Raw genomic sequence first — 72,089 nt, 5'->3', positions numbered from 1 at the left:
GCTACAGCAAAAGCATGGTAGCAGTCTGGAACTGTTGGGGTTCACATCGCGAGGATTGTCAGAAACTGAACATCACTGCGCTCAAATAGAACAAGAGGCCCTTGCAATCGCTTGGGTATGTGAACGCTTCAATAATTATTTAATTGGGTCACAGTTCAAGCTTGAAACTGACTATACGTTATTAGTATCACTAATGGTCGCAACAATCATAGGATATTCACCACCTGGAATTCAACGCTTTAGAATGCGTTGGATGAGATTCAACTTTTATATAATTCATGTTGCTGGCAAAGATATATTAAATGCTGATGCTCTATCCAGAGCACCTTTAACTTATCACTCTGAGAGTGTCAGAGAACTTAAGGCAGAAACTAACGCCAATGTTCATTTCGGAGTTATTAACTTGCCTGCATCAATTACTCGATTTGAACAAATAAGTCTAAATATCGAAATGATTCGATTTGCAAACAACTTGTACAATTCTGTGAAAAGAAGTGGCCAGAGAAATGTGCTATTGACGAAAAACTTCAATTATGCTGGGATTATAGAGGTAAATTTACAATTTAGAATGGTCTCTTAATGAAAGGTACATGACAGGTTGTAAAAGAATCACTTCAAAAAGAGGTCATAGAGACAATTCACGATGGTCTCCAAGGCATAGTTAAATGCCGAGAATGCGCCAAAATGACAGTTTGGTGAAAAGGACTAAGTACTCAGCTAGAACACCTGGTGAAATATTGCCAAAATTGCATCGCAAACTCAAGAGATCAAGCTGAACCAATGATACCAAATGAATTTCCAAGTCGACCATGGCAAGGAGTCTCATCACACTTGTTTTAACTGAGCGGTAAAACGTATCAATTGGTGCTTGATTATTTTTCATGATACATCTAAAAGCTAAATTGCAAGGCACTTTTTCAAAAACAGTTGTCAGTCATCTCAAATCAATCTTTTGCATGACACTGTATACCAGAAGTATTAGTTTCAGATAATGCTCCGCAGTACATATATGCAGGATTCAAAGAATTTGAGAAAAATATGGATAAAGGCATATTCCAAGTAGTCCAAAATATCCACAGAACAATGGCCTCGCCAAAGAGCTGTTCAAGCAATTAAAAGAATACTTAAAAAGCAAACTATCCTTACATAGATCTTTTGACATATCGCGCAACACCATTACGGAATGGATACAGACCTGTCGAATTATTGATGGTAAGAAAATTGCAAAATACTTTGCCAGTGTCGCCAGAAAACGAACAGCTGAAATGGCCAAATTTAATAAAACTGAAGAACTCTGAAAACTATCAAACACAAACTCAAAAGATAAATTATGATCGTCAACATTGTGAACGAAATATGAAAAATATTTAGGCAGGGAATCAAGTATGGAAAATATCACTTTTCTTCAGACATTGTTAAATCTGAGGCAATCACGCATTGTTCATACATGGTGGTAACTAACGAGGGAGAGATACAACCTAATAATATAAATTTAATTCTCATGCGTACCACATTATTGGAGCCTCTCAAAGCGATTTTTTCAGACCCTGATATTTTGTCTGACTGAGATGAAAGCAAAGCAGTGCCGAACAGTCAAAAAACGGATATTTTACATGCTCGGGAAGATTGTCAAAAAAACCCGAGAGACCGATCTTTTGAAAAAGAAGCTTAGGTAGCTTGTCATTTCATTTTAATATTAACATACTCAGGAGAGGAGATGTAGTGTGAGCCTTAATCTAATTAATTTTGAAATATCACTTGACAGTGAAAGTAATCAGACATTCCACACTGGATTAGAACTGATATACACCAACCGCTGGTTTATGTTATATGTTCACTAAGGTTTAAGCTCCATGGAAAAAAAATGCTTTCTGGGCAGTCTGTTCTCCACTTCCTAACTGTACTGATGTCTTGTGTATAATCTATAGTATATAACACCTTCAATGAACAATAACATTACAGGACTACCCACCTCAGGGTCATTATGCACTTACAGGAGGGGTAATGATGCCTGCTCTTGACCTACCATTACATTCTCACCAGGTCACATAACATTGTAAGGATATGGGTGTCGCGACATATAGGGTAGGCAGACTAACATAATATGTGGGATTTGCGCAAAGACTTGAAAATCCCAGTCAAGGGTTTACATTATTCATTGTTAAACTATTAATGTAACCCCTTAGCTGAGTTTTCCTTTTCTCAGTGGAAACTCAAACCTAGATTATTGTTCTTCCCCAATGTGTTCCTTTATACTTAAAATAACTTTTTATCTTTGAAATATAGTTTAGCACATTCAGCACATACTCATCATTGACTATTATGTCATCACATTTATCTGTACATCATTTGTCTTATAAAATTTTAGGAAAATCAGAATAATCATCTCAGTAGAATCCACCTATATTTACAGCTCATACACCCTCACCCGCAAAGAGCTATTACTTAACAGTTGTAATTGTTACATATCGTAAGCAATGAGAAGAGGTCTAACGAAATGTGCTAATGTCGTTATGGTGTTTTAAGATAAATATGTTGATGAGATCTGTGGCATAACCTGTCTGTCCGAAGTATACAATTTAGGTGAGAACAAATAGCAATATTCAATGTTTGATTGTATTGAGGTATTGTCACATTGAGTAGATGGGTGTTACATGAAATTAACAATACATAATGAATATTTGTTACAAAGAAACAACCTCCATCGATCTAAGCAGAAGACAACAATGGTTGCGTCCATTGAGAATTTAGTTCCATACACATGTACACCATGACTGAAACAAACTGACTGTGACAACCAAAGATACGAAAAAATAGATTAATATAAAAGCAAAATTTTTTTTCAGACGCAATTAGGTGACAAAATATTGTCACACCCTTAGAACCACTGTGCATTACAGGACATGGCAAAGAGTGCACTCATGCCCTCTGTGATGCTTAACAATCCCCATTTTAAAGTATGCTAGTCGATGATGATGTCTTCTAACACATCTGAAGTAGAAACAAAACATCCCAAAAGTGGCCTACTAAACCCTCTCACTTTGGATGAACTAGATTAAACAGGAGCCTGTCTTCCAATTAAAACAATTGAAGCCATGGAACTAAAAAGCATGTTACTTGTCACCATTGTTTCAAATGCTGACATCTTCTCAGCTACATCATTTAGTATTCTGAACGATCCATCACTGAATCCAGATGCCAAACAACGCATGCTGGAAGTGGTGGCCAAGATGTCTAGACATCCACTTTCTATTGCACGGCATTATCAATTGAATTTCTTCATATCTTCCATGACATTCCTCCGGATTATTCAAAGGCCTGGCTTATCCATAGTAAAGACTTTTTGAGGGCTGCTACATTTGAATCATCGACCTCCTTTGGGGCACTCATCCATACAGTGTTGTTGGAATATTAACGTCTGTTTTTATCAACCACTTCTGGGCCATCACGTTTTATCCAGAAAGATGGAAATGCAAATCGCCCTCAAGGGCAGTTTACCATGTTTTTCAAACATATCCAATCCAACAGACAACTCAAACTGGACTTCTTCATACGTCAGGTTTATGATGCTTGGGAAGATACTGAATACTCGAAAATAGGAGGTTATCCAACCCTCCCTCCTTTCTTCCTGAAGGATATTGAGTACATCCCTTAGGACCGGAACTTTTTTCCTGCAATATGTCCCTCTCAAAAACATCCCCATATGTGCTTATATGGCCTTTTTTGGAGGTCTGGTGAAGCGTAACAGATGATTGTTGCATCCTTTCTATAATAACTGAGCGTTACCGACTCGTGAAAGGGTCATAAACAACCAATCTCTTACTTTCTATTTTTGAATTATTCTGTTTGCAATAAAAGGTGGAAAGTTTAATACCCGTAATTATACCAGAAAGATAGCTTTGTTATTATACCTCAGTAAAAACTACAATTACTTATATAGTTAACAAAACTCAGAGCTAATTATTATGTTATGTGGTTGAGGTGTTCACTGAAAGTTACAATATCTAGTTTGTCATAAATGAAATTGATGCTGAATAATGACGATTAATGTCAACCATATTTAAATTACTACAAATCTTGAAAGAATGGATATATTCTCACTAAAACATTTTTCAGCATATGTAGTTTGTATCAAAGAAAAATGATGCCTTTGTGACCTCCCAATATATGTTAGATCAGGTATTACCCTTAGTTACTTATTCTAAATCGATGATCATACCAGCCATCCAAAAGAAAAAAAATGCTTGGCCTTCTTTCTTTGTATTTCATTCAGTTCTCAGATGTTTTAGGTGCTCACTATTTTTGCCACAGGAGTCTTTTGGCATTTTGATATCAGTCTAGTCACATTTTGTGCTGTTATTGATATTTTCTCCACAATTTTTGTTCATGTTTCATTTACGTTTGTATCTCTTTGATGAATCTGATGGTTTTTAATGCATTACCAGTCATGCAGTGACTCTATTAACGTTTTTGCGAAATATTTCTGCTAATAAATACAGCTAAAGGCCATTTACCAACCTGGAATCCACCATTTTGAGTATTTTTCATATTTCATTGAAAATAATGAAGAAAACGAAATTACACATTTTTCGTTTCCTGGTCAAGTGAAAATCTTTAGAGGTATTTAAGCCATACCTGGCACACCTTTTTAACTGCATTAAACTGAACTGAAGCATGTTTATTTGGTTTTTAAGAAGTGCATTTAGATAGTGTGCCTGATTGTTACAATTGCTTGAATCATATTCTAGCACTCAATTTAATAACACCTTATAACTATGAATAAATCACATTTTAAGCAATGCTGACTTTTCATTAAAAGACAGGCCTATTATTACTCTGAACCTTAAGTACAGCCTTTGAGGATTCGGGAGGGGAGCAATCTGACAGTGACTTGCATGGCATCAGGAAACCCCCAGCCCGTTGTACAATGGAAGGACAGGAATCCCCCTAGCAATACTCTTCATATTCCTAGCATACTAAGAAACAGCACAGGATCCTATACTTGTGTGGCCAGCAGCACCAGCACAAATTATAATAGTGTTCTACTACAGAGAGAAGAATCAGTCATTGTAATCGTGGAACGTAAGTATATGTATGCCAATTCCGCCCCGCCCCCCCATTTTTTATATAGCCGTTTGTTCTGGCAATTTTTATTTCGATTAGACTATGAATCAATATGCAAAAGACTGAAAACAGATGCTTATTGCAACCACCAAGAACAACCCACTGGATAAACAAATTGTTTATTTTGTGCCTCTTCATTCACCTTCATCTCTTCACATTTTCTATCTTTGATTTCTTCTCAAACAAAACTTGACAGCTTTTCACCAAATTGTACAAAGATCATTTTTGCATTAATACATTAATACTTGTCTGTTTCGTATTTCCATGCAAATAAGTGAAATTCCATAGATGATAATACATAATTCCAAAGCCTTTGAACTTTACACATATGTTACTAATGTCATCAGAAATGGTTGCTATTACTTTAAAATAATTACTTCTCATCAAAACACTGAGCAACATATTAGGAAATTTAGCAACTTTACTTTATCATTTCTAAAACGATTTATGCCGATTGGCCATCAGATAACGCAGCTGTAAACTCGTAAATAGCCTATTCTTACAAATCCTACAGTGGATCTGCAACACATTTAATAGACATAATTTAAATATCTAAATTCATACATATCATACAAATCTGCCAATGAAATTGAGAAAACTTGAAGAACATATCTTCCCTAAAGCCATTTTGATGTAATTTAATTACATTTGAAGGCGTTGTACCAAATCTGGCAAGTGGGTTGTCAAAACAGGTAGATGCAGAGAACTGCTGTTCAGATATCTACCATCAATTCAGAAACATTGTCAACAAAATCTGTTTGGCTTTTTCTGTCTTTATTTATGGATTGTAATTAATAATGTGTGGGTTGATACATTAAATATTTGCAACTTTTTTCTTATTTAAAAAATTACCAAAATATATTACATTCCATTGAGTCACAAAGTGAGTTGGAAGATGAATTTCAAGTTCTTTCAGGAACTAAAGTGCAGTTCATGCAGTAATTTTATTCCATCGTTCATGCTGGTCACCAATACATATGCGTGTGTTGCCATAATTTGCCTGGAGAGCTTTTTTATTCTTTTTCCTTTCAGAATCCGTAAGTTTTCGCTTTCTACCAACTTTCTATCTAGTTGCTTCCGCCGTTATATTTGTAAACACGTGTTTGCGCATGGCTAAAATTCTTAATCTTCGGAGAGGTCAGCTAACGGTTACATGAATATAGGCATGGCAAACAGCAAGTTTCTGTCTGCCAGACAATAATGAAAAATCGCGGTTTTTGTCAACAAAATTTCCGATACTAGCCTGATTTTGGCTTCAGTAAGAGCACGAATCATAATTATTAGTCTAAATAAGTAATTATGAACTGAAAAAAAAATATATAATTTCCTTCGTTTTTACTAAGGCTGTATGTCTTTAATAGACATAATTTTAATATCATGGGCTTCTAACTTCATACAAATCATACCAGTCTGCCATTGAAATTAAGAAAACTTGAACATACCTTTCCTAACGCCACTTTGATGTTAATTTAATTATATTTGAAAGCATTGTACCAAGTTTGGCAAGTGGCATGTCAAATAGGTAGATGCAGAGGACTGCTATTTAGATATCTACCATCAATTCAGAAACATTACAAGTTGTCAACAAAATCTGTTTGACTTTTTTACCTTTATTCCTTGCAATATAATTAAAAATGTATGTATTGATACATTAAATATTTACAACATTTGTCTTATTTAATTATTACCAAAACACAGTAGTTTCAAATGAGTGACAGATTGAGTTGGAAGATGAATTTCAAGTTCTTTCAGAAATTAAAGTGCAGTTTATGCAGTAATATCAGTAGGGTTTTACGTCAAGAATCATTATTTAACATCAAATTAAATAATCGTATAATTATGTCTGACTACCTGTTCAGTGTCACTCAGTGCAATAAATTCCTTCAATATAGGTAAAGTTAAACACATGTAACTTTTGTCAATGAAAGTCCAGTTGATGTATATTGTGAATAAAAAAGTAATATTACCATGGGGTTTTTGCTAAAAGACTTTCAATGATGCATTGTGACTCAATGGTCTTAAAATAAGTAATATATAAGAGTGAGAAGCAACAAGTTTTGTAAAGTTCAACAAATAATGTATTTCCTTATAATATTAGTGAAAATGTTAAAAGAAAGAAGTTATGGCATTACGAATTAAATCACACAGAAATCATAGAATTACAGACAATAGTCCTAATGAATTAAGGTTGAATAAAATTATGTGAAAATCCAAATTAAATCCAAGTTGAAAGTGGTGATATACCAGTGGTGACCCATGTCGTGTCACGTTTTCAGTAGCATATGTTGAAGAAAAAGACCAAAAAGAACCTAATCAAAAACAGCATAAATTAAATATACATATATCAAGTTCATCCTGTTGTATTTTTCTGTATATCTTGAGATGTTCCCACCTTGATACCAAGCATGTTAAAATAAAATAGATAAAGAAAACACTTATTTGGTACAAAAATGAAAAGATTAACCTAGTATTGTTATCATTTATTCATCTTTTTCCTCGTCATGAGGACTTTTTTAAAGAAGTAATATATCCATGAACACTGCAAATATACCATATGCATCCATATTATGTCAGATAACACATGAGACATTGTTCACTTATGAGATTATAGAGAAACAAATCATTTGTTATTGTACTCAAAGGTTTCAATATGTTATTAGATTGAAAACTGTATCAAACAAAATTGCAAATTAGAATGAGAGGAAGAGAGAGAGTGAAATATCAACCAATTGGTTGAAGGCACTTTCCATTCATACATGACATGGTGTAAGGTGCAAAGCACGTGTAGCAAGGTTGTAATATATCCAAGTTAGCTAAATGACAGTATCTTGCAAAAAAGTCATTATTTGAAAATATATTCACAATGATAACACAATGATTATGTTATTGAAACCTAAACAAATCGTTGATGATTGATGCCTGACTAGGGTACTGAATAAAATAAATGTATCAATGCCGTTTCTGAACTCGCGCGGAAGAGAAAATACTGAGGCAACTTACGTTATTCTGTCAAGCGATGCCTCGTCGCCTAGAAAATTATTTCCTACTTTGCATGTGCACAAATAAGAACAAAGAACACAGCAAGTGATTTCCTTATCTTTGTTGTAAACAGCAAGACGTACATCCGCTGTTGGAATTACCCTATGGGTCGGAATATGACCTTGTTGCCCTTGAGTTTGTAAACCAGTCTGCTGACCGTAAACAGGGGGAAGTAATCGCCATTAAAGACTCGATGCCGAATTAAGTCTTTTTCGCGGAAAACCATATTTCATATTGCATGCTTTTAATTGATTTCTTTTTAAACAAGCAAAATTCACAAAGCTCAATTCTTTATAGAATGTATGCATACTGAGTTCATGCAATAATAGTAGTAAAGTTCTACGTCAAGAACCATTATTTAATATCAAATTAATTAATCATATAATTATGTCCGACTACCTGTTTAGTGTCACTCAGTGCAATAAATTCCTTCAATATAGGTAAAGTTAAACACATGTAACTTTTGTCAATGAAAGTCCAGTTGATGTACATTGTGAATAAAAAAGTAATATTGCCATGGGGTTTTTGCTAGAAGACTTTTTATGATGCATTGTGACTCTATGGTCTTAAAATAAGTAATATATAAGAGTGAAAAGCAACAAGTTTTGTAAAGTTCAACACATAATTTATTTCCTAATAATATTAGTGAAAATGTTAAAAGAACGAAGTTATGGCATTACGAATTAAATCACACAGAAATCATAGAATTACGGACAATAGTCCTAATGAATTAAGGTTGAATAAAATTATGTGAAAATCCTAATTAAATCCAAGTTGAAAGTGGTGACATACCATTGGTTACGTTTTCAGTAGCATATGTTGAAATAAAAAAAACCAAACAGAACCCCATCAAAAACAGTATAAATTAAATATACACACAAGTTCATCCTGTTGTATTTTTCTGTCCATCTTGAGATGTTCCCACCTTGATACCAAGCATGTTAAAATAAACTAGATAAACAAAACATTTATTTGGTACAAAAAATGAAAAGATTAACCTAGTATTGTTATCATTTATTCATCTTTTTCCTCGTCATGAGGACTTTATAAAAGAAACAATATATCCACGAACAAAGCAAATATAGCATATGCAGCCATGTTATGTCAGATAGCACATGAGACATTGTTCATGTATGAGATTATAGAGAAACAAATCATTCGTTATTGTACTCAAAGGTTTAAATATGTTATTAGACTTAAAACTGTATCAAACAAAATTTCAAATTAGAATGAGAGAGAGAGAGAGAGATATCAAATAATTGGTTGAAGGCACTTTCCATTCATACATGACATGGTGTAAGGTGCAAAGTACATGTAACAAGGTTGTAATATATCCAAGTTAGCTAAATCACAGTATCTTGCAAAGTAAAAGTCATTATTTGAAAATATATTCACTGTCAATGCAACTGAAACTCTAAGGTGATATTTGACATAAAACTGATACAATCTTTACTTTTTTGCGAGATAATGCGTTATTTGAAAGTTACGATAACACAATAATTATATTATTGAAAACTATACAAATCGTTGATGATTGATGCCTGACTAGGGTACTGAATAAATAAATGTATCAATGCCGTTTCTGAATTCGCGCGGAAGAGAAAATACTGAGGCAACTACGTCATTCTGTCAAGCGATGCCCTCGTTGACTAGAAACATCTTTCCTACTTTGCATGTGCACAAATAAGAACAAAGAACACAGCAAGTAATTACCTTATCTTTATTGTAAACAGCAAGACATACATCCACTGTCGAAATTACCCTATGAGTCGGAATATGACCACGTTGCCCTTGAGTTCGTATACCAGTCTGCTGACCTTAAACAGGGGGAAGTAATCGCTTTTAAAGACTCGATGCCGAATTAAGTCTCTTTTGCGTAAAACCATATTTCATAGTGCATGCTTTTAATTGATTTCTTTTCAAACAAACCAAATTCACAAAGCTCAATTCTTTATATAATGTAGGCAGAATGAGATTCATCTCTCTCTCAAAGAAAAATAAAAATTGTAAATGGTTTTAAATTTGTATTTGGTAAATAAATAACTGACAATATTTTTCCTCCTATCAGCAGATTGTTATTTGAACAAATATGTCACAATTCTTGCAAAAACCTAATGCCAGAAGTTAATATTGCAATATTTACTGAGACTATATTTGATGGTGCATACAATGTCGGTAAATAGCATTTACAAGTACTTGATATCAAATATCTTGCTATATTAAGTTAGCCTGTAAATAACTTTGCAATCAGCAATTACTATGTATTATACAGGATTTTACAAACGGAATTATTATCCAGTCTTCCATTCTCTTGATAAAATTACTGCATAGCTCATTTAGTGCACAATCAGTTAAAATATTTCCTTTCTGCAAAAAACTCATTTGTTTCTCTAACATGTATAATATTTGTAAAACAATTGAAAATGATATAAAGGACATTTGTAGAAAAGGCAACATTTCATATTTACCTTGGTCAGTTTATTTTGAAATATATTAATAATGTTTATGTTAAGTTAAGCATACAAATTTTGCAAAATATATTTTATTTATGCGTCAGCTAAGTACATTTAATTCGAATTCCTGGCATTTTGGAATACTGAAAATGTATATTATTTAACACAAGTTTTGACGTAGAAGGGAATAGCATTGCTGGTTCAGATTTGAAAATCATCCAAATTATAAGTAAGTGACTTGGTATCTCCATCATAATTAATAGATACCACATCGTGTGCTTGGATTAGAAATTTTAAAATTCACTGTGTGTTACATTTTATTTCCTGAAATACATGTGTAACAAATGCATATGTAATACCTAATGAAATTAAGTGTTTAATGATATTTATATGCATCAACGCAAGCTTTATCCGTGTTCGATTAATTTCAGATATTGCTTGTACCATCAAAGATTAACATTATGAATCATATACAAATAAATAAATAAATAAATAAATACATAAATAAATAAATAAATAAATAAATAAATAAATAAATAGCAAACTTTTTTGTATTGTAATGTCGGAAAGGAAATTATTTATAAACACCTGGTTAGACCAATGTTCAAAGATAAATAGAAAGATGTGTAGCACTTACTCTCATTGGCTTGTTGTAACAAGTAGGTTGTGTAATACTTATATTACGCTGGCTAATTGTGACACTTCAGCTGTGAAATACGTATATCACATTGGCTATTTGCGACAGGCAAGCTGTGAAATAATTAAATAATATTGGCTAGTTGCGACACAAGCTGCAAAATACGTTTATCACATTAGCTAGTTGCGACACGTAAGCTGTGAAATACTTATATGATATTGGCTAGTTGAGATACTTAAGCTGTGGAATACGTATGTCACAGTTGTGTCAAGAATGTTGTGTACAGGTATATCAAATTGGCTAGCTGTGACACTTAAGCTGTGAAATAATTATTTCACATTGGCTAGTTGCAACATGTAAACTCTGAAATACACATATCAGAGTGGCTAGTTGCGACATGTAAGTTGCGAAATACTTACATCACACTGACTAGTTGTAACACATAAAATATGTACAACTTATATCACATCAAAGAAGAAAGGACAACAAAATTTCAATAAACATATGAAGAATTTTATAAGCAATGCAGAGAAATGATGCTGTATCAAAATAATGATATTACTGACAATTTGTAAAGGTAAGTGAATGTTACATGGAAATATTAAAACTGTTAACTTTTGAGCTTTGCTATCTTGTGTAGGGGTAGTGTGGCTATTTAAATTATTGACAAGATGTGGTGATATTTATTGTTTTCTTAGGCAGACAGCAACAAAACGAAATTGATAAAGAAAACTCGAGATTCAGAGTTTGAGATAGATCACTTTTTCTTGAACATTTTTAAATAGAAAATAATGTTCTTCCGACTGCCTAAAAGTCCCATTAAGTTGCTAAGTAATGTTATAAAGTGTTCCATTATCTGTTTATACATTTACATGACATTACATTTCAGTTACACCAGAGAAGCCCGTAAATTTCCATGTTACCAACGTACAAGAAAAACAACTGTCACTGAAATGGCTATCTGGATATCGTTGGGGATTTGGGCAAATGTTTGTTGTTGAGGCCAGTATTGATAACATAACATGGATTAATGTGTCTCAGGTCGACTCTGGAAACAGAGATGGATGGTTTTCTACAACTGTTGGAAACCTTACGCCAGGTTCTGAATAGTATTTGAGATTGTATGCATACAATATACATGGAAGAGGAGACTTTGCTGATGTACAACTTGAAGTCAGAATGCTAAAGGGTTAAAGCGTTTTCTATATTTTCATTATGAAAGCATAGTATTCTATCTATCCTCCACTAAACCCATCAAGAATCAAGCCATGAATTACATTAATCGCTATGTTTACATAATGAAGCCCACCAGGAACGAAGCCTTGCATTACATTAATTACCATATTTATATAATGAAACCAAACAGACATGAAACCATGCATTACATTAATTGCCATATTTACATAGCGTAGCCCACCAGCAAAGAAGCCGTGCATAATATTATTTACCATATTTACATAATGTATCCCACCGGGAATGAAGCCATGCATTACGTTAATCGCTATGTTTACATAATGAATACCAACATACATGAATATATTGTTACACGCATAGGGGTATTTACTTGACTGAGCAGTTGTCAAACCCTGGCGCGATTCTCGCTAGAAGTGATAAGTTTGCCCCCGACTTTCCGAAGACTTCCATACAACTTCAGTTGTAAATTAGAAAGTCCGAGGTGTAAATTATATGCTTAAATTTTCCTCTAATTAATGTAAGACCTCTGATAAAAGAACCTGCCGAATATTTATCAACCGCACATCTGCATAGTTTATCTTCATCATGTTTCCGTACCGCCAACCGTTCACGCCTTAGAAAATATACGAATATCCCCTAACACTGTGAACTATTTTAGCTCCGCCACAGTATGCCAGTCAACGTATGCTTTCGAGGCACATTTCGCCAGTATAACTGCATCACATATGCCCCCATGGCGACATAAACGGTATCTGCCAAGTCCCTTCTTATTTATTCCCTTGTGTAATTTACCGGTTTCCTACCGTAAATACTGCCACTGCAGTCCACCACCAAAATACACCACTAGATTTTAATATTTATCTTACGACAGGGACATTCATTTGGCCTGAATTCACTACTAGTGAACCATGTCATCATGAAAACTCACTAACACTTCACTCCGTGACGTTTGCTCCTAATAATTGGCTAATTACTAAAGGCTAGGAATAGTTCCATTGCGCCGAATTCCAATAATCACACAATTGATCACACAAATCTAAGAATTACTTAAAACGGGGAACTATCATCAAATGCGCATACTGCATAATTATGTCAATATAAATAACATTAATCACTTTGGTTACATAATGTAGCCCACCAGGAATGAAGCCATGCATTACGTTAATCGATATGTTCACATGATGAAGCCCACCAGCAATAAAGCACTACGTTAATCGCTGTGTTTAAATAATATAGCCCTCCAGGAGAGAAACCATGCATTACGTTAATCGATATATTTACATAATGTAGCCCACCAATAATGAAGTCATGAATTACATTAATCGCTCTGTTTGCATAATGTAGCCCACCAGGAATGAGACCGTGGATTACATAAATCGCTATTATTACATGACAAACCCGACCAGGCATTAACCAAACATTGTATTAATCACTGTGTGTACATAATTGAGTAAACCAGGCATAATACCATGAATTACATTGAATAATATTATTACATGCCTGAACCCTCAAGACATGACATAATGAGTTACATTAATCACTATGCTAACATGATGCAGCCTACCAAACATGAAAACATGCATTACATTGCTATATTGTATTGTATAATTTTCTCTTACTTGTGTCAGTCAACATTATTTACTAGGTTCAACAGGCTAAAGAAATTCAGGGTTCGAATGAAAAGAAAATAATGCTCATTCTAATAATATACATATCTATTTCTTAAGTACCACAACTTAATGGTTAATTAGTATATTTGTGCATAAAATAATCAAATATATATACGATAATATTAAAATAAAGACACTAATGTTTAGAAACATGTACAAGTCAGGTAACAGAACATACTGCCTGATAGTTCTCTCTGCCTATATGTATACCTCCGATTGTTCATTTGTGTGCATGTTTATCTGGGAGTCCTTCATGGGTTCGATATCTGCTTAGGTCAGTCAAGGTCGACTGCCCCATGGTGTCTTTGGAAACAAAACACACTTAGCTCCCCCTTTTTCTTCATGACATAATTGATATTGAGAAAATGTACTATTACAAATTCAAAATAATTTTCTGCTTATATGTGTTCATTATATTATATATGTACACACACACACACACACACACACACACACACACACATATATATATATATATATATATATATATAATTTATGTCTGAGCCTTCATACCTGAATCATTGGAATTAAATTATATGCGCTTAGTAAATATTAAAGTTGATATATATTTAATAGAATCTGCATATGCATCTTCGATGGAAGTCTGTTCAGCAGTTGGGATATGTGTTGGTGGAGCCATTGGAGTAGGTGTTGGTGGAGCTGTTATCGGATTTATTGGAGCCATCATTGCCTTCACAATCAGAAGACGATTACATGGTATGTATAGGGTGTACTAAAGACAATGGTCGAAATTATCACCCAAACACATAACACAAAGTCAAAGCCAGTACATATACTGTGTATTGGGGTAAATAATATCGGTCTTGCTGCTTGGGGTAATCATCTCTGGATTTGTTGCTCTCTCTCTCTCTCTCTCTCTCTCTCTCTCTCTCTCTCTCTCTCTCTCTCTCTGTGTGTGTGCAAATACCGTACATGGCCCTTTCATTCGTTAATGGGCCGACTGGCATTTTAAAAACAAAATCTTTATGATTGAGCGCTGATAATTATACTCGGCAAACGTTTACCAAAATCTAGTTGTGCTATATTTTTGAAATTATTAAGTTGAACACCTAAAATTTATTCCAATGAACAAACGCAATGATGATTTTCATGCTACATATATGTATTCAGGGCAAAGAGGTCAACACATTTATAGTCAAAGTACATTGCCTTTATGTCAGCACACGCATTAAATGTGTACCGCGCGTGAAAAAAGAGCCCCATGGCAATATTAAAATGATATTCATGTTGGGTAGGTGCATAATGTGATAGGGAAAATTGTTTAACTCCAATGGCTTGAATTGCATCAAAGCTGTTATTTTTTTAATTATAGTTTGAAATTAAATAATTATGCGCTGCCTGATATATGGATATACTGTATATGAATCATATATTTTGCACATTTTCAACAAGTATCATTTTCATTTTGTATGCCTTTATTTCTGTATTACCTTAACTATTAACATTGTATTTGCTTATCTACCCAATCTAATCCTATCTGGAAAAGATTTGATAAGAAAACAATTAGTAGTAACGAAGTAGACAAAGATGGCCAGTCAGTCATTTTAAACACTTCCAGGTCCCTGGATCAGTGCGATATTTCCGAGTTTAATCACTCTCTCATTTAAAATAAAAATACCCACAGGTCCATATAAAATGACAATTGACATCTTAACCAAGGCATCAATCCTAATATCAAGCTACAATGTGTATTCATTTAAGAGTTTGCATGGGATAAATGTATGGTCAAAATTTATGTATTCATTTAATAGTTTGCATGGGGAAAATATGGTCAAAATGTGTGCATTCGTTTAAGAGTTTCCGTGGGGAAAAAATATGGTCAAAGTTGCTTGTGTAACTAAAAAGACATCCAAGGAATAAAAGTACTGACTTATCAAATTTTCAAGCATCAATCAAAAAGATGTCCTACAAAGATAGTCCTCGCAAATTTTCAAATTACATACTATGAAACAAAAGTGTAATAAGTTAGTGATATTGCTTATAAATTGCTTGTTATGGTAAATTCTTAATGAGAATCATCATTCTTATCGCAACCCTACCCATATATGTCTAAGGGGAGGACAATTTGCTTATGAAACACTGAACAACACACGTGTTTTAGTGGCATCTATCGAAAGAAAATTGCGAATAGAGCCGATGTTCCAGATATGCAGCCTGGTTTATGCTCATTACATGTTATTTTAATGAAATTGTAATGTTGAGAGCGACACCAAGCTTTTGAGTTGTATGAATTTGAATAGTTATTGTCGATACTAATATTATGAGGTAAAGGATATGAATGAGAAAGAGTTGGCATGGTGGTCACTAGTGAGAATGTCCTCAGTGTTATGAAGATTCACCTGCAACTTGATAGATGTCATCCATGTCTTCAGATCGGAAAGTCGCCTCTTTACACCTTGGATGGTAGCATCAACTTCAGATGGGCGGCCAGATTTGATTGTTTTAGTTTCGTCAGCGTACATTTGCTGAGACACAGATTTTCGATCTATGGAGATGATGATATGCAGAGTGTAAATTGCTAAAAAGACTTTTTGAATTAAAATGAGATAAAAACTGGGACAGAACAAGGCTTTTAAAGATTCTCGACCTGACTGAGAGGATAGAAACAGGCGATAGTTCTTCATATCATTAGGGTCAAGTATTGGCTTCATCAAATAGGTTCTACAATGGCAGCTGTGAAAGATAATGGGACTTCCCCTGATTTGAGAAAAGTATTGATACAATCGGTTACCTAAGGCAATATTGACTGTAGGCATATCAGCGGCAGTGATGTTTAAAATCGGGTTGAGTTCACGTGACGTTAGGGCACTCGTCATCACTATTGTATGTACCAAATCCATAGAGAGGTCAATGTGATGTTTAAGGTTACTGCTTATAATCTGTATCAACTTGTTGTGACTATGAGTCTATTGAATTTGTGTTGCCAGGCATAAATCCAATGGATTGAACCTTGTCATGGAAATATTCGCGAACATATCTAGAAGGCTGACCAGAGAGAAGGTCGATGGAATTGGTGTAATTTATTCCTTGACATTAGCTTGTTCGTAATATCAAAGAACTCTTGGGAGCTAGACATTACAATGATCTTAGTACTGTAGTAGGCTGACATATTTGTCCTTACAAGTTTCGTACCTCTTCTGATGCATAGTAAGGTTAGTAGAAAACCAGATCCTCTCAGTCGTACATAGTCCATTTTTAACAGTTGTAAACTAGTCCCTAGTACTACTATACCACTGGGAAATCTTTTGTATCCACATCCTGCATTTGGTTACTGGGAAATGTTTATCAACTAACAAACGCAAACACGGCTTAAAAGCGGTAACGAAGTCGTTACATTGGTTTGATTGGCATGCAATATAACGCTATAGTCAATGGGCATGGTCACAACCAAGCATGAAATGAGGTGCTAGCATGTGACTACCAGCAACACAACAGAAGTAGAGACGCGCAGAGTCTAACATACTGTCAATGATCATGGCCAGACGGGGAACTAACACGTCAACTGGGATGATAAGGTGACAAAAGCACGGTACAAAAGAAAATGCGCTTTTCATGCTCTTGACATGTTAGAATTACAGAGTAAGCACCGTTGCCACTCTCTGCATATGCAGAAAATGTGGAGGGAACATTGGGCCTCAGCAACGCATGACACGCTAGAAGGCAGTTTAGGACGGTCCTTAAAAAATTGCATAGCAAAGTTCACCCCAGTCCTAGATGGAGCAATGCGACAATCTCCTCTAATAGAGTATCACTGGAGCCACATGATATTCCCAAGTCAACCCCACTGATAGTCATAAGCTTACATTGAGAGAAAGGCAAAGTTAACATAGTATACATAGCAGCGCTAATCAGTGTCTTCGGCAAGAGACGAACCTGTCAACAACGACTATCAAAAATTTTCCATCTACAATTTGGTTGAATACTATTGAATACCACAATCCATGCTACATGCTTAACCTACTTAGCATTGGTAGAACGAGTGCCTTGTAAGGGGGCGGCTGATTACTGCAAGCGAATACATTGATATGCTGGAGCAAGGCGGCATGTAACTAGCCATAAAGATGTGTCATCCTTGCCGACGACATGACCCCAATAACCTACACCGGCACCCATATGCCAATTACCATCATCGGTTCCCAAACAGGAACCATACAAACATGCATCAAGACAGCTACCTAGGCGTGCTCCAATCCCTATCAAACCCGTGGATCCCAGCATGGTTAGAGAAGAGATCACAAAAAGGGGAATACAGTTTAACCTTGGCATAATACCAATGATAGAGAAAGTAATGAATGAGGTATTTAATTCTGTTAACGCCCACATATCAGTCAACTGAGCAAAAGTGGCTCTGTTAGCCGACGACCTCAAGGGACTAGTCGATGCTGCTATAGGTAAGATTGAGGAGTGATTCGAAATGATTATGAACAAAATCTTAGGGTGGGGATAAAGTGAAGTGTAAGTCGACTGTCCATTTCAAAGCTTAGGGCATTTCTCCAAATGGATCCTAAAATGGGCTGTTATTAACAAAGAAAACCGGTACACCCAAAACTTTGAATGGGCCATACCATCCGCCGATATCCCTACAACAAAAACGCCCACGACGTCCACAATTAGGTTCCAGTGCACTCTACACTTTGAAACAATCTATATTTTCCATTGAAGCATTTCTGAAAAGGCAATGGATACGACTCATCCTGCTGCTAATTACGAAACGTAGCACAATGTCTGGCTTAGAACTCTTTTTTTCTGGAGATACAAAAACCCAGTAAGCATACAAATGGAAACATGCGTGTTACCAACGCCTCCATGTATTACGCATGAAAAACTGCCAAGTTATGCTAACAAAGATGCAGAGGCCTCTCCTACTAGGGCCTGGAAAGAATAAAATATACTTTAAGCACCTCGTTCATCAGATGTCCTTAACATACGCTCTTTATGCTGACCTTGAGGATCTCAACGTCACCATGAAAAGGGAAGTGTTAGACTCTACTTATTGTTACACATATAAAATTATCAGTTAACAAGTTGACACCAATGCAGATTTTGCTCAGGCCCGTACAGAAATATCTCATGAATTCCGCACGGAATACTTATGGAATCCATATGGAAGAGATATGGACTGAACAACTTATGGAATCAGACAATTTATTCCATATCAATTCCATAAGTACTTCACAGCAAGTGAAAATTCCATATGGAATAAAGTTGCAACTTTAATCCATAAGCACTTTTTTCCATATGGAAAGCAGGCTCATATATTATATCATCATGGAAAATACTCTCTGAAGAATTAATAACCTAAACTATCTGATTCAAATATAAATATTGGTGGGAGTTAGAGTACATGTATATGTCAGTGTAGCTGATGTGGAAGGATGAATATATACTCATATAAATTTGAAGAAACACATGTATGTCAGTTTTCTTTAATTTATTTCCAACGATGTTTATAAACAAAGACATGACCAAAAATGTAGAGAAAATGTAAACATGATCAGAAAATTAATATCTGGTAGTACAAGCATAGATGAATCATTGGTGCAAGGTGGATTTTGGGCTTGTTCTGATGTTTATTCTGAAAGTAATTTGGTTGGCTTCCTATTAAAATATGGTCTACAACAATCATACCCTAGTGAAAATGTGACTTAAATTTCAGCAAAATCAATGAACATTTCTTGATATTCACTCAAATGTCCTTTTTCACGAAAATTATTGTATTTTAGGAGATTTTACCAAAATTTCTCTGCCAACATTTCTGAAAATATCAGTAGGAATCTGTGATTGAAATTTCAATGAGAGTTTGTCAGAAATTCTAAAAATATAGTGATATTTTGTAATTGTAATATCACTGACATTTTAGCAAAAAATATCAATAAGATAGAATAGAATTTATTTTTTGTTTCTTGTACAATTTGAATGATTTTCAGGAGCATGTATATTCCCTGTTTCTGAAAGCTGTAATTGTACTGTTTATTTTGGGAACAATAACTTCTTTCCACATCTCTCTGTATTCTATTTCTTTATCAAATTTTGTTATTGTTGTTGTTGTATTTTTTAAACTTAAAGTGGATTTAACTGCCCTCAATCAAGTTTTCTTGTTTTCTGTTTTAGATAAGAATTTCGCTTTTCTCCTGACCTGAATCTGCTTTTCCTCGATACGGATCCTTTTTTAATCTCGTCTCCGAAACGTTATTAAATAATATTTTATCCGGTCCCATTTTGCAACTGGCTTGCTAATAAGTATTTGTTCCGTTTATTATTTAAAGGATGATCGTTGTAAAGAGCTTTCTGATTGGTCAAAAGTTTGTACTTGCCGAATGAATCGTTGCTTAACGAAAACAGATGGGAATGCTGAACATGGCTATTCGAGCGGGATACGAGTTTGAATAACCATTTGAAGGACTCACGGTACTAATTCAATAATAAACATATGAAAACACTATCATATTCAAAATTCAATACCTTAAAATGTATGGGTGCTGATTATGAGACCTATAATTCTCCATGTACATCTAACATTGGTGCAAGCTCATGTTTGGAGAACACCATATGAGCCGCGGCATTTTGTTTGTCTACATGTGCATGAAACACATGTTATTGATTCTGCACCAAATGAATCATGTGCTACTTTCATTATTGAGTACTCCTGAGTCAAGCCTGCAAAAATACTAAAATTGCATCAGTAAAATGTGTCTACATTTTTTTTAAAATTACATATAGGAAAAGCAGTCCAAAGATATTTTTACTAAAATTTTAATTTTCATTATTAACCAATTATGGACTACCAAACCCGTAAATACTCTTATTTATTCACCCATTTCTAAACTGGTTCCCAGTTCCTCCATATAGTTAGTACCGTGTGTCCTGAAAAATGTGCGGCAATGAGAACAGCTTGAATGCAAAGTCGATGGGAACGTAATTAGTCAGTCTGTATGAAAACTGAACACCAGGACCAGTATTTTGCTTTTTGTGCCATAAACAGCTCTACAGTAGCGGCTAACGTGCTAAATAGGACAATGAATTAAACCAGGATGATTTCGAAGTTATATAACTAAAAACGGGTTAACTTCCATGATGAATTTAAGGAGGACAACCTACAGATGCCTGGTGGGAATTGTTGCGAAATACCCATGTCTATTAAAGATCGTCATATCTTTGCGGAATTTTCTTGGCCCACACGTAGAATCATTTAATATCGTGAGGCATTATTGTGTATATTATCAAAATGTTCTAGGTGTGTTGGAATTAAGTGTAAAATAAGAGTACTTATATCATGATAAACATTTGCCACGGCTGCTTATGGAACAAGGAATAATTCAAGAAACCACAAGAGCATCATAGTTTGTACATTAATCAAAAATCATGTTGCAGTACAAGTGACATGGCAGGCTTCTAGCATTGCTTCTTTTCATGTCTGAAATGGATGCTTTTCTTTAATTTTACAGTATTTTTACAGTTCAATTTTTCAATGCAGATGAATATTCTATATATGTTTATGCACTCACAGATGCCCGTGCATATATTCCAGGCTTGATACTTTGAATTGGAAAATTACTTAATTATTTAGTGGCAAGCCAGATTATTCACATCATGTTGTATATACTGTAAATATTGTACATAACAGATAGAAGGCCTCAGGGTAGATTAGTTTTGTAAGTGGTAGTAGTAGTAGTACTACTACTACTATTAGTATTAGTATTAGTACTATTATTTACTTCCATATCTCTTTCCTTAGATGTCATATAATTACAACACCTGTAAAAAAAAAAGTCATACAAACTTAATATCACCTTGGTTAATAAAGTCCTGTTTAATTCACATTCATTATTAATCTGAAACCTTCTGAAATGCATAAAAAAAACTTCTGAAACTTCAGTTAAATACTATATAATGATCACAATTTTAATATAGTCTCATAAAAGTTTTAGTCAAGTGTTTGTGAAATCTCACCAGACTTTTCAGTGAAATGAAAAAGACTTAAGTGATGCCATCATGTATTATGCTTGTATGCGAGAAAGAAAATCAGGACAAGAAAAACCTAAATCTTATTTGATAATGTCTGTCAAAATAAAATGTATGATCCATTTTAGGAATGATGGTGAATATTTATCATTGATTCCCAATAATGTCTAAGAATCATTAGGCAGTTTAATAGAAATCTGAAGCAGATTTTTGTATGGTTTAGACAGAAAGCGCTTAAAAAACCTGTCTGAAATCCGCCTTATTTATGCCTGGACAATTTCGTACTGGATGAATTATTACTAAATTCCATATGAACTATTTACAAATTCCATATGGACCATTTACAAATTCCATATGGTATATTTGCCAATTCCATATGGACTATTCACAAATTCCATATGAAGTATTGCCAAATTCCATATGAAATTTTAATTTTATTCCATATGGACAACCTATAGATCTGATAGACTAATTAGCATATTCCATGAGATTTTCCATACGGAGTACGTACGGAATCCATAACATTTCCATATGGAATCACTGAAATCCATAAGAGTGCTTTTATAGAATAAAAATGTCCATATGGATATTTCTGTAAAATTATGTATGGATTCCATATCCAATCCATGTGGAAAATTTCGTACGGATGTACATGCAGCCAAAAGAAATGGTGTTAAAATTAACATATCTGTTACATTTAAATGAAAATACGCTGTAGATATGTTATGACCCTGTGATGATAAACTAAGTAAGACAAAAGATGCAAAACCAACATGTTTAGTAAAACTTAACAAAATATTTAACTATCAAAGTTGTCTCAGAATTGTATAAATTATTTTATTTATGAAATACATGTACTCGGGTTTCGTTTTTTGTGTACAACGATACCTGAGGGTAATTTATGTATATTGTGTTGTATTTCCAAATAGTGAGTTTGGTTCATCCTATGCTGCACTTGCGAAATGCTTTCGATGGGAAGAACCGAATGCCTTTTGTGCACAGACTATTTATGTGTATAAATACATCACCGTAGGTAAACTCTTTACATTACGGATAGTCTTGTCAGTCAGCGGTCTACTTTAAGGACTTCCGCCTTTTCAGCTGTAGAGGTATGTACGTTTATTAACTTATTATATATAAGATATAACTATTGTACTACCACTTTTATTTTTGTATGTTTGCTATGTAGCTTTGGTTTACGTAGTATAAGGCATATATTTATATTCTTGTCTGCGACTTAGCAAGGGATTTATATTAGTAATATAAAGCTACATTTTTAAGAAATGTTTAGTACAGAAGGATTCTTATTGAGCAGGGTTAGGTTTATTTCTGAACTTGTTGTTCTGTAATTAGTGTGCCGGTAATGTAATCTGTATAACCTACCGTGCATAACGTCATTACGTTTTACCTTATATGTCCGTGTCATGTATAGTACACGGTATTGGATATATTTTCAGCTGTGTAGGGTGTCTGGAGTGTTTGGAGTGTGTAGAGCTGTGCAGGGCTGTCCAGTGTGTCTGGAGTGTCCAGAATTTCTGGAGTGTCCAGATTATATGGAGTCTGGAGTCTCATGAGTGGCTAGAGTGGCCAGAGTGACCCGAACGTTCAAAGTTATCGTAGTGATCGGGGTCGACTTGGTGCAAGTTGTAAAGCAAACCACAGGAATTAACCGTAGCAGCTGTGAAGCTCAACTGTAGCAGCCCTGGAGCTGAAATAAAGTGTGCTGATGACGGAGTGTATCTCCTTGCATGTAATCTGTTAACCGTGGGCTAATTTTGAAATTGTAAAACCCATTGTATCTTTCGGGACTGTAAAGATTATTTGTATATCTGTCCCTTTTTTGTTGCATAATTTCACTGAGTCAATTTATTTTACTACATGAGTAAAATTCTACATTGTTTACTAGCTGAGTACACTGTCACGGAATGGTGTAAAGGTTGTTAATTAAATACATGTACTCGGGTTTCGTTTCTTTTCTCTGTACAACGATACCCGAGGGTGATTATAATATGGTCTATGTATTTCGAAATCGTGAGTACGATTCGTCCTGTGCCACACGTGCAAGGTGGCTTTGATAAAGAATAACGAAAATTCTAAAGGTATAAATACGTTACTACATGTAAAGGACCTTTACAATACCAATGGTTTTGTCAGCAAGCGGCCTGCTAAAAGGATTCGCACAACTCCAGCTGTAGGGCTGAGTTTTTGATGGTAGGAATATCCGGGGAGCAGCAGAGGGGGCGAATCGGACATTTTGTCCAATCGTTATTTTGCTTAATTATTACTTTCTGCACTCAACGATCTAGTGTCGTCAGCGCCTGGTAAAAAAAAAACGACGACGTCGTTGGGGGATCGTCGCGTCGTCATTTGGTTTAATTAACACCTTCTGCGCGTTGATCCCCAGCGTCGTCAGCGTCCGGTAAGCACGTTTGACGACCACGTCGATGTCATTGCCCCCTCTGCTGCTAAGTGGTTATTTACAATGAAAATTATTTACAACTAACCGAATATTTGGTCAAGTCCGATACGATATCGTGTCCGAGGATCATGTAAATTTATCGTTACGAATCCATGTGGGGTCGACTGAGCATGACTAAAAAAGTTTCGAAAAACATTAAAGTCCATGTCACCGCCGCACCATGTCTGCCAAATATTTCGTAGCGTGTGTGTATCAACACCGTTGAACACAGCAAGAATATTACAGTTGTCTCTGATTACTTTTGGAATCTGAGTATACCGTTGAGTGACATATATCACGTCAGTGTTTTTATGCCTGCCTCTGGAAAATATCCTAGCTGGGTTTTTTTGATTGTCTAACATAACATCATCGTACACGACTAGATTGTTAACGTCGCCATCAATATCATCAATACCCGGTGCATCATTGATATCTGTAATAAACTCGATGACATTTTTTTTAGCGATCGCTGATGCATTCTCGTTGAAATCTTTCAACACCTCGTAGCATCGTTGATCATCTACGCTAGGAGCAACCAAATACAACTTATCCCACTTCATCCATCTCATTATTAAATTGAGTAACAATTGCGTCTTGCCGGATCCAGATGGTCCGATGATAATCATCCGGATCGAGTTTGGTAACGCTGCAACATGCTTAACTGGTTCTCTTGTTTTAGTCGCCGAAAAATCAATTATATTCATATTTCTATACATAAATTATGGATCTATATTGTGTGAAGTGTAGAGTACGTACTGGCACAAATGATATGACAACCGCTACAACAAGAAATAACAGATCGGCGCTTACTGGTAAGTGTGCACAATGCGGTACAAAGAAATTTAGATTTATTTCTATTAGACCCGGAGATGTTTTAAAAAAAAGCGAGGAGGTGACATCGCCGCCAAATTGGCAAAACTCCCCGGAACACCGTGGGCAAAGTATCCAGGAGAAAAGCACCTCCCAGGATATAGCTACTGTGGCCCCGGAACACGATTAGATATTAGACTCGATGATCAAAATCAGCCCAAACCCGGTGAGTATCCAATAAATGCTATCGATAAGGCGTGTCATGCTCATGATGTTGCTTACAAAAGTAGCGATCTGCAACAGCGTCATATCGCGGACGTAAAATTAATTCACGCGTTAAATGCTATTCCTGATAAATCCGTCAAAGAAAAATTGGCCTCATGGTTGGTAAAATCGGCTATGAAAGGTAAATTAATGATTGGAAGCGGAGCTTCTCGCGCTGGTAATTGAAAACGCTAGCGTTTATAATAACAACATGGAATCCATCTATTATTCTCCGAGAGGATACTGGAAGGGGAAGGCCGCAATTGGTAAGCTTGCAAGCGCTGCAAAGGTAACAAAGGCCACTGCGGCTAATTGGTTATCCAAACAGGCTATATGGCAAATTTATCTACCACCGCCTAAACAAATCAACTTTTCGCGCTTTGATGTCGGCGTACCTAATGAAGTTCATCAGGCTGATATACTATTTTTGCCGCATCACAACGGTTACAAATACGCGCTAACCATAGTTGATGTTGCGAGTCGATACAAACAAGCGGAGCCGTTAAAAACAAAGTCAGCAACTGAAGTAGCCGATGCGTTTGAGCGGATTTATCGAAGAGGTCCTCTGCGCTGGCCAAATCTATTACAAGTTGATCCTGGTAGTGAATTTCGCGGCGCTGTTTTATCAACGCTGAAACATCATAGCGTCGCGATACGACGAGGTCATACTGCGCTGCATCGTGATCAGGCAATTGTTGAACGATTCAATCGGACTCTTGCTGAACGGTTATTTGGATATCAATACGCGAAGGAATTCATCCAAGAAAAACGATCTCGTGAATGGGTCAAAAGGTTGCCAGGCGTAATTGCCGCGTTAAATAACGAGATTACCCGAGCAATCAACATGAAGCCCAGCGACGCGATTAAATACAAGTATATACCCGGAAAATCAAAAATAAATAGCGTTTCCAAGCCGATTCTTGGCGATGTCACCGTGAGATATCTGTATGAACCAGGAGAGCTTGAAGGCGGTAAAAAAAGAGCTACTGATCCTATTTGGAGTGTTACCACACATAACATATCAACGATAACACGATCAACTGGTAGACCACCGATCTATAGGCTGGATTCAACTGCTCCTCAGCGCGGATTTACACGCGAGCAATTACAAGTGATACCTAACGATACTCAATTACCCCCACGTGGTCTTAACTAGCGCCGTTGCGTCTATTACACTCAAGACAGGTCAACCTCACATTGTTTTTGACATGACCGAGACTGTTATCGATCCTATCCACGGTAAATTGGCGAGTGTCTTTATCCGAATAACGCCAACTCATTATACAATTGCAACTCGCGCAGTGATTATTCTGTTGTTGTCGTAGCGAGATTATTAATTCGGCATCAATATCAAAACGCCGCTGTTTTTTTTTATCCTGTTGGCGGTAACCCGAGAGTTTTCTATCAATGACGCTTGCATCGATGGTGACCTTGTCGCCGGCTTCGTCAGTGACTCCGTCACCGGCTCCGTCAACAACAATTCTTCGAAGCTGATTTATCCTTCGTACTCGGGACACTGCAAGATAGACTAGATTCGACCATTCGATGCGATTATCAACCATCCAAACAATTGTGTCCGTGATGGTTAGTCCCTGCGAGGAATGTATTGTTGTTGCGTATCCTAGCGTCCACGGGGATTTATCAGCACGTAGCGCGTCCTCGACGACGCTGATATCAACGAGCACAATATCATTCAGCACAAGAATTTGTTTTTTTGTCCCTGACGCTGTCGGGCCCGGGATTTCAACTTCAATGTTCTGCCGCCGTGTGTCAGCGGGTCTATAACACAACGGCACTGGGCGCGTTGGAAACTTTTCCTTATGCAACGCAAACAACCTCCGCTGAAGTGTGTCTCTGACTATCTTTCTGCTCGCTACAATTAAATCGTTTGGTTTCCATGTTTCCCAGAATTCATTTAACGGCGTTTCCGGAATCACCTCGCGGATTATTTCACATTGAATTCTATCCGGCTGTAATCTGATTAGTTTTTTAACCTCGCGCAGTTGTTCATCAAGTGCTCGGTAATCATTATCGGTTTCTTCATAATAGTCCACAAAACCCTTTAACCAATCATGTGGACCCTCGCCGACAAATGGTGGTGGTTGGCCATGATCCCCACACATGATTACCGCTGTATTCGCGCGCAGCAACCACTCAAGAAACATTTGTAAAGTATCTAACGAAACAGTACATATCTCATCCCAGATGATAATGTCGGGAATAAATTTTTCACCCATTCGATCAGGAGTCCACTCACCGCCGCTGTATCGAAAAAAGCTGTGATAAGTAACGGCGTCAACATTTCGTTGTTTTATCTCTCGCGCTAGTCTATGGGTCGGTGTAAGCACGATTATACTTGCCCGCGTTCGAAATAATTCAATTGCCCGAGTCGTCTTTCCTGACCCGCCACAGCCGCTTAAATAAACCGTCTTGTGTCTACAGATTGGATCAGAACACGATGGTGCATTAGACCATTCTGACAATTTATCACCGCGTAGGTAATTGTTCTCAACGGTGACATCTGCTGACGGGGAATAATCGCGTCGTATTTCATTTTTAATTCTCCATGTACCCCAACTCTCGTCCGGACTAGTAAACTCGGCTACGTTTCCCTTATACGCTACGTCTATATAAAACGAATCAACGGCTACTCTAACCGCGGTATCGGGAAATCTATTTATCATCGAGAATAAATTGATAGCGGCGTAACCCAGCATAGACGCCCTCAAATGTGGATACGCGGGGCTGTCTCCATCGCTGTAGGAAACAACTGTACCCAACTTTGTTCCATTGGACAAGAAAGCTGTTTTGCAGTTCATGTATCTATTTTTCGCCACTGCGTCCTTGATTACGAAATCATATTCTGCGTCATCTATAATCAGCCGTGAGCAATATCGTTTGTAGTCGCAGTTTTTTCCACCTTGTGTGAACTTACCAATTATTCGTCTACCGAGATCTTTTGCCTCGTGGTTTCGTTGGTTGAATATCCTCCTGGACCATTCGATGATATATTCCTCGTCGGCATCAATGTTTTTTCTGGACTCGTCAATTATGCTATCTAGACGCTCCGGTTCTGGTAACCAGACTTCAGTCTGCGCCCGGTATGATATAATCGCGTCACTGACAATCAACGAAACTAGCATGCTACAATCAATCATATACCGTAGCAGCGCTATTGGCAGCCACTTCTTTTCAGCCATGTGTCTACCGATCCAAATATAGCAACAGCGATGGAGTCCTGCCGCGAATTCAAATGATACTATGCGAGCGAATCCCGTTAAATCAAAATCAGGCAGTGGTCCATTAATAGCAACACGAGTCATTTCATGTCTGGGGTGTCCAAATCGTTTGAAATACTCAGCGGAGGATCCATACCCGAGAAAACTCGCTGGATAACAGGCAACCATATCAACCGAGATCATAGCGTCGCGGTTGTATTCAGTGTTCCATAGTCCACCGTGATAGTATTCCAAACAACTGGATTGTACATCTGGTAAAAATTCCCTGCGCGTTGGTCTCCACGCATTTTTCCTTGCTGCAACATGAGCTACAACCGATGGAATCGTAAAACAATTTGTTAGCAGTTGTTCATCATGCTCCTCAAATTCTATGGCGGTTTTTTTCATCCTGTTGTGAAATGCTTCAGTGCGATATAATTCGCCGTTTGGTCTTACAAACTGATCAAAGGTATCCGCATCGTTTTCAGCGCTGCGAAGTAACCACACTGATACAGGGTCATTTTTACACAAGCAAGCAATAGCATCAAATAGTTTCCTCTCCGCGAGAAAACCATCCCGGGAGAATTCTTCTCCCAAAAATTCTTCGGGTATATACTTTACTGTTCTATCCCGTGGAAATATTGTGATCGCGGGCGTCCATGCGTGTTCGTTATGATCAATAATTTTGATTGGGGCTCCCTTCGATTTATACTTCGATTCGTATAATACTTCACCGGTTATCGTTGTAACGGTTATTGGAAATCTCAGCGATGTTTCTAATCTCGCTATGTCGCTGATGGTCGCTCCACGCTCTTTTACGGTTAGTTCCCACTGGTTGATTTTGCTACGTCGTAAATCAGTCAATTTGTTTCCTCGACACGCATTTGTAAAATGCTCTATTACTCGTTCTGCTACACAATTTATCCCAGTTGACTGTTTCATCGGTTTTAGTTTTCCGATATCAGGTTTCTTATTTAACGGGTATATTCCATAAACAACTGCTGTTTCAGGATACGCTCGTTCATAGTATGGTCTGTCAATTCCGGTTAACAACCCCGGCTTGGAGTCGCGGCTGACAATGACTGTTTTTTTGTCGCCGAGAACTGGTTCAAATTTATCACGTATGATCCAATCACCTGATTCCACCCGGACAATGAATTTTACTCTGAAGAAATACCTTTTACCGTCAAGTTGTGATATTATCGTTGCTGCGCGGTTGTCGTTCATGGTAGCATCAACAACACCATCAATTCGAAATGTTGACCAACTATGAGATGCACCATCACGCTTGAATTCATTAATACAATCGCGTATTTTATTCAACAGGGTTTTATCGTTTATTAACGCTTTTGGTGTGTCCTTGAGGACTCTATCGAGATTGAACTTAATATTTTTCCAGGGCTTAATTGCTGCCAATCTCTCAAACTCATCCATATAATTAAAACAAGTATTTAAATGAAAGAATATAGTATAATGAATCACTGCAAATGGTTGATGATTGGGTCGATAACCCCGTGCAATAAATCATGTAGAGGTGAATTCTGCGGGTATCATTTACAAAGCGTTCGTAATGGTTCTCTTGGCCCCCTCCCGTGCTTGGTTTGTCACGTCGGTGTAAGAGGAAAATCGCAGTTGTGTATTAATTGTGGCGGAAAGCGATACAGGGAACTAAAACGCTATTATGACAAGCGAATTAAAAACGCCGTCATTGACCCCACCGCCGATTTCGTCATTAAAACCCCCCAAGACTACGTTGAAAGATTCATAATTAAACCAAATAATAAATTAGACAAATAGTATTATTATACAAATGGACCAAGAATTTCAGCCGCATCCTGTGTTCGTCAGTTACGAGGCGTCTCGCGACGGCATTGTTAGAAACCGCAAACTGAAGAAGCCGGTTGGTACCGTAAATAATCACGGGTATTTAATGTTTGGTGCCGGAAAGAAGAAATATCTCTGTCACAGAATCATCTATGAATGTTTTCACGGATTAATCGAGAATGGGCTTGTTATTGATCATATTAATAATAATAAGACTGATAATTCTCTTACAAACTTGCAAGCCATCTCTCAGAGTGAAAATAGTAAAAAAGGCCAAACCGGTAAATACCCAAAGAAAGCAAAACCCGTAAAGTCATTTGATACAACAACTCACGAGGAAAAAATATTTCAGTCGATGAATGAAGCCAGTAGATACTTTGACATTTGTATCGCCTCAATACGAAAAGTAGCAGAACGAGTATATCAAACAGCAATCTCAAAAAAGACCGGGCATAGAATTCGATTTTCATATGTAGATACGAAGTCACCGGCGCCTATGGCGCTGACGAGGTCACGTCTAACGAATTATTAAACACCTCGGGATTGATACACGGGGTTTCATTTTTCTTTTTATTAATATTTTTGATATTAGAAACAAGATGTTTTATAAGAATAATGAATATCGAAGACATCAATAATATATTAGCCGAGATTTCAAAATTAAAAAATCAAGGAATTGAATTATCTGATGGTCTCGACAGTGAAAAAATATTATCCGATTATGAAATTATTAACGAACAATCGAAACGGGGGCGTTTTACCCTGGCCCGCGAGTATTTTTTTATAAAACGATTACAACATACGATCAATGAAAACTTGTACCACAATGACGCAAATGCATTCATTGGACTATTCACTGCCGTTGAAATAATACGAAAAAAACTTGGACGTGTTTATGAACGACGCAGGGAGATTTCTAGTAAAATCAAAAACATTAGAAGAATTATAGACGAAAACTCCGGCGAGAAATTAGAAATTGCTTCGCAATTGCAATAATGGTAGGCGAATCACTTACTACTCGGCTAGCCAGAGAGCGGCTAGCAGCGCTTAAAAAGTTTATACCGTTACGAGACAGGGTCCGAGAACAACTTCAAACGCGGCAGCAAATGCAAACTGATTTTGCTGTTGGAAGCGAACAACTCTTTGCCCCGGTAACTAAAGCGACCAAAGATGTTACGGCGGCAACTGTGCCCGTCCTCGATGCGCTTGAAAAGATAGCGGCAGAGACAAAACAAACAAAAAAGTCTTTAGAAACACTCCCTGCGAAAATAGCGGCTGCTACAACACGGAGGCCACCACCACTCGCTATAACCGAACCACAAGAACCTTATGTTACAATGGCCGATGAAGAAGAACTAGGTGCTACTGCGAAAGAACCAGAAGAAGAAATACCCGAAGAAACACCAGAAGAAGAAATACCGGAAGAAAAAGAGGGGAATATACCCCGTATTGTACTCAAGAAGAGCACAATAGATGAAATTAGAGGCTTCAGCAACAGGGAAGAATTAATTAATTTTGCTGCCAACAATTTTGCTAAGAGCATACGAGATAAGAAGCATATCAATAGCGGTTACGAGAAAAATATAAAGTCGTTAAAGGACTGGGCAAGAATAGTGTATTTAGCGAGTAAACATAAAGATGCATTACCACATCGTAGTAAATCCGATTACGACGCATTCCACAAGGAAGTTAAGAGTATAACACCAAAAAAAAGGAAAAGGATACCCTGTTGGTAAAGAATCCTACGGCGTTACCTGCCCTAATGGTGTTCTCAGTGATATATCACGGCTGGAAGTACTAATTGGAGGAAAACGAGCCGGAAATAACTCTCCGGAAATAATCAATGAGGCCGCTGATATTTGCAAGCGTTTATTTGCAGGCGGTATTATGGACATTAATGCATATCGAACGCTCATAGACGAACTCGTGGATGATTAATTGGAAAACTGGTGTTTTTAATAAGGATGATCATACACTACAACCATGATAAACCAGTACTCGTCTACGTGGTAAACTCGCGATTGCCTGTTTACCGCGCGTACTATGGAGATGGTCTCGGTAGCACCATTGCGGGGTTATTTACAAGAATGGCTCCAAAAGTAGCGCCGTTAGCCAAACAATTAGGAATGAAGGCTATTGATGTTATTCGTGATAAGGGTATTAGTGCTATTGGAGACGTTGCCGGAAAGGCGCTTTCAGCCGCGCGGGACAAACTAATGTCGTTGGTGAAATCCAGGAGAAAAAAACAGAAACCACCGGTAATGCCATCAACGACAGTGATGCCTGCAAATGTCAGTAAAGTAATAAATAACGCCGTGGAAGAAAAACTAGAGTCGTTGGCGGCGACTCAGTCGTTGGCGACGAAGCCATCAATGGCTGAGCCATCCGCCGATGCGGCAACCAACGCGCTCATGAACGCGATAGCGGGAAGTGGTTTAAATTCAAAGAATTTACGACGAAAAAATCGCAATTGAAAACATCAACATGATAAATAATAAAATGTTTGCGCGTACCGCTGATCCCGCGTTTGATATGGATGCCCCAGTGCGCAGGGATGATTCTGTCCGTGATTATCAATATTATTCTTATTATGCAGCGCAACCCGACCTACGATCGCGAATTGAACTTCAGGTCCAAGATACCAGTAAATACTTTCTGCCGTGTGAAGCGTTTATCGAAATCGAGGGAGAACTCGTGACAAATGCTGCCGATAATGCGCCATACGCAGATGACCATCGTGTTCGAGTTGGCTTCGTCAACAACGGTATTATGGCGTTATTTGAGAGCGCCAGATATCTTATTGACGGGCGAGAAATTGAATCAATAGAACGCGAGGTTGATGTTGCAACGACGATAATTGGGTTAGCGAGATACTCGGATGATTATACAAGATCGGCGGGTCCATCTATGATGTTTTCGAAGGACACCACCAATAACGCTGACCATATTCAGTACATCAACGTGCTGGCGGAAAGAGATACCGCAACTGACCCACAGGCTGAAGCAGCCAATCCAGACCGCAGAGCAAGACCAGGCGCTAATTTCAATATTATAAAAAGTACTAATGATAATTTTAATCTAGGGTTTGCAGCACGAGTAGGAATGTTGCAAGGACCACGCCGACAGTTTTCATGCGCGATTCCACTCCATCACATATTTGGATTCTGCAGAAATGTCAGAAAAGTTGTCTATGGGGCTAAGCATACAATCGCGCTGACGCGAAGGGGCGATGATAACAATGCAATATGGCGTGCTGCTGGCGTCGCTGCCGGTAAAGTCATTTTAACTAAAATGGCATTGTGGATGCCGGTGCTGACTCCATCAGTTACCACGGAAGCACGATTGTTAGCATTTATGGAACAGGGAGGGAAATCGTTGTTGAGTTGGCTAGCGGTAACAACTGATGCTAAAGAGGATAATGTCGCTGATACATTTACATGGCACTTGGCATCAAAACAAGGCGTTTCGGCCCCACGTCATATATTTATAGCGCTACAGAATAGGGAACGATTGGGCAGTCAAGAACGCAGCCATATGATATTTGATCAATTAGGAGTCAGGGATGTTTCGCTGAGAATAAACGGACAACAGGAACCATCCGAGGATATACAGCTTAATTACGACAACAACCATATCGCACGTGTGTATCATCGATTGCTGTCATATATGGGTCGTGATCAAAACGTCGACACTGGTTTGCAAATATCACAACTTGATTTTAAAAACCTGTATCCGATTTATTACTTTTCGTTGGAACATCTTGATTTAACGAGACAATCCGTCGTTGATATACACTTCCGAGCTCGTATAGCCCCGGGTGGTGTTAATTACAGAGCGGTTGCTGTCATTCTCAGCGATAAATCAATGCTGCTAGAAGGTGTTGGTGGACGAATGAGAATCGTTGATGCGCCAGTCGAAAACATGTAATTGAAAGCACAAAACGCGTTTACAATAAAATGTCGTATAGTGTCGTCAGTGTAGAGTTGACTGATGGTCAAGTCAAGAAATTACGATCAAAGTCGGCTAAACAATGCGGGACCACAATAACGCTGAAGCCGTCACAGATGGCGGGTGGTAATCATAAGATATCGTTGACGGCGCGTCAAATAAAACATTTCAATGACGCGATGAAGAATAAAAAGGGTGTTCAAATAGATTTTTCCGCCGCAGCAATTAAAAACATGGAAAAGACCGGTGGGATATTTCCGCTGTTAGCTGCGATTCCGGCATTGATTGCCGCGGCCGCACCAGCAGTGGCTAAGGCGGCGGCGTTGGGGGCCGTTGGTACCGCGGCGGGGATGGCATTGAAGAAGGCAACCGGGAAAGGCTACAAAAAAAAACGACCCGTAGCCGGAAAGGGTCTAAGACTACCGGGAACCCCGTATTCATGGTACTCGGGAAAGGGTCTAAGACTACCGGGAACCGTTTATTAACGCAAGAGTCTATGACTCCTGAGTCTATGATTCCAATGTCTAATTTTGATTTAATAGACGCCGCAAACGCGCTAGCGATAAAAAACTTCAGAGGTGTTTTTATGAGGGATCAATTGCCGGCGGCACCAAGGAATATTGAAACCGGCATAATTAACCTCGATGGGTCCTCCGGAGCGGGAACTCATTGGGTTGCATACGCGATTGATCCGCGTGCGATCGTCTATTTTGATTCATACGGGTTAGCCCCGCCGAAAGAGTTCATGCGGTATATCCGGGCGTGTTCAGCCCGGGCGTGTTCGGCCCGGGTTTTTTATTCCACGCTGCCAACACAGCGATTAAGCGACCCACCGATATGTGGCCGTGAGGTATTGAACGTACTCGCGGCGATTTCATCATCGCGGAAACCACCTCATGTGGTTGTAAACGAATACACTAGTGGGGTCGTAGAAGCTCAACGGATTTTAGAGAATAACATTTACAATAACGATGATTGATATTTGGGGACGACCGGTTTCGGCGCTGAAAGAATCCACGGAAACGGCCGCCGCCGACATAAAAAAACTAATTGAGGATGAAATCGCTGATACGTTGAACTTAACCAGTGTTGACCCAGATGAAATAGTTGTATTTCAAGACCGCCAGGGTAAATTGAAATCTAGTAATGTGTCGCTGGATGACGTTTTAATACGACAGCGTGATGCCGCCGAGAACACCATCGCGTTGTATACCGGCGACGGACTACTCAAACCGGGTAGACATATAGTGGAGATAGAGAATACGATAGAATTAATCCAAGACGGTGTTATAAGGTTGAATAGATCAATAATCGAACTCGAAGGGCATGTGAAAGCAACTATCGATAGATTTTTTGGGTACCCGATAGTATTCGAACCAAATCTTGCAACAATAAAAAATACTATTTTGGAGTTTACGACGCTGTCGGGCCAATTTTACACGTTACGAAAAAATGTTAACAGGATCGATGACAACTTTGATAAATTCCTTGGTAAAAAAAATACCAAGCCGGATGAAATCACAATAACTATAAATGATATCACTGCGTATGGACAGGAAATAGAAACAATCAAAACTGATGTTGAAGCGAACAAAAAGGGTGTGGACGCGCATGAACGGGAAATAGAAATAATCGGCGCTAATGTTGCAACGATCATAAATAATGTAGACTCGCATGGACGGAAAATAGAAACAATCAAAACTGATGTTACAACGATCATAAATAATATGGACGCGCATACACAGGAAATAGGAACAATCAAAACTGATGTTGAAGCGAACAAAAAGGGTATGGACGCGCATACACAGGAAATAGGAACAATCAAAACTGATGTTGAAGCGAACAAAAAAAATGTAGACGCGTATTGGCGGGGAATAGGATTAATCAAAACTGATGTTGCAGCGAACAAAAAAGGTATAGACGTACATACATATGAAATAGGAACAATCAAACTTGATGTTGCAGCGAACAAAAAAAGTATGACCGAGAATACACGGGAAATAGAAACAATCAAAACTAATGTTGCAACGAACAAGAATAATATAGACGCGCATTGGCAGGAAGTAGGAATAATCAGAACTGATGTTGAAGCGATTAAAGACGGGCTACCGAGAGTAGCAGAGCAATTCGAAAAAATAAAAATCCCTCATGAGAACATCATCAACACAGTATACACAATTCGGCATGGATCATTCGATTGGACTTCTACACAGAATACAGTAAATATCACCGCAACTGTTAAGGGCATTTATCGATTGACACTGGTTTCAATGATGCAGTTTAATATATTATCGTCGAGTTCATCCGGGTTTAACAATACAATATCAACAATTATAGACAAGAACGCAACTGAACAGTTTACAATTTATGCCGTTGATAGAAATCTAGCCCGGGCAAACATTACATGGTATGTGGAATTTGTAGCGAATCTAAGTAATTAAAAACACTAGTTCTTTTAAAATAAAAATGACCACCAAGGAAATTGAATCAGAGGTATCACCGACGTCACATCAATATCGATTCGATACCGCAAAAGAATTTTCCGCGAACTTGAAAACGCTTTCCGAACAATACCGTGTAAAAATAAAAAAATACCGTCGTAAAATAACCGCCATCGACGCGGTCGTGTACTCGGTGTCGGGTATAGTAGCTGGCGCCGGTGTTATTTTATCCACGGTGACCACGATAACCCCAATCGCTGTTCCAATCGCTGTCTCCGCAATGACAACAGTTGCTGGAGTTGCCAACGCAATCACTAGGAAGATATCATCGTGTTTTCAGAAAAAACTCAACGAGTATACAGTAAAACATCAAATAGTATCCGACGCATACTCGAAATTATCCGGGTTGATCTCGTTATCGATTGATAATTTGTTCGTATCCGATGTTGAATTCTCCACGATGGTCCAGTTATATAGCTCCGCGATGTCAAAAATCGAGGATTTTCAACTGGAAGCCGAAACCACCTGGTTGTTAAAATTAGACACTAAAAACAACGAATAATAATAATGTCGCTGAACCCCGAAGGGTTTCAATTACTTCAGCGGATCGCGGAGAACACCACTCCGGTACAAACAAATATGATATCAATAACGTCAACGAAACCCGAATTCAGTGTGAACTTCCCATCACCGGTTCCAGTGAAGGAAATAGCGCTGGCAAAATTGCGAGTATATCACAGTTGGCCTAATATTCGAGCGGACGCATTTAACGGACAACAACCTAATAACTCGCTGGTTTTTGCACGGACAAATAAACCCGATGGGACCCCAGACTGGGAGGAGGTTACAATACCAACTGGGTCATACCAAATAGAGCAAATCAATAAAGAATTTCAACGCAGGATAAAATCGATCACAGGAAAGGAATCAAAAATCGCTATTACGGTTCATGAACCGACGTTATCGTCGACGATTGAAATAAGCACACCGGGGTATATGGTTGATATTTATAACAGTTCAATAAGAACCATACTAGGATGGCCTGAGAATCCAGCCGCGGACACCCCCCCCATCAACTATCCTCAGACACGATAACGGAGATGGTGGTAGGCATATTGCTCCATACAACGTAAATATCGCATCAGTGATAGCGATCAATCTAGTGTGTGATGTTATCGAAGGGAGTTACCAGGTAGATACCAAGCAATCAAATCAAGCTCAACAGGGATATATCCTTTATTCGTTTTCACCAACAGCCCCTCCCGGATACTTAATCATTGAGAGTCCGATTAATCCGGTCTATATGCGATGCCATGATCGGTTTTTAACGAGAATTAATTTCAGACTTACCGATCAGTCAAATAACCTAATTGATCTGCAAGAGGAGGAGTTAGTGATCACTCTGTTTGTAAGATCATTGTAAATAACCACTTAGCAGCAGAGGGGGCAATGACATCGACGCGGTCGTCAAACGTGCTTACCGGACGCTGACGACGCTGGGGATCAACGCGCAGAAGGTGTTAATTAAACCAAATGACGACGCGACGATCCCCCAACGACGTCGTCGTTTTTTTTTTACCAGGCGCTGACGACACTAGATCGTTGAGTGCAGAAAGTAATAATTAAGCAAAATAACGATTGGACAAAATGTCCGATTCGCCCCCTCTGCTGCTCGGGGTGTCCGGTGTTGTCAGAGGGTAGAAACGTCCGTGTGTCCGGAGCGTTTAAGGTGCCGGAGCGTCTAATGTCTAGCGTCCGGAGGGTCCAGAGGGACTAAGGTGACCCAGCTGTAGAGCCGTCAAAAGACCAGGGGGTCCGGAGGGTCTAATATTTCAAGTGTCCGGAGGGTCTAATGTTTCAAGTGATCATAGTATTCCGAGGGTCCGGTGTCTATATTGGTTGTGAAATTGATTCAGAGGAGCTGTGGAGCGGATATGGTGCACGGGTGACGGAGTGCATCTCCACACATGTATTTTTAGCTGTATGCTAATTTTGGGTTAGTAAGACCCAGTGTATTATTCAGGACTGGAAGGATAGATTGTATATCCGTTCTTGTTTAGTGACATAATTTCGCTACCTGAGCGAATACATTTTTTTTGCTATGTGTAAACGCTTACATTGTTTGCTATTTGAGTGAACTATATTCATCTTTCCATTATTGAATCATTTGTGAAATCATTTATCCTGTATTTTAGGGTTACTGAACTAAATTTATTTGTATATTTTTTCCATCATTGAAACTGTGCGTTTTTTGTTAAATAGATCCAATATTTGGATTATAAATACGCACACATCTTCATCATCCACTACTCATATAAATCGCCACATTAAACCATATATCTGTGTCGTCAAAACGTGTTCTGTTGTTAATCCGAAATATCCCACCCGGTTATCTTGTTACATACACTATATCCATCTTTTCATCGTGAAATTACTGTGAACCGTTCACTCATTGACTTTGTATTTTGTAAAGTAATTTATTTGTATTTTTTATTATTAAATATGTGTGTTCTTATGTTAATCCGATATTTGGATTATAAATATTCATGATTAATTGCTCCCTCAAGTCATTCATTATTAAACATTGTATTTATATCATCATCAAATGTGTTCTCTTCCGGAAATCCGATCTGATTATCTTCTAACAAAAGTTATATAATGAAAATGTAGAAAATGTAAGACGAATCTACAGTATTTTGAAGTGAATCCAAAAGTATATTCACATTTAAAGGAGTCGAATATTCCAAATGAATTTCAGATCCCCCAATGCACTTGTCTACCATCAATCCTGTGGTATCAATATTGCATTGGCCAGAACACCTTTGATTAATTAAAAATAGTCTCAGAATAATAGTTTAGTCAAATACGCACTATAGTTCCCATGAATAATCCGAACAAATGTCTCCTTTCAAATTATGCATAAAAGCAGCATTAAAAAGTCCGAAGACAGATGCTACAACAAGAACATAAGTAATAAGACTGAATACAACTGTCCAGATCCACGCACTTATATACAAGTATTAGAGATGGAAACGCGTTTAGCTACTACTTCTACATGACAATTCGCAAATATCTAACATCGTGAAAGAACCCATGAGACCTAACCATTCCAGTGGGGAATTGCTTAATTCTTCTAAGAACCGACTAATTTGATCAGAGCTAGTCACAAATCTTCCGCAATCTTATAACTTGTAACCTCTTGACACAGAATCTATACACGTACTCAAAATATAGTCATAAATAATCACTACCACTTACAGTTATGAATAAAAATTACAAATATTATAGATATACATAAACGTTAGTTTATCAAAAGCATCAAGGAAGAGCTGGTACGTATCCAAACTATCACCCTCTAGTTATGATGTCAGGGAAGACAAAGACGGTTAAAGCAAGGATGTAACATAAGCCAAAAGTTTCTGAGGTATGCAGGGCAGAGTCATTCCATAAATCTAAGGCCACATCCTCCTCAGGGACCTACGTATCCCGCTGATGGTGACCGGCTTTGCCTCAGTAAGCCTGATAACCAAATAATATAGAACTTCAGTCGCCGAGCCCACTACAGGGTGCGAACTCGCAACCGTTTCTCAAACGCGACACCTCTTTGGTGCATTGGCAGCCAAACAGCAGCTTGGCCATGGTTCAGTTAAACCACATCAAGATGCTCTTTACACCGGGCAGGAGCTGCGTCACTTCACCCCTAAACTCCTCTGCGAGCAGCACCAAGATTCATGTAGTGGTCTAGGCCACCGGAATGAGCCCCGCTTGTAAATCTGTGCAAACCCGCTTGCAAATCCGTGTAAACTATATCAGCCAAATTGCTGTCAGTAAAAAAAAAAAAACAGACGTCAATCTGATGTTATTCGAGTTACTGATCACAATATACTATGGACCTTACAGGACAAATCTATTATAAAATGCTTTTGAGTCAACCTTTTCATAGTAGTCTCCCATATGTTTTTTATGGGAAATTTTATCCTAATTTACATTGTCACTGGCTTTAATGTTTGAAGTATCTGACCCCATTGAAAATGTTTCTTTGCCAATCTGGATCTGATAAGAGTGACTGGCACTTTTCATTCTTTATTACGTTTAGCCATTTTTGGTAAATATCAACTGATGGAATACTGAGTATTTTCTATGTCGAGAATAATTTCATATGTTCTTATATTGCTGATAAAAATTCGCTATTTCTTATGTTAACTGAATTAAACTGTGATTACCTATTAGTCTTCTTTCGTATTTATTTATATGCATTTTTCCAGTACTAATTGAATCACTATATTTTCATATATTGCTTTATGTAGGTTGTTTAATAATGTCTGCAATAGAGTCCATGGCAAACCCAAATTTGCTTTTAAAAATTCATAACTTCTATCGACATAATTATTTAACGTGCCTAATTTATGTTCAAATAAATTATGTAATTCTATATTGTTTTACCTGACGTTTGTCATGTTGAAGGTTGTGCGTTTCTGATATTTGTCATTTTTACAGATATGTACTACAAGTTTATGGAATTTTCCATTATAATAGACCTATATCTAAGGAATGCCAATGCATTTAGTTGCATCATATGTTAAGTAATATTCCTGTTGTATAGTCAGACTGTGGGATAATGTTCAATTGTGTGCAGATATACATTGACAAGAATCATTTATTTAAATTATTCAATGGAATGACACAGTGCTAAATGAATGGCTATATGTACATCAGCACATTCAAGACTATTTGAATGCATTCTGAATAATTAAGATGTTATCTTCATTATTATGAACAGGATTTATCATCCCTCTGTGTCTGTTTTTGATCCAACTTTACCAGGCTTTGTTGTAATTGCTGTCATAGAAATTTGACAGGCAGAAAAGTTTTACGCATGATGAAATAAGGACCTTGGTGATTACTATGGTAAACAGTATGAAATAATGACCTTGGTGATTATTATGGTAAACAGTATGAAATAATGACATTGATGATTACTATGGCAAACAGTAATGACATGATAAGCAAATCAATATGTTACAATAAAGCTATAAATAAACAAGTTAATTTGACCGTTAACATGCATTATTGATAGCACAGTTTTGACATTTGTAAGATATCCTTATGAGTTTGGTTTACAGTTAAGTGTATATAATGAACTGAGGAAAAGAAGCTAGTATACTAAGTCAAAATTCTAACACCGATATATGTGCCTCCTGAGTAATCATGATCATGAAATTTTCTCTAAAATATATATTACGTGTTGATCCGTCTTTGTGTTGGTCTAATTTCGTTATTGATATTTTTCTACATTGATTTCCTTGCCAGTGAATTGTAGATTTCACACACACACATACACACGTATGTATGTATGTATGCATGTATGTATGTATGTATGTATGTATGTATGTATGTATGTATGTATGTATGTGTGTATGTGTGTGTATGTGTGTGTGTTTGTGTTTGTGTATGTATGCATGTATGTATATATGTATGTATGTATGTATGTATGCATGTGTGTGTATGTATGTATGTATGGACGTATGTATGTATGGACGTATGTATGTACGTATGTATGTATAAACGTATGTATGTGTGTGTGGCTTATTGTCACATCACTTAACCATTTCATTTTTTCCAGGAAACAATAGCTCTAGCTTTAGGAGCTGAGTAGCTTTGAATAACATAAAAGCATAGTTTAATTACATAGAAATATGTGTCCACTTTATTCTGGTGGGCCTGATATACTAGGGTAATATTGTTTTATCGTTATTGACCTGAAACTGTAATGTTGTTTCAGCTGAAATAATGCTACTTGGTCAGTGTATGCATCAAATAACAAGATACAGTATGCCATGTTAGAATTAGATTCCTTTATTGAAATAGAGACCTCTGGTCAATATTTGTTCCTTTGTGTCCACTATGAGAATGATAAGATGAAGCTTGTAAACATGCTCGTACGATAAGATGGGTATTTTATGTATGACAATCAAATTAAAGAGGACTGGTTATCATCACTTTTGACGAGATTTATACATTATTTATAGTAAACAGGTACAGGCCAAGAGGACTGGTTATCATCACTTTTGATCACATGGGTAAAGTATGTATATCTATCATTGTGCAGGCCAAGAGTACTTGTTAACGTAATTGTTGATGAGAGGTAAATATTATGAATACCAACAAGGGACAGGACAAGATGACTGGTTAATATCACTGTTGTTGAGATGTAAATATCATGCATAACAATCAGGTACAGGCCAAGAGGACTGGTTAACAGCAAGTTTGATGAAATGAATATATTAGGTATATCACTAAGGTAGAGGTCAAAAGGACTGGTTAAAATCACTGTTGATCAGATTTATATATTATGTATGACAATCAGTGTACAGGCCAAGAAGTCTGGTTAACATGACTGTTGATGAGGTGTAAATATTATGTATAACAATAAGGTACCGGATGAAAGGACTTGTTAACATAACTTTTGATCAGATGTAAATAGTATGTATTGTAATTAGGTACAGGACAAGAGGACTGGATTTCATCAATTTGATCAGATGTGTATAGTATGTATTTTTTGTTCTTCAGCAAAGGAAAGACAGATGAAGAAATGCACACATATTCAAATACTGAGATGAACCCACGGACTGTAAAGCCAATTTATGAGGACCTAAATAAAGGAAACACAGAACAGAGCGTATATGATGACATTTCACCTTTTTAGAGATGATGGGATGGATAGAGAAAAACACTAAGGAGTGCTATATAATAGTTATTGACAGCCTGTTTCCCTTCTAAAAGACAGCCTGTTTCCCTTCTAAAAGACAGCATGTTTCCCTTCTAATAGCCATCAGTTTCCCTTCTACTAAACAGCTCTTTCCCCTTCTAATCGACAGCCTGTTTCCCTTCTAATAGAACCAAACAAAAATATGGATTTATGCAAATGCTATCTAGAAATCGGAGTCTAACATCAGACTGACTAAATTGTTTTTCTAATTTTTATCTAATTTTGTTTCTTGGTATAACGTATTATGTAGAATTATGAAGCAAAACACATTTAGCAGTATTGTGAAAAGCTACTTTATCATTGGTAACAATTATGATACACATTTATAAAGCAAACCAACTTTGAAGTGATTGAAAAATGGCGGGAGATGTCATGGAATGCTTCACTTCAATACACAGTCAATTTGACCTTTAAATGTACAAGCTCACTGATTTTAAAATGGATTGTCCATCGAGTGTATGTGTGTGTGTGTCATTTTACCATTTGTTTAGAATTAAGTTCATGAATCATATAGAACACTTGACATTACTAGCATCAAAGTAATTGCATTGAAATGGACAGGGGTAACTCTGTGTAAGCTTGTGTAAAGTGATTCATTACAAATATGCACTTAAATGTGTTAAAGCTCATTGCATACTCTAGAGAATGTGTACAGTTAAATAGTTCTTTACAAATATGGAAATTTGTTATAATTCACTGCATAAACTATTGAATGTAATTTTAAACATATATTTATGGTATTCATTATTCATGATATTGCATATTGGAAAACTCTTCTGACAAAATAATCTAAAGACTTCGACAACTGCCAATATAAAATCATGAAAATATTGGACTGCTATTCTGATAGTGTTACATACAGGATTAACTTCTAAGGAAAAATATACAAATCCTTTCACAATAGGGGAAAGGGCAAATTTCTAAACCATTATTAAGTCATCAATCTATATATACTTGTCTTCATTAAAGCATTATATCATTAGGGACACTGAATTTATATGGCTCTTTGCATATCTATCAGGCAGAAACCAACTGGCCATAATTAACAGTAATTTGTGGCTTAAAGATGATTATTGCAGGTGTTTTGCAAAGGTCCATCATGACTCTTCATTAGTTCTTTATTTGTACGAATGATCCTTTTCCCTTAGACAAGCTGAAGCAAATTATATGTACACGATTCTGCATTTTACATTACTGACAAACATGTTGACAAAATAAATTTAACTCTGCAGTCTGACTTTCAATGCAGACAAGCCAAGTCAAGATTGTTAAGTTCTAATAAAAGAAAAACTTGCAACAACTAATATATATCTTACAGTAAACAATGTGACAGTATCAGGAGTTGATATTTGTGACTACTTATATATTACTCAGAACAAAAGACTAATAACTCTCTTACAGTAGTTACAAAACATAATTGGAATATTATATACATCCGATCCTGAAATTTGTTTCCTCACCACAATGACACCATTAATGTACTCAATCAGCTCAGTTTTTCATTTACTTGTGAACAAATTAACTTCAGCAGATATTGCTTAATGTGGAAGGTCATGCATGACTTGGTTCCTAAATACTGAACCACTTAATGCGGAATGTCATGTATAGCTTGGCTCCCAGACACTTAACTACTTCACGTGGAATGTCATGCATGGCTTGGCTCACAGGCACTTAAATACTTCATGAGGAATGTCATGCATGGCTTTGATCCCCGAGACACTTAACTACTTAATGTGGAATAGCATGCATGGCTTGGCTCCCAGACACTTAACTACCTTACCTAATGTGGAATATCATGCATGACTTGGCTCCCAGACACTTAACTATATAATGTGGAATATCATGCATGGCTTGGCTCCCATAAACGTAAATACTTCATGTGCAACGTGATGCACGGCTTGTGTCCTAGACACTTAACTATTTAATGCGGAATGACATTTTTGGCTTGTCTCCCATACACCTAAGTATTTAATGCGGAATGACATGTATGGTTTGGCTCCCAGACACTTAACTATTAATTGTGGAGTGCCATGTATGGCTTGGCTCCCATACACTTCACAATTTAATGTGGAATTCCTTGCATGGCTTGGCTCCCAGACACAACTATTTAATGTGGAATGCCATACATGGCCTGGATCTCAGACACTACTGTTTACTGCGAAAGGTCATGAAGGTCTTGACACCAAGACAGTTTACTACTTCATGTAAAATGTCATGCATGGCTTGGCTCCCAGACACTTACCTGCTTTTTGTGGAATGGCATGCATGGCTTGGCTCCCAGACACTTAACTACTTCTTGTGGAATGTCATGCATGGCTTGGCTCCAGACACTTAACTACTTCTTGTGGAATGTCATGCATGGCTTGGCTCCTAGACACTTACCTGCTTCTTGTGGAATGTCATGCGTGGCTCCCAGACACTTAACTTCTTGTGGAATGTCATGCATGGCTTGGCTCCTAAACACTTACCTGCTTCTTGTGGAATGTCATGCGTGGCTCCCAGACACTTTACTTCTTGTGGAATGTCATGAATGGCTTGGCTCCCAGACACTTACCTGCTTCTTGTGGACTGTCATGCATGGCTTGGCTCCCAGACACTTACTTGCTTCTTATGGAATGTCATGCTTGGCTCCCAGACACTTTACTTCTTGTGGAATGTCATGTATGGCTTGGCTCCCAGACTCGTACCCGCTTCTTGTGGAAAGTCATGCATGGCTTGACTCCCAGACACTTAACTACTTCATGTGGAATGTCATACTTATCTTGGCACTAAGACACTTAATGTTTTAGCATGGAATGTCATGTATGGTTTGGTTCACAGACAATTAACTATTTAATGTGGAAGGTCCTGCATGGCTTGACACCCAGATACTTAACAGACCAATCCACATTAACTTGTATTGTGATTTGACACCCTAACAGATCACTTTCCAAACCTGATATCTTAACGTCCAACATAATTGTGTTCCTAATAATAGCTGATGAATTCTGTATTTGTATGCATTTGTATATTGATACATAACATACTTATCATCTTTTATGCTTAAAATACAATTATATGTAAATTTGGATGTATGGACCATGTAGTCAAGAATATTGAATTCATAGTTTATTTTATATATATATCAGTAGATATCATACCAATCTTAAAGTGAATGGGGACCTAGAATGACTTCCCACATACACACTATCCACTATCAATATTAAACATTAATAAGAAATAAAAATATAAAACCTCTAAGAGATTGATTGTAATCTTTATGTTCTGTGGTAAATGGTATTATTATTATGTTATAATTGGTATGGATAATAGTACCATTGTTGTATCCATTATTTCTCCATATGCTATGGGTGATATGAAATAGCATATTAATATATTTTATTTGCGTTTGCTTCTTCTAACTTGACTATGATTTGTTTATTTTGCATCCAAGTTTGTGTGCTTGTTTTTTTGTTGTTTTTTTACAATGTATTTTACCCACATCTGCTTGCTAAATTAATGTTGCTGTCTCTCTATTTTGCTTCAAGTTTGCATTATTTCTTATAACTGTCATTATGTGGTTTTTACTCGTATATATATATATATATATATATATATCTATGTGTGTGTGTGTGTGTGTGTGTGTGTATGTGTGTGTGTGTTTGTGTGTTTTAAAGGAAACTGAGAAAAACAAAATATTTTACAAGTGACATGTTGTCCACAACGGAAGAGTCTCTGTAATGTCCTATAAATCACGCATTTATTTTTTCCAAACGATTCATGTTATGAGATGAAGTTAAAATTAGTCTGTGATTTAAAAAAATGAATATCCAACAAAATGAAAAACTGTCAATATCAGAGTTAAACCTGCCTTAGGGATCACCACTTTTAAGCAAGGAAAATCTATCGTGCATATTATTTCTACACTTCTGGAAAGTTTTTGATTTAATGGATCATAATGTTCTCATATAAACTAAAATGCCTTCATCTGGTTCTCATCCTATATATGCAACAAAACACAAAATACTGCTGTTGGAAATTTGAATTTAGCTCAATGGAAAGTAATAATCGTGTTCCCCGGGGGTCTATTTATGCCTATTGCTATTTCTTCTTTTCATAATTTACATCCGTCTATGGACAAAGCACGCACACACAGCTTTATTTGCAGATGATGTTACTATAAAACAGCTTCTGGTAGTGCTGTAACAACAGACGAAACTATACGAGATTCTTATAAAAGAACAACTGAGACATTGTCAAAACAAAGGCAAGTGGGGTCGAATTGTAATGGGGATAAACTAAAAGCGACATGTTGGTCTTTGTTATGTGCGAAAAATGTCACGAATTATCAAGCTGGACTTTGCAATTTGTAATTCATACGCAGCTAGAATACTGGTATCATTGGTCACATGAGATGAAATTCAGTTCTAAATCTACAGAACGGCCTATATTTAATCTACGCATAAACCATAAATGATTAATAATATTAACGTGTTTAATAAAACATTGTCCACTGACGTTGAATGTCTGGCATCAAAGAAATTAGTCCGACTTTCTTCTGACCAATGCCACCCCATTTTAAAATTTGGATATTTATGTTGGGGTGTAGGGTCAGAGTCCATTCCCCGTCGAAAAGTTGGAATTCGCCGACACCATTTGGGGTCGGCATGGCGTAGCCGCTTACTAGCCGGCCCAGCAAACTTGAACGACCTTTCATCGAAATACGCCTGCATGAAATCAGTAGGAATATTATTTATTTTCTCAAAACTCGTGAGCATAGGATACGTCATGTCTTCAATCCGCTGACAAACGAGACGAAAATACATCGTTGCTGAAATTTGACCTGGATCTGGTCATTTTCATCCCGAATCACATGACAATACAAAACTCGCAACCAACTTTTTTCTGGAAGTGTTATTTACTCTTGCCTGTGTATTTTGTAGGTTTTATTTTTGTTTTAAATCCAGTCCCTGCTAGTTTAATTTGATGTTTGTTCAGATTTTATCATCGTTTAATGCAGTATGTGCAACATGATATTTTCTAAAACATTCCAGGGTATTTTTATGTTCGAAACCAACAAATTAACATTTTTATTATCTTGTATTATTTTGTAAAAGATATTCAAAACATTTTTATCCAAGCGAGGTTTGTTAAAACTGCATATCATTTTTAATTTTCATAAATCAACTTTTAATACTGCGCTAATCGTTTTTAAACTGCTTGACATGGCCTTCATATTCATATTAAAGTGTAGTAGACACGGTTCAGGGACCGGGAAAGCTTTTAAAAGATACGAGTGGTGCAGAAGTGTTATCGTCATTATGTGAACTTAACAACTGTAAAATCGTGATTGATGCGGAAGTCGCAATAGTTATACTACTGCCGTAAAATAATAAACGAAACAGAAAATAATAGCAAACCCCAAACCTAATCAAGTCCTAACCTCATTCCCTTGAAATAATAGCATGGCAAGAATAAATCAGTACTTTACAAATAATCCACTAAACGGAGGTTTTATTGTTTCTTGAAACCAATTCAAATTTTAAAACAATATTTTCTGTTGCATGTGTAATTTGATACAAATTTAAAGAATCAAACAACATGACTATATCGCCAACTTCTCCAATACAGTACACAGACCAAAATCTTAGCATAGCTAGTGTAGGAAAAAACTGAGGTCATTGTAACCACAAATCACTTTGTATGGGTGTAAACACAACTGATACCGTTTAGTAGACCATCATGTTTAGGTGTAATTGCAAGTGATACCGCTTATTGGCGCATCATGTATGGGTGTAAACACAAGTGATGCCATTCAACTGCGCATCATGTACTGGTGTAAACACAAGTGATACCGTTTAATGGTGCATCATGTATGGGTATAAATGCAAGTGATACCATTTAATGGCGCATCAAATATATATGTAAGTCGTTTATGTCTACTGTTTTGTTCTCGTTAGCCAAGGTCGTAAATAAATTTCTTTGTGACTGCTTCGAAGTTAGCCAAGGTCGTAGATGAATTTATTTCTGTACCGACGCAGATCCTTATCGATGTAGACGTGGAATCGAAGGAGGATGCCCATGGTGACTTGTTTTAAAACTTAATAATGGAATTCAGCTAGTAAAGAGTGTTCGGTTTACTTTGCCAAAGCAATTATGATTACTGTATGTATGTATGTATATATATATATATATATATATATATATATATATATATATATATATATATATATATATATATATATATATATATATATATATATATATATATATATATATATATATATATATTTATATATATATATATATAGATGCAATATGCTTTTAAACTCTGTTTTAGTCATCTGTAAGTCTGTTTATAGTCAACCAAACCCTCCCTAATGAACCCTATAAAGTTTCCAATGCATTTGCGTAGACACTATACAATCCATGCATAACTTTCGAAGGATGGTCAATTTGGAGATAAGATCAATATATTTGAGGGAAACCACAGCTACCTTCTTGCTCGTGTACGAACTTTGCTTAAAAAAATGTTGTCATACATGATCACCCACCCTCACCCTAACGCATACAATGCAATGGACACAGAATGTGTGTGTATGTGTGTGTGTGTGATTTGGATTTTGAACTTAGGTTTAAAATACATTCAGTCATATCGCTACAATTTCTGTAGTGTGGCAGTTTGTAGTGATCTATAGACAAGCAGCATGATGTCCCACCCAGTCACATTATCCTGACACCAGGCCGACCAGCCTGACTCAGCTGGGGATCGAACCCATGACATCCCGCATCCGAGGCGGACGCTCTAATCACTAGGCCACCGGAGCGGTCGGACACATAAAGAACAATCATTCTTGAATATATATATATATATATATATATATATATATATATATATATATATATATATATATATATATATATATATATATATATATATATATATCTGTGTGTGTTCAAAAGTTGGTCATCGTGACCTACTTGTACTGTACTGTACATGCTCTTGGTACTGGCACGTTAACGGAACCCAATGCTGAATTCGGTTTGCAAGCTGGATCCTTTGCTTGTACTGTGCATTTGTGACAGCGCGTCAAGGTGCACATCCGTGAGAGAAGCAGATCATGGAGTTAGGAGACTAATGAACTCTCACAGGGGTCTGATCTTTCGCCAAGTATATTCAATGTTTATAGCAATGACTTGCCTGAAATACAGTAAATCAAGTTCTTTTAGGCAGATGACATTGTACCCGGGACCCGCTGATTATGGTCAATCCGTATCCAAGGCATTTCGTACACAGTAAATATTGGTTGATTCGTATCCAATGTGATAGTTGTTTCCGAGGCGATGATCAATTCATACCTATTATAATACACGGTCAAAAATATCGTATCGTCACATTTATGAACTTGTCTTTTGTCTAATAAACTGTTCCTGCCATAGATATTGCATGAGTAAAGCATATCCGGGCAAAAATGGTCCAAGCACTGACAAACGGTTGCATTGTTTTCACTGAATAATAACATCTATGTATATATTGTTAAGAAAGTTCACATTCCAAATGAAAGAAAAAGAAAACGTTGAACTGGTTTAAACACATCGATTAAGTCCTTCATTATGCAGTAGTTCAAATCGACCAACATCGCCATTTGTGTTGGTTTTATTCAGTAATGAGTAACATGACTGAAACAATAAAAATTGTTTAGCCACTCAAAGCAACTATAAATTCGGCGATTTGTTTAATACTGGGAAGATAGCTTGTTAAGTTAATTGGCTGTTACTAACTGCTAATCAAACTCTAGACCGAGATATACTATCCGGACACCAGACCATTTTTATGTTAACCGAGAGTGGCAAAACATACTTGTGCAAACGTTTTGGACAATTTCACTCATCACAAGAAGCTAGCATGTCAGTTACATAACTGAAATTATCATTTGAAATAACTGAAATTAACGAATGAAAATGTATTTGTATTGATTGGCATAACCTTTCTTGTATCTTGTTATCCTCCTAAATATAATACTGCTGCTGAGATAGAGGTGGCTAAATTTAACTTGGCACTGCATTTTACATATGTTTACATCTGTATTGTAAAGCTGTATATTAATTGTTTTAAATAACTGAATAAACTTATGCATGCTTGTATTCTGCCAACAACAAAGCTTAAACATGTATAATGCGCCTCAGGTAATACGGCATACATTTGTTACGCAATGTCTGAAATCAAATACGTAACAGTTTTAAATATGTGGAAACAATATTTTTGTATAATCTTGTTGGTTATATTTATATGTAAATGTGTACAAGAAACGACTCTGGTTTTGGGTACCAAATGAAAACAAAATTCTGTAGGAAATGATCATTGATTTGTGTACAAAACGGCTTGGGTACGGAATGATCTGCTTAGCCCATTAGCTAATGAACGGTAAAGTACATAAAAGACAGTCTTAGCGTCTTTCACCTTAATTGTGCAAAATTTAGGCGAAAACTTCGCATCCTCCTTTATGTGCAGCAAATAAAATACCAACATACCTTGTTGTGACATTTGACAGATCACTGACATTCTACAACCACTTGAAGTAAGTTGCAGTATGATCGAGCACTCAAAACAACCGACACTGCGAACTGTCTGGCTCAACCTGGAGCGCTAGTGCTCAAACACTCAAGATATCATCACTGGCCTTATGTTGTTCGACAGCCAATTATTCCTGTCTGGGCTTGATCGTCCCATGCCAAGCTATTTGACATCCAGCTGAACACAACTATGCATATGATCTCTGGAACACTACGTCATATGTCCTACTCCTTTATTATGGCTTCTGATAGTCAGCAACTTTCTTCCCCCACCGCTCAGTCGACAGGAAGCAGCCACACAACTGCAAGCTAAGGTGTATGTTAATGGGAAACTATCACTTTACATAAACATCACTTCATATCCGGTAGTGTCCTCTTGATTTCGAGAATTCCAATCTTGTTAGTTCCGTCTTGGGAGGATATAACAGCTATGTCCTCATATAGTGATAAATGCTCTTCAACAGATGTTGAAAACCACTACCTCGTAGCTGAGACATATGTCTGCCCTCCTGGCTTCAAACTTCCACGACATGTGGACCACGTTGAACTGTTTCCTGACCGGACAGTGTCTTTGTGTATGATCTGTCAATTCTTGGATCTGAGCGTCAATTTTATTATATTTATGTTGTTACATACGGATATTTTTTGAGCTGATTTTATACGTTGAAGGTTCTCTTTATCGGACTGTTTCTCTCAAGCTTAATATAAGAAAGGTTTGACATAATACAATAATGGTGTACTCTTCGCGTACAATGCAGAAAGAGAAACGAATCTGACAATATTGATCTAATCTTTCAGTTCACAAGCAAACACATTGACTCTACAGGAGAATGGTATATCCATCTCTCAACAAAATAAAAAACAATGTACAACACATTTACTTTTCATCTTGTGAAGCACATGCCCATAAATTTAACAGCATCATCATCAGCAAGGTGCTGAGTCTGCAGTCCACCGGGGGACTTTGTCAGTGGACAGTTGTTCACAATGTACGACATGTTCTTTGGAGCTCAAAAGCTACTGGAAAAGTCAGTGGTATATATATATATATATATATATATATATATATATATATATATATATATATATATATATATATATATATATATATATATATATATATATATATATATATATATATATATATATATATATGTATGTATATATATATATATATATATATATATATGTATGTATATATATATATATATATATATATATGTATGTATATATATATATATATATATATATATATATATATATATATATATATATATATATATATATATATATATATATATATATATACTGTGACCTGGTTAGAAAAACAGACAATACAACATTTTGCTTCATATCAAAGCAAAACTGCTATTTCATTTAATACAAATAGCAATTATGGATTAATTTTCAGTTTCCATTTCATTAAAATCGTGCTCATGTCTTTTTCAGAAGCTATTAAAACTGTCCATGCTTAGAAGTCGGACAATTTGTAACCCTGGAGGAACAAGTTGTATCAGACATCTACTTTATGTATCAGTAACTGCCTTGATTAGATCATCGTCCTCAGTTTTCTTGTCCAGGGCCTGCACATGGTTAGAACAAGACGGCTGAAAGCTTACGCAGGAGGGTATTGAGAGGGCATTACTCGAGTTCAGGCATGGCGATCTCAGGAACAGCCCAACAGCTACAGTGCGTCTGAAATCCAGACATGATTGCCTGTTTATGCAGCAACTTTCTGGGAATAGGAGCGAACGTCACATCGTTTGACTGTCAGCCACTTTTGGAAGGTATGACTCCAGAACCAGTGAAAGGATGATACTTGAGAATGATCGGACGGCATGCGCATCTATGCTTTCGCCTCCGATTGCCACCAGAACAATATTTGTCTTACATTATGTGGAGATACAGGTGATTTGATTAAATTGTATACTTTATTAAAATCAACGATTTAATGTCATTATTGTGCTATGAATCTGTAAATACAATACACTGTAGAAACAAACAAGCGAACATGCAACTTAAAGACACCTTAAAGGCAGACAATACTTTAACATTTGTATTACCACCAAAAAACACTCTTAAACTGATTTTGCTAAGTTTACAGAGAAACCTAAAAGTAGTACAACATGGGTTACTCAAAATTACTTGACAATAGAAGCACTATTCTTTAGAGAACTGATGTTTAACGGTCTAGAGACAACTGGATGTATCAAATTAATTTTGGAGTACCTGAGAGAAACGGACGTCAAGACGTATGCAAATGCATCAACAACCTAGATCTGTATTGCCGCTCTATTTAACTCAACCAACGCACTATAACATCTCCTATTCAGGATCACAAACATCTCTTACAAAATATATACTAATCAGATTTTGCTAAAATTGTATACGCATATGTTTGCATGTCTATGTATATATATGCGCACTTGGCAATGTTTGTTTAAAAAAAAAAAAATACACAATGCCCCCAAAGTAACAAGAACAAGAAAGACACAATCGTTCCATGGTTATGTTACTGTGATTGTATGCATGATGCTGTATTGAATAATAAATATTAATACACTACATATCCCTCTCTTGGCATATATGTGTCGGGAGATAATGTATTGCATACACCATCATGTGTTAATGATCGTGTCAGTTTAGGTTTTGGGTGGTGAATAGATATTACTCATCATCACTCCAGTTTTTACATCTCCCCGTATACGTCAATTTGTAGGTGAGGTTGTTGGTCAGTTAGGATGGGTCTTGTCAACTAAGGATGTGTTGATTAGTAATAATGTAAGCTGATCAGAAAGGGTAGGTGTTGGTCAGTATCAGAGGGTCTTGGTCAGTAAGACTTAGTCGTGGCCATTGAAAGTGGTGTTGGTCAGTAATATAAAACATAATCACCCATTTTACAGATCCCAATTGTCCCAACGGCTTATTCTATGTTTGCTAGTTGTTTGTCCTCATAAATAGCCCACAGTGTCAATATGCTAGATATTCCATTTTGTACAATAATACTTTATGTTAACTTCCCATTTGTCCCCTACCGAAGCAAAATCTCAGTTCTATGGACGTTTGTAGCATTGCATTCCTATCAGTCCCTACATAGGCCCACACGTCATATTTGGATTGGTGTCCATATCATCATACTCCATGTTAAATTTTCCGTTGTTCTATTGTACCCCCAACGTCAATCCAATAGATATTTCTATAAAACTGGCATCAAAGACTCTCCGATACAATCAAAGAAAAGACATGCAATTGTCTGGAAAAAAAAATTGTCATTTAAAGACGGTTTGAAGAATGATAATCCCTTCGCTGTGCAGTCTATTTTTCATGATGATGCTAACTTGAAGGACAAAACAACACAGTGGACGATGGACGAATACTAGAATTATAGACTCCAACATGGATCTGTGAAGACTTCAATGAACAACAGATGCCAGTTAAAAACAGCAATCGAACCATTGACTACTGGTAGAGATATAATCTAGCCTTCAATTAAAGGATAACATGTATAAAAAAAAACATTAAGTTCACTAGTCGCAAGATATGCACATATACAACTAGGATTCTGTACACATGTTTTTTCAACAAATAAATATCACTTAACACTCAGTCGACAAAACAATCTGTTCAGCTTTCACTTCAAGAATAAAATGTTACTTTTCTCCATTAAAAGAATAAGAAACACAACATCATGTAGATTTAATTTCAGTCAAGTTTATACACGTATAGTGATACAATTTTCCTTCCAGTGAGTATTCAGCGCTATATATCTTGTTAATATAATGAACTATTATTGTACATACAGTATTTCTATGCTTCCCCGCCCCTTAATTGAAAAAACAACTTATGAGCTATTTATGTGGGTATGTATACATAAGTACACATCCTTAGTATTTACTGAATATTTGTGTATTCAGTTTGTTTTTCACTATGCATTAAACATGTCATTGTCACTGTTTGTAACAAATGTACCTGCAGATGACCAATCAGCTAAATGCAAATAAAATTCCTATATACTTATTTCAACATGTAATGGCTGTTTGGCAGATTGTTCGTACTGAACTAATATATTGCATTCAGTTGTCAGGTCGGATAAATGGTTCTAACCTGTACTAAACAGTAAAATCGCTCTAAAATGTCAAGCAGTGAGCGAGTAATGCGGTCAATACACAATTATTAAATGCTGCAGTCTTCACACTGTTGTGGACATACAAGGTATGCATGAGACAATATTTAAATAGTAAAGTATTTACAACTCAATTCCTTTCAGAGATTTCAGCATATTACTTTAATTTAATATCTATATGGCTTTATGATCAGAATACGACATGTGTAGTGTTAAACTCTTCAATCTATATTAAAATAGCTGTGTTGATTTCCTAGCTCCTGACACAGAAAATCGTAACGGTTTGGCGCTACTTGTAAAGCACATATAAGTTCCAGTGCATGAGACGAGTAATAAGTCTAGCTTAGTTTGATTTGTTTTAAAACAAAGATACAATTCATGAATCTGTATTACTGGACATCGACTGATAATGACAACATATAATTATCATAAAAATTAACACACATACCTTTAATTTTAGATCACTACTCCAAGTGCCTCAAGAGTCAATCAGGATGTTTGCGAGGAACATAAGTATGTTGTAAGTATAAGCAGCAGAGAGGGTGAACAAACCAAATTACCCAAGCAAAACCCTTGTGTTTAGACAAAAAAAAAATCCGTGCTCGTCCATATAGGTCATACCACGTCTACGATTATTGTTTGTCCCAAACAAGATTGTAGACGAACCCTCTCTGCTGCTATTCATGTTGCAAAAGAAATTTTTACCACCATATCAAGTTTGATGAATATTTCTCAACGCGTTCTCCTCATCTTTTTCATCTTTAGTTGTGCTATGTTTCAAGTAATATTCAAGTTCTGATGGTGGTTTTGGATTTATGTTCTTTCTTTTTCTGTAATAGTTCATCAAACTTCTGTATCGATCTCGACCGCAATTTTTGCAAATCTGATATAATCCTCTAACGCCGTTATTACATCCAACACAACTTCGTGGACCAGCATGAGGATTTTTCTTTAAAATATAATTATGTTTTTTACAATATTCTCCACGACACCTTTTGTTGCATTTATTTGTTGTTCCTTGAATTAACCACGCACAGTTGTTCATTATATTAATGATATCTGTTTAATTAAATTTATTAATTTATCCAAATATTTTATCAAGACCCGCACGATATCTTGTTCTAGGATCATGTAAATTTATTGTTAAAAATCCATGCGGAGTAGCTTGCGCTCGTGAAAATAAATTTCTGAATTTAATTATATCCATGTCACCGCTGCACCAAGTTTGATGAATATTTCGCAGCGTGTATGTGTCTACGCCATTAAACACAACTAAAATATTACAATTGTCCCTGATTACTTTTGGTATTTATGTACATCGATGAGTAACATAGATAACATCTGTACTTTTATGTCTGCCGCGAGAAAATATCCTGGCTGGATTTGATTGTTTATCTAGCATCACATCATCATAAACAACTAAATAATTAATAAATCCGTCTAAAAAATCGACGGACGGTGCTTCATCAATATCTGTTATAAACTCTATGACATCATTATCTTCGTCCAGTAATCTTGCATTTTCGTTAAAATCTTTTAATACTTCATAACATCGTTGATCATCAGCGGATGGTGCTACCAAATACAACTTATCCCATTTCAACCATCTCATTATCAGATTAAGTAATAACTGCGTCTTACCCGATCCAGATGGTCCTATGATAATCATTCTGATGGAATTCGGTAGCGCAGGATGATGCTTAACAGGTTCTCGCTGCCGAGTTGCTGAGAAATCAATTAGACCCATATATATTATAACATGAATCTATATTGTATACGCTGTAGAGTTAAAACTCCGACTACTGATTTAGCTACAGTTATAACAAAAAAATAATAAAATAGCGTACGTTGGAAAATGTGCTGTGTGCGGTAGAAAGAAATTTTCGTTTTTACCTAATAAGCGCGGTGGTGATATTGCTAATTTGATGTCAAAGTTTCCGGGTACTCCATGGGCTAAATACCCAGGAGAAAAACATCTACCAGGATATAGTTATTGCGGTCCTGGTACTCGACTCGATATCAGGCTCGATAATCAAGATCAACCAAAACCAGGCGAGGAACCAGTAAACGCTATTGATCGAGCTTGTCATATTCATGGTGTGGCTTATAAAAATAAAGATCTACAACATAGGCATATTGCAGATGTGAAATTAATTCACGCGTTAAATTCCATAAAAAATAAAAATATCAGAGAATCATTAGCTAGTTGGTTAGTAAGATCTGCGATGAAAAGTAAATTAGCGTTTGGGGCTGGTAATTAATAATGCAATTAATTTATTATTCACCAAGAGGATATTGGACAGGCAAAGCAGCAATTGGTAAAGTCGCTGATGCAGCAGCGGTTAAACATTCTACTGCTAGCGCGTGGTTATCCAAACAGGCAATATGGCAAATTTATCTACCACCACCGAAACGAATTCAGTACGCGTACTGCGATGTCAGTGTTCCTAATGAAGTTCATCAAACTGATATTCTGTTTTTACCACATGATACTGTGCGTGGAAAAACGTACAAGTACGCGTTAACTGTAGTTGATGCTGCAAGTAGATATAAAGAGGCAGAGCCGCTATCAACGAAAACATCATCTGAAGTAGCCGATGCGTTTGAACGAATTTATCAACGAGGTGGTGGACCACAAAGTGGTCTGCGATGGCCACAGCTGCTACAGGTTGATCCTGGTAAGGAATTTCTTGGTCCAGTATCATCGTTGATGAAACGACATAATACCAAAATACGACGAGGTCATACTGCAATTCACCGTGATCAGGCAATTGTTGAGCGATTTAATCGAACACTTGCTGAGCGGTTATTTGGATATCAATGTGCTAAGGAATTTATTCAAGATAAAAGATCTCGCGAATGGGTTGCAAGATTACCAAGCGTGATAGCTGCATTAAATAGCGAGATCACACGAACAACCAACATGAAACCCATTAGCGCAGTCACAAAAAAAATATACCAACACAACGAAAATATATTGAAAAAACAAAAAATATTGGGTGATGTTACAGTTAGATATTTATATGAGCCGGGTGAACTTGAAGGTGGTAGCGCGAGAGCGACTGATCCTATTTGGAGTGTTACCACACACAAAATATCCACCGTGACAAGATCGCCAGGTAGACCTGCAATCTACAGATTAGATTCGGCTGTTCCTCAACGTGGATTTGTAGGTGAACAACTACAAATAATTCCCACGGATACACAATTACCTTCGCGATCACTTAACTAGCACTAGTGGCAGCACCCAAGGCGCTGGCGCCTCTACGTCGATTACACTCAAGACAGGTCAACATGGTATTTTCACGTGTATGACCGCGACCATTATCTTTTCTGTCTACGGTAAATTGTCTTGAATCATTACTCGAATACCGCCATAACATTATACAATTGCAACTTGCGCAATGATTATTCTGCTGCTGTTTTAACTCAATAATAAATTCAACATCAAGATCAAAGTCGCGTTTATTTTTTTTATCAGATTGTTTGTATCCGATTAATTTTTTCTTATTATATCATCATCAATGACGTTGAATTTATTAACGATTTCAGGAATTATAATTCTACGTAATTGAGATATATTTCTTACCCTCGATACCGCTAAATTAACTAAATTTGACCACTCGATGTGATCGTCTAAAATCCAGACTCGTGTATTAGAAATAGTTAATCCCTGAGACTAGTGGATCGTTATAGCGTATCCCAACACCCATGGAGATTTGTCAGCGCGTAATGTATCTTCGACCACACTGATATCAACAGCGACAATATCATTTAATACGAGATTTTGATTCTTAGTCTGTCCTGGAATATGAACATTAATATTCTGTTTTCGTGTATCTGATGGTCTATAACACAACGGAACAGGCAATTCTGAGTATTTTTCTTTATGCAGCTGAAATAACTGCTGTTGTAAATCGTCTCTGATTATTTTTCTGCTTGCTACGATCAAATCGTTGGGTCTCCATAAATTCAAAAAATCACTCAATGAGGTCTCTGAGATTACTCCGCGTATTATTTCACACTGAATTTTGTTTGATTGTAATCTGATTAATTTTTTTAATTCCTTTAAATTTGCATCGAGAGCTCTATGATTATCATCTATTTCTTCGTAATAATCGACGAAATTTTTTAACCAATCATGTGGAGATCGTCAAACAAAAGACGGAGGTTGACCATGATCGCCACACATTATTATAGCGGTATTTTTCGTCAACAACCAATCAAGAAACATTTTTTAATGTATCCAATGACACCGCACATATCTCGTCCCAAATAATTATTTTAGGTATATACTTTTCTCCCATTCGTTCAGGAGTCCATGTATCCCCGCGCCACCGAAAGAAAATATGATACGTGCACGATTGTACTTGCCGTTGTTTCATCTCCCGTGCAAGTCTATGTGTGGGTGTCAGCACGATCATATCTGAATTTCTAAAAACATTAATCGCTCGAGTCGTTTTGCCGCATCCACCAGGTCCATTGAGATATACAGTCTTATATCTATTTATTGGATCACTCAACGACGGCGCTTTCGACATTTCTGATATTTTATTACACTTACGATAAAAATGTCTCATTGGAACATCTGCTGATTCTGTATAATTGTGTAATATTTCCTTTTTTATTCTCCACGAACTCCATCGTTCATCATTACTTGTAAATTTCATAACAGACTCTAAATATTTACTCGAAATATAAAACAAATCTGTTGCGACTCTGACTGCGGTCTCAGGAAATCTATTGATCATCGATAATAAATTTATGGAAACATAAGCCAACATGGAAGATCTTAGATGAGTATACTGTGGGGAAATATCATTTATATAACTAACGATCGTACCCAATTTTGTTCCGTCCGATAAATAAACACTTTCTCGATTTACAAATATATTTCTCGCTGTTGTATCAGCGATTATAAAATCGTACTCGGCATCATCTAAAATTAATCGTGTGTGATGTCTTTTATGATCATATGCTCCACCTTGAGTAAATTTACCTATAATTTTTCTACCGAGATCTTTTGCGGTTTTGAGTTTAATCTCGAGAATTTTAGGAGCTTCTTTGATAATATCATCTTCGGAAACATCAGGACATTTTTCCTTAAACTCGCTAATAACTTCATCAGCACTTATAGAATCTGACATGGACAACCAAACTTCGGTCTGCGCGTGATATGATATAATTGCCTCACTAACCACCAACGATGTCAATATCGCACAATCTAGCATATATCGTAATAAAACTATAGGCGCCCAACGTTTTTCACAAAAATGTCTGCCAAACCAAACATAACAAATCTTGTGAAGATTTTCCTTAAGCTCGAAAGATTCAACACAAGCGAATCCAGTCAGATCAAAATCAGGTAATGGTCCATTAATTGCCACTCGCGTCATCTCGTTTGTAGGGTGACCGAATCTTTTAAAGTATACAGAACAATCTCCGTATCCTAGAAAACTTCCTGGATAACATGCAACCATATCAACCGAAATAACATCGTTGTAATTATACTTGATATTCCACAATCCGCCATGTCCGTATTCGACGCAACTTGCGCGTACATCTTCAAGTAAATCAAATCGTGTTGGTTTCCATGAATTTCTTTCTCAAGCGAAATGAGCCGCAACAGATGGAACGGTAAAGCAATTAGTTAGTAATTTGTCAGTATTTTCCGCGAAAAACTTCTCCGTGAGATTCTTCATCTCGTCGTGGAGAGATTCTGTTCGATATATTTTCACCGTTTGGTCTAACAAACTGATCAAATTCACCTTCCTCATTACTTTTAAATAACCATACCGATACAGTATTGTTTTTAATTATTTCGCTGATAAAATCAAATATATCTGCCCCAGAATTATCTGGTGGGTAAAATCTAATAGTTCGATCACGTGGAAATATTGTTACTGGGCTGGTCCATGCGTGCGCGTTATGATCAATAATATTTATTGAAGCTCCTTTCGATTTATATTTCGATTCGTACAGTACTTCTCCCATTATTGTCGCTACGGTTACTGGAAATTTTAATATTTTTCCTAGCTCAGCAACATCTTTTATTGTAGCACCGGTATCCTTAACTGAATCAGCCCACGAGTTTATTTTTTTACGTCTTAAATCAGTTAATCCATTTCCACGCATCACGTTTGTAAAGTGTTCTATTACTCGCTCGGCTACACAATTTAACCTTGAAAATTTCATGGGTGTCAGTTTATCAACGTTGGTTTTTTTTTTAATCTCATAGATTCCATAAATAACCGCTGTTACAGGATACGCTCGCTCATAATACGGTTTGTCAATACCCGTCAATAGACCCGGTCTGGAATTTTTACTTAATATGGCAATTTTATTATTGCCAAGGACAGGGTCATATTTGTCACGGACAATCCAACTACCTGTTTCTGTTAATACAATAAATTTTACTCCGAAGAAATATTTTTGATTGCCCTCATACTCAGTGATGTAGTAAATGATAGTTGCCGCTCGCTTGTCATTCATTGTGGCGTCCTTGACAGTATTGCGTATAATCTTGAACGTTGACCATGTATGAGATACACCATCCGTGTAAAATTATTTCTTGGCGTCGTGAATTTTATTGATCAAACTTTTATTTTTCGGACCAACCAAATCTCGTACTGGTAAATCAGAAGATAGTCTGTCGAGGTTGAATTTATATTTAACAGGCCTAGTTTGGGATAATCTCTCAAACTCATTCACATAATTAAAACAAATATTTAAATAAAGAAAATTATATATATACAATGTCTCAATGCAGATGGCTGATGATCGGCTCAGTAAATCGATGCAACAAATCCTGCAGTAAGGAATTTTGTTGGATGCACTTACAGCAGCAGGGAGGGCGAATCCGACATTTGGTCCAATCGTCATTTGGTTTAATTGATACTTTCTGCACTCAGCGGATCCAGCGTCGTCAGCGCCTGGTAAAAAAAAAAACGACGTCGTCGTCTGGGGGGGGCAAATCAAACGTCATTTAGTTTAATATACTTTCTGTACTCAGCGGATCCAGCGTCGTCAGCGTCCGGTAAAAAAGCGCGACGACCGCGTCGATGTCATCGCCCTCCCTGCTGCTAAGGAGTTACAATGAAAATCTTTATGATCTTACAAACAGAGTGATCACTAACTCCTCCTCTTGTAGATCAATTAGGTTATTTGACTGATCGGTAAATCTGAAATTAATTCTTGTTAAAAACCGATTATGGCATCGCATATAGACCGGATTAATTGGACTCTCAACGATTAAAAATCCCGGAGGGGCTGTTGGTGAAAATGAATAAAGGATGTACCCCTGTTGAGCCTGATTTGATTGCTTGGTATTCGCCTGGTAACTCCCTTCGACAACATCACACACTAGATTGATTGCTATCACAGACGTAATATTTACGTTGTATGGAGCAATATGCCTACCATCCTCTCCGTTATCGTGTCTGAGGATAGTTGATGGGGCGAGAAAATCATTAAGAGATTTTCTTAGTTCTGGTGCGTTGTATCCTGGAAACTTTAAATCGGGTAAATTGGCTTCTGTGATATTATACTCGGTTAGGAATTTTTGTTTATTATCATCGCTGTTAGCAGATATTGTTTTAACGATTCGCTCATTGATATATTCCATGTCTGATATAAGTTGATTTAACACCTCAACGTGTTTTCGTGCTTTTGTTTTCCGTAGCTGTTCTAGTTGTAATTGGTAATTACGATTAATCTCGATAAAAGCATCAGTGATATCATTTAAACTAACTGTGACCACGGCGGATGATTCAGGAGTTTCCTTATACGGAAAATACCATTGCATGGTATTCCTGTTTTGAAATATAAACCTACTGGGTAATAACGTGCTTTTTATAATAGACAAATCATCTCGATACCGGGGGGTAATCTCATGATACGATTACACATTCGTGTGCAAGTCCGCGGGGATTTCATGAGGTGGATTTTTAGGCCATCCTAGTATGGTTCTTATTGGACTGTTATAAATATCAACCATATACCCCGGTGTGCTTATTTCAATCGTCGACGATAACGTCGGTTCATGAACCGTAATAGCGATTTTTGATTCTTTTCCTGTGATCGATTTTATTCTGCGTTGAAATTCTTTATTGATTTGTTCTATTTGGTATGACCCAGTTGGTATTGTAACCTCCTTCCAGTCTGGGGGTTCATCGGGTTTATTTGTCCATGCAAAAACCAGCGAGTTATTAGGTTGTTGTCCGTTAAATGCGTCCGCTCGGATATTAGGCCAACTGTGATATACTCGCAATTTTGCCAGCGCTATTTCCTTCACTGGAACCGGTGATGGGAAGTTCACACTGAATTCGGGTTTCGTTGATGTTATCGATATCATACTTGTTTGTACCGGAGTGGTGTTCTCCGCGATCCGTTGAAGTAATTGAAACCCTTCGGGGGTCAGCGACATTATTATTATTCGTTGTTTTTAGTGTTTAATTTTGACACCGAATGTTAACAACCTGCTTGTTTTCAGGAGAATGTTTTAAGCCCATTGAAGTGGTTTCAGCGACGTGGTTTCCGGCTTCCAGTTGAAAATATTCGATTTTTGACAGCGCGGAGCCATACAACTGGACCATCGTGGAGAATTCAACATCGGATATGAACGAATTATCAATCGACAACGAGATCAACCCGGATAATTTCGAGTACGCGTTGGATACTATTTGATGTTTTACTGTATACTCGTTGAGTTTTTTCTGAGAACACGATGATATCTTTCTAGTGATTGCGTTGGCGACTCCAGCAATTGTTGTCGCCGCGGAGATAGCGATTGGAACAGCGATCGGGGCTATCATGGTCACCGTGGATAAAATGACACCGGTGCCAGCTACTATACCGGACACCGAGTACACGGCCACGTCGATGGTGGTTATTTTACGACGGTATTTTTTTATTTTTGCACGGTATTGTTCGGAAAGCGTTTTTAAGCTCGCGGAGAATTCTTTTGCGGTATCGAATCGATATCGATGTGACGTCGGTGATACCTCTGATTCAATTACCCTGGTGGTCATTTTATTTTAAAAGAGCTAGTGTTTTCAATTACTCACTTAGATCCACCACGAATTCCACATACCATGTAATGTTTGTCCTAAATAGACTGCTATCAACGGCTCTGATTATAAACCGTTCGGTTGCATTCTTGTCAATGATTGTTGATACTGTATTGTTAAACCCGGATGAACTCGGCGATGATATACTGAACTGCATCGCTGAAATCAATGTCAATCGATAAATGCCTCTAACAATTGCGGTGATATTTACTACATTGTGCGTAGGAGTCCAATCGAATGATCCGTGTTGAACCGTGTATACGCTATTGCCGATGCTCCCATGAGGTGTTTTCATTTTTTCGAGTTGCTCCGTCATTCTAGGTAGTCTGTCTTTAATCGCTTCAACATCAGTTTTGATCGTTACTATTTCCCCTGTATTCGCGTTTATACTTTTTTTGTTCGCTGCAACATCTGTTTTGATTGTTACTATTTCCCCTGTATGCGCGTCTATACTTTTTTGTTCGCTGCAACATCTGTTTTGATTGTTACCATTTCCCCTGTATGCGCGTCTATACTTTTTTTGCTCGCTGCAACATCTGTTTTGATTGTTACTATTTCCCTTTCATGCGCGTTTATACTTTTTCTGTTCGCTACAACATTAGTTTCGATTGTTCCTATTCTCCATTCATGCGCATCTATACTAGTTTTGATTGCTGCAACATCAGTTTTGACTGTTTCTATTTCCCCTGTATTCGCATCTATACTAGTTTTGATTGCTGCAACATCAGTTTTGACTGTTTCTATTTCCCCTGTATTCGCATCTATACTAGTTTTGATTGTGCAACATCAGTTTTGACTGTTTCTATTTCCCCTGTATTCGCATCTATACTAGTTTTGATTGCTGCAACATCAGTTTTGATCGTTACTATTTCCCCTCCATACACGTCCATACTTTTTTTGTTCGCTGCAACATCAGTTTTGATCGTTCCTATTTCCTGTGTATGCGCGTCTATATTCCCTTTGTTCGCTGCAACATCAGTTTTGATTGTTTTTATTTTCTGTCCATACGCAGTGATATCATTTATGGTTGTTGTGATTTCATCCAGCTTGGTATTTTTTTTACCAAAGAATTTATCAAAGTTGTCATCGATCCTGTTAACATTTTTTCGTAACGTGTACAATTGGCCCGACAGCGTTGTAAACTCCGAAATAGTACTTTTTATTGTTGTAATATTCGGTTCGGTTACCGTCGGGGTCCCAAAAAAACTAGCGGTAGTGAGTGTATATCGGCGACAGATTTTTTCACCTCGGTGACAGATTTTTTCACCTGCGTGTCAAGTTCGGTCACCAATCTATCCAACCTTATAAAACCGTCTTGGATTAATGTTACCCTATTCGTTATCGTTAGTAGATGTTCACCCGGTTTGAGTCGTCCATCGCTGGTATACAGCGCGATAGCGTTCTCGGTGGCATCACGCTGTCGTGTTAAAACGTCATCCAGCGACACATTACTGGATTTCAATTTACCCCGGCGGTCTTGAAATACAACTATTTCAACTGGGTCAACACTTGTTAGGTTCAACGTCTCAGCGATTTCATCCGCGATTAGTTTTTTTATGTCATCGGTGGCGGGCGTTTTCGTGGATTCTTTCAGCGCCGAAACCGGTCGTCCCCAAATATCAATCATCGTTATTGTAAAAAAAAACGGTGTTTTTAATTAACCCGCCGGGCCTCTACGACCCCACTAGTGTATTCGTTTACAACCACATGAGGTGGTTTCCGCGACGATGAAATCGCCGCGAGTACGTTCAATACCTCACGGCCACATATCGGTGGGTCACTTAATCGCTGTGTTGGCAGCGTGGAATAAAAAACCGGGGCTGAACACGCCCGGATATACCGCATGAACTCGTTCGGCGGGGCTAACCCGTATGAATCAAAATAGACGATCGCACGCGGATCAATCGCGTACGCAACCCAATGAGTCCCCGCTCCGGAGGACCCATCGAGGTTAATTATGCCTGTTTCAATATTCCTTGGTGCCGCCGGTAATTGATCCCTCATAAAAACACCCCTGAAGTTTTTTATCGCTAACGCGTCGGCGGCATCTATTAAATCAAAATTAGACATAGGAGTCATTAAACGGTTCCCGGTAGTCTTAGCTCCTTTCCCGAGTACCATGAATACGGGGTTCCCGGTAGTCTTAGACCCTTTCCGGCCACGGATCGTTTTTTTTTTATAGCCTTTCCCGGTTGCCTTCTTCAATGCCATCCCCGCCGCGGTTCCAACGGCCCCCAACGCCGCCGCCTTAGCCACTGCTGGTGCGGCCGCGGCAATCAACGCTGGAATCGCAGCTGACAGCGGAAATATCCCACCGGTCTTTTCCATGTTTTTAATCGCTGCGGCCGAGAAATCTATTTGAATACCCTTTTTATTCTTCATCGCATCATTGAAATGTTTTATTTGACGCGCCGTCAACGATATCTTATGATTACCACCTGTCATCTGTGACGGCTTCAGCGTTATTGTGGTTCCGCATTGTTTAGCCGACTTTGATCGTAATTTCTTGAATTGACCATCGGTCAACTCTACACTGACAACACTATACGACATTTTATTGTAAACGCGTTTGTGTTTTCAATTACATGTTTTCCACTGGCGCATCAACGATTCTCATTCGTCCACCAACATCTTCTAGCAGCATTGATTTATCGCTGAGAATGACAGCAACCGCTCTATAATCGGCACCACCCGGGGCTATACGAGCTCGGAAGTGTATATCAACGACGGATTGTCTCGTTAAATCAAGATGTTCCAACGAAAAATAATAAATCGGATACAGGTTTTTAAAATCAAGTTGTGATATTTGCAAACCAGTGTCGACGTTTTGATCACGACCCATATATGACAGCAATCGATGGTACACACGTGCGACATGATTGTTGCCGTAATTAAGCTGTATATCCTCGGATGGTTCCTGTTGTCCGTTTATTCTCAGCGAAACATCCCTGACTCCTAATTGATCAAATATCATATGGCTGCGTTCTTGATTACCCAATCGATTCCTATTCTGTAGCGCTATAAAAATATGACGTGGGGCTGAAACACCCTGTTTTGATGCCAAGTGCCATGTAAATGTATCAGCGACATCATCCTCTTTAGCATCAGTTGTTACCGCTAGCCAACTCAACAACGATTTCCCCCCCTGTTCCATAAATGATAACAATCGTGCTTCCGTGGTAACTGATGGAGTCAACACCGGCATCCACAATGCTATTTTAGTTAAAACGACTTTACCGTCATCGACGCCAGCAGCACGCCATATTGCATTGTTATCATCACCCCTTCGCGTTAGCGCGATTGTATGCTTAGCCCCATAGATAACTTTTCTGACATTTCTACAAAATCCGAATATGTGATGGAGTGGAATCGCGCATGAAAACTGTCGGCGTGGTCTTTGCAACATCCCTATTCGTGTTGCAAATCCTAGATTGTAATTATTGTTGACACTTTTTATAACAGCGAAATCAGCGCCTGGTTTTGCTCTGCGATCTGGATTGGCTGCTTCGGCCTGGTCAACTGCGGTATTTTCTTTTATCAGCACGTTAATGTGCTGAAGATGATCAGCGTTATTAGTGGTATCCTTCGCAAACATCATAGATGGGCCCGCCGATCTTGTATAATCATCCGAGTATCTCGCTAACCCAATTATCGTCGTTGCAACATCAACCTCGCGTTCTATTGATTCAATTTCTCGCCCGTCAATAAGTTTATCTGGCACTCTCAAATAACGCCATGATACCGTTGTTAACAAAGCCAACTCGAACACGATCGTCATCTGCGTACGGCGTATTAGCGGTAACATTTGTCACGAGTTCTCCCTCAATTTCGATAAACGCTTCACACGGCAAAAAGTATTTACTGGTATCTTGGACTTGAAGTTCAATTCGCGATCGTAGGTCGGCTTGTGGTGGTTGATAGGAATAAAATTGATAATCACGGACAGAATCATCCCTGCGCACTGGGGCATACATGTCAAACGCGGGATCAGCGGTTCGCGCAAACATTTTATTATTTATCATGTTGATGTTTTCAATTGCAATTCATCAACGTCGCTTTCGTCGTAAATTCTTTGAATTCTGTTTAAGACCACTTCCCGCTATCGCGTTCATGACCGCGTTGGTTGCCGCATCGGCGGATGGCGGTGTCGCCATTGGCGGAGTCGTCATCAATGACTGAGCCGCCAACGACTCTAGTTTTTCTTCCACGGCGTTATTTATTACTTTACTGACATTTGCAGGCATCACTGCCGTTGATGGCATCACCGGTGGTTTCTGTTTTCTTTTTCTCACCAACGACATTAGTTTGTCCTTTGCTGCAGAAAACGCCTTTCCGGCAACATCTCCAATAGCGCTGATTCCCCTATCACGAATAACATCAATAGCCTTCATTCCTAATTGTTTGGCTAACGGCGCTACTTTTGGAGCCATTCTTGTAAATAACCCCGCAATGGTGCTACCGAGACCATCTCCATAATACGCGCGGTAAACAGACAATCGCGAGTTTACCACGTAGACGAGTACTGGTTTATCATGGTTGTAATGTATGATCATCTTTATTATAAAAACACCAGTTTTCCAATTAATCATCCACGAGTTCGTCTATGAGCGTTCGATATGCATTAATGTCCATGATACCGCCTGCAAATAACCGCTTGCAAATATCAGCGGCCTCATTGATTATTTCCGGAGAGTTATTTCCGGCTCGTTTTCCTCCGATTAGTACTTCCAGCCGTGATATATCACTGAGAACAATATCAGGGCAAGCGTTTTCAACCACACCGCTGTATCCTTCTCCTTTTTTTGGTTTTGCTCTTTTAACCTCATCGAGGAATGCTTTGTAATCGGGATCACCACGTGGTACCGTATTCTCATGTTTACTCGCTAAATACACTATTCTTGCCCAATCCTTTATATCCCTTACATTTTCCTCGTAACCGCTATTGATATGCTTCTTATCTCGTGTGCTCTTAGCAAAATTTGTGGTAGTAAAATTAACTAATTCTCCCCTGCTGAGGCCTCTAATTTTATCTATTGTGTCCTTTTTAAGTACATTACGGGGTATATTCCCCCTTTTCTTTTTTTTTTCCTGTATTTCTTCCGGTATTTCTTCCGGTATTTCTTCTTCTGGTTCTCTTGCGGTAGCACCTAGTTCTTCTTCGTCGGCCATTGTAACATAAGGTTCTTGTGGGTCCATTATAGCGAGTGGTGGTGGCCCCCGTGTTGTAGCAACCGCTATTTTTGCAGGAAGTGTTTCTAAAGACCTTTTTGTTTGTTCGGTCCGAGCCGCTATCTTTTCAAGTACGCCAAGCAGTGACGCCTTTTTCTTTCTTTCTTCGTCGGGAATATCCCCGTATATCGCTGTTTTCACATCCTTGGTTGCACTCGTTATCGGAGCAAATAGTTGTTCACTTCCAACAGTAAAATCAGTTTGTAGTTGCTGCCGCGTTTGAAGTTGTTCTCGGACCCTGTCTCGTAACGGTATGAACTTTTTAAGCGCCGCTAGCCGCTCTCTGGCTAGCCGAGTAGTAAGTGATTCGCCTACCATTATTGCAATTGCTCCGCAATTTCTAATTTCCCGCCGAGTGTGGCGGGGGGGGGATATGTATACCATCGGGGGCTCCACGGAGTTTTCGTCTATAATCCTTCTAATGTTTTTGATCTTACTAGAAATCTCCCGGCGTCGTTCATAAACACGTCCAAGTTTTTTTCGTATTATTTCAACGGCAGTGAATAGTCCAATGAATGCATTTACGTCATTGTGGTCCAAGTTTTCATTAATCGTATGTTGTAATCGTTTTATAAAAAAGTACTCGCTGGCCAGGGCAAAACGCCCCCGTTTCGATTGTTCGTTAATAATCTCATAATCGGATAATATTTTTTCGCTGTTGAGACCATCAGATAATTCAATTCCTTGATTTTTTAATTTTGAAATCTCGGCTAATATATTATTAATGTCTTTGATATTCATATTCTTATAAAACATGTTATTTTTAAATAAAAAAAAAATTATTTTACAAAATGAACCCCGCGCAGTGTGTTATTTATTACTATTGATAGTATTTAAACATAAAAGAGGTATTACAGACAATTCGTCAGCGCCATAGGCGCCGGTGACCTTGTCACTCGCTGATATTTGTGTACGAAAATCGAATTCTGTGTCCGGTCCCTTTTGAGATCGCTGTTTGATATACTCGTTCTGCTACTTTTCGTATTGAGGCGATACAAATGTCAAAGTATCTACTGGCTTCATTCATCGACTGAAAAGTTTTTTCTTCGTGAGTTGTTGTATCAAACGATTTGACGCTCTTTGCTTTTTTTGCGTGCTTCCCTGTTTTACCTTTTTTGACATTCTGACTTTGAGTAATGGACTGTAGGTTTATAAGAGAATTATTTAGACGATCAGAATCAATGTGATCAATAACGAAACCATTCTCGATTGGCCCCTTAAACGTTTCATATACCACCCTGTGAACAAAATACTTCTTCTTTCCGGCACCAAATGTCAAATACC

The sequence above is a fragment of the Sinohyriopsis cumingii genome, unplaced genomic scaffold, assembly GCF_028554795.1.
Source record: "Sinohyriopsis cumingii isolate HCF-2022 unplaced genomic scaffold, ASM2855479v2 utg000695l, whole genome shotgun sequence".
NCBI lineage: Eukaryota > Metazoa > Mollusca > Bivalvia > Unionida > Unionidae > Sinohyriopsis > Sinohyriopsis cumingii.
This window is presented reverse-complemented; position numbering follows the sequence as displayed.